General features: G+C 47.4%; 2 protein-coding genes across 3 annotated transcripts in view; one reads left to right on the forward strand and one right to left on the reverse strand.

Moving 5' to 3' along the window:
- Positions 1-22569: 22569 nt before the first annotated feature.
- On the forward strand, positions 22570-51390 carry GARS1 (glycyl-tRNA synthetase 1). 2 transcript variants are annotated; one of them, XM_049798526.1, is made up of 17 exons: positions 22570-22801; positions 26392-26493; positions 29453-29555; positions 30699-30840; positions 31875-31963; positions 33430-33506; positions 35269-35414; positions 36465-36614; positions 38189-38351; positions 39250-39414; positions 41994-42106; positions 42639-42779; positions 44643-44728; positions 46915-47024; positions 48429-48522; positions 49465-49655; positions 51042-51390. In XM_049798526.1, the coding sequence occupies exons 1-17, from the start codon at positions 22631-22633 to the stop codon at positions 51165-51167; spliced, it is 2169 nt and encodes a 722-aa protein (XP_049654483.1). In that variant the 5' UTR covers positions 22570-22630; the 3' UTR covers positions 51168-51390. The 2 variants fall into 2 exon arrangements, with proteins under 2 accessions (XP_049654483.1, XP_049654484.1); XM_049798527.1 differs by lacking the exon at positions 22570-22801 and adding an exon at positions 25064-25661.
- An 11201-nt stretch (positions 51391-62591) lies between these two features.
- Positions 62592-70429, reverse strand: part of LOC126037958 (zinc finger protein 91-like) — a 20124-nt gene continuing 12286 nt past the window's right edge. Inside the window, exons 2-4 of the mRNA XM_049798932.1 lie at positions 67660-67854; positions 66601-66656; positions 62592-65513 (exon numbers count right to left, since the gene is read on the reverse strand). Coding sequence (XP_049654889.1) covers positions 62850-65513; positions 66601-66656; positions 67660-67854 — 2915 coding nt within the window. The 3' untranslated portion in view covers positions 62592-62849. The remainder of the gene's footprint in view (positions 65514-66600; positions 66657-67659; positions 67855-70429) is intronic.

The following is a 70429-nucleotide window of genomic DNA, read 5'->3' on the forward strand; positions in this document are numbered from 1 at the left end:
CCCTGTTCCACCAAGGGGTGCAAAGCACTTCCCAGCACGGGCTTCGTGGTGGTCACCCTCCCTAAGGACAGCCGCAGGAGAAGCAGCTCTCCAGAACAGACCATAACCTACTGGTTTGAGCTTGGACCAGTACATGTGAACCTGTTTTAATGGGAGTCAGACCCCGATATCTCAGCATAACCAAGACTCTGCATTCAGATGCAGACTGGATTGAAGGTATGTCTGGGTTTATATGTACATAATTCTCTCTCTGTTTCTGTCTCCATATAGGCATAAATGATGCCAACAGCCGGACCTCCAGTTCAAGTATATTTATACATACGCGTATACGTGCATGGCCAGTGAGGTGTATTAAAAACAGTTTATTTCAGAAATAGCATAATTTTTCCTGGCGAAGGAGAACAGCTTCTCTTATTTTCTGTGCCACTTGTATTTTTGGGCTTAGCGAGGCAAAATGCCAAGGAGCGACAGCATGTTTACCTAAGAGCAGCTAAAAGAGCTGTGTAGCAATCAAGGTATTGAGTGGGTTGGGCTGAAAATAGATCAGCTTGGAAAGACTTTGATCAAAAATGTACAGCAGGAGACTGGATGGCCGTGAGCACTGGTAACAACCTCTTCAGGAATATATCCCCAACGTGCCGAAGCTGATTAGGTGAAATGCTTTTGTGCAGTGTGTCCGTGGTCTGCCTCGCTGACTCACTGTGCCATAGTTACCTCCAGCTGTGGGGATTGAATTGTCCTCTCCCGTCCTTTGAGGTTTAACTTTCTAGGTCAACACCGAGGTGAAGAGACACGTGGAGGATCCCCCTGCACAAACACTGAGCAAGGTGCATGCTCCTTCCTCCAGTCAATCCTGAGCCTTATCATGAAATGCGATTCAGTATTGGGAATCTGATCTTTTTTTCTGGGAAAACGTCTTTTTAAAAGGTGTTTGTGGCCTCACTGGGACATCACCAAGCCCTTCACCTCAACCTTTCTGGGGCAATTATTTTTGTTTAACCCCTTGAAGCTCTCCTGAGCTCCCACTAAAACAGGCTCCAACCCTTTTTCAAGCTGATAAAATTTTGCCTCTTCCTTTCTCGGTGAGCAGAGGTGCTCTGCCCTCTTCCAAGCCTAACCTACCTGTGTGATTACCAAACTATTTGCCTGCAGCTTCACATATCTCACTTTATACAATGCCTTGTGCCAGCTCTCCTTTCTGGGCATGTCTACATAGCTATTTTGGCCCAGGGTCTAGGTCTGGCATGTCTCTTGGCATCCTGACAGTCACGACAGATTACAGAAGAAAGTGTTCAGGCTCTTTCGGCGGCTCCAGGAAAGCTCTCACCCTGCGATAGGAGAACACGAGCACAGTCCAGCCCTTGGCTTTGAAGGTGTGGGTATACGACAGGTCTAGTCATAGGCCCTGGGCCCAGGTCCAGACAAAATGAACAATATCGTCATGTCTCTGTAGCACTTTGTTTGGAAGCTTTTCCAGTCCTTAATTGCTTTATTTTGTAGCAAATGGCTTAGGACGTCGCTTTTTTCTTTGCAGTTTTGCAGTTGCAAACATCAGGGAGAACTGGTCACTGTATAGGGCTGGGAGAAATTTGCCCACCAGATGCAGCACTGTAAAACCAAGGGCTCTCCTCAAACTGCCAGCTGTGGAGTTTGTTACAGATTTCTGTACCTACTATTATCATGAAAACCACGTTTACTTCAGGACTTTGCATTTCCAGGGCTGCCAGACCCCTAATTCTATACATCAGCAGCAGGAAGAAATAAAAGCACCGTGTAAGAGTTGTTTGAACGGGGTCCTGCGGCTCCCCACCAGCTGCAGAGCACACCAGGTCCATCGCTGTTCTGGATGATACTGCTCGCACCCGTCCCCCCAGCCCTGTTGATGTTTAAGGCTTTATCAGACTGCATAGGAAGTGGTTTGAACGTGATCCAAGCAATTACCTGAGGTTTTCCAGCCTCCTACGTCATATCTGGCACAACCAAGCCAAGGGTGTCGGGGTTGCTGGCTCCGGGTCTCTTCCTCCATGTCATACATCCCAGGTCTTCTAATGGCCGGGGTAGTATTTTAGCACTCTGTAAGAGGCTTAGAGACCAAATTACTATCTGAACACAATTACACTGGCCATGCAATTCTCCTGGTAGATCTTGAAAATTGCCTTGCTATCCACATCAGTCCTTTCCTAGATCAACTAACAGCGCAAACCTCATTGATTCCCATACGCGCTGCTGCATGCCTACGGCTCTGAAAAACTCAGGGAGAAAAAACCCCAATTGTCAGCACATTTGGGTTGAAAAAAGAGGAAATCAGAGTGAAAAATTAAAAATGGCAGACCTTTGCAGTGCCACTATTTTCATCCCAGGCTCACGATGCTGTGCTGGTTTCCTGCCCTCTGGTAAAGCTGAAGAGATTTCCAAGCACACAAGCGGTACGAGGACCAGCAGCTTGCTGGCTGACTTCTCCTCACCAGAGAAACCTGCTGATGACAGCAAGTCCGTGACATCTCCTAAGTGAGCCCAGAGGGGCTCAGCCCTCAGCCTTGGGAAGCAGTGGGCTGTGGTTTCACGGAAAACAAATAGCAATGAAATATTTGACCTTCCAGTGTCAATCTGAAGGTCCTTCCTGCCCGATGGGGAAGGCAGTAATGGGACTTTTCTATCCAGCAGTGACTATAGACAGGGCTGTGTTTTCTCCCTTGCACCGTTTAGTTCAAAGGGAATGTGAAAGGAAATTTCCAGCTTGGTATGGAGACCAAGCATAGGTTTTAGCTTATGCCTGAATATTTTAGGGGCTGTCTTTTAGGATGCTCCTTATACTGCTGAATCACAGCCCAGGCACTGGGGTTGGAGAACTACTGGTTTAGGGAAGATGATTTCAGACATTGAGGTAGAAGGTCAGGAGGCATGGTGTTACTCCTACGTGAACTTGGTTAGTTACTGTGCATCAGCTGACTGTCCTCAATTTGCTAAATCAGGTAATCTGACCTTAAATTTAAGCCCGTAGATGCAACCATGGAAAGAGCATTTCCAGGAATAGGCTATTTATCCTGTAGCTGTGCACAGAATTACAGCAAGATAATAACTCTGCGACATGGTTTAGTTCCCTCTGGTTGCTGTGCATTTTAGGTGTTTAAAAGAAGGCGCTTTTTTTCCTTTTTTTTTTCTTCTCTTTTTTTAATGCTAACATTGGCGTTCCCCTACTTGCTGATTCCAAGAGTTTCAGCTTTAAAATGGGGAAAACTAATGAAACTGGAAATACGTTAGTGCTGTCTGAGTGGTAAAGGTACTGCCAACATCCCAGCCCTGGTCTGATCATAGCACCCAACTTTTAGCTTCTGTTTGCAGATGGGCTGCTAGGACTGACTGTTCATCATTATGGGCAAAAGTACTGTATACAGCGCATCAGCTACAAAAAGTAGATGCCTCTGTGGTACAGCTGACTGGCTGTAGAAATGCTTTATTTCAGCATGTGATGGGGACACTGAAGCAGTCCATTGCCTGTGGCTCAGGGGCTTGATTCTGCTCACAGCCAAGATCCCCAAAGATGCTCAGTGTCTGTTATCCCTAACAGTGTCATGCCACTGAAAATCCCAGGTGCCCAATAATGCCTGTATAAGCAAGAACAGACATCAGCCCACCAGCCAGCTCCTTATTTGTTTGCATTCAATGCGCATTTATAAGCAGGCAAAAAATAAAATACCGTGACTGGTGGATAATACTCTCTTAAGAACCACTTGTATTTCATATCACCTCAGCCTAATGCCACATACAAAACTTGCCTGCAAACCCGGGAAAATCATTTGCAGGACTACCAAAGCTCAAAGAATAGCTCCAGTCGAGGGCTCTTTATTTCTTGGGTTCTCCAGGCAGGGCTTACATAAGTGACATAGGGATCATGTTATTTTTCAGGAAAGAGTTTCAACTCCTAGGAGCCTGCACAAGTGGCCAGATGCTGAGGGGTGCTGCCATGGGCTTTCTGATGCTCCACCAGGTCACAGCAGCAGTCCCTGCATTAGTCTCCCTGTGCTCCCCTTAGAGCCAGGGATGGCCCTTTTAGGGCAACCTCATCTCACCACCCCAAAGGAATCAGCTGGAATAGGTCAAAAAATGCCTACAAACCCATCTTGTAGGCTGCTCCTTCCTCCAAGCATATTAAATCTTCTCCAGTCACGTGCGAGACCCCCTGCCTTGGTCAGGGGCTGGAGGATGAGGATGGAAGGAGAGGAGTAGGGCAGCTCTGCTCGGCCAGGCAGGAGGCATCGGGGAAGTCACCATGCCTCAGTGACCCTCTCCAAGCTTTGTCCTCAGTAATGGAAAATCCCCACGTCATGCTTTTCAGAACTTCAAGTGAAATTATTGCTCCCTTTAATTCCAGCAGAGATGGAAGAGGGAATCTGTACTGCCCCTCAGGGCACCTATATCCACTATACCTTTAAGTGCGACACTTGCAGCTCTCCTGCATGTGGCCTTTTTAGTGGCCTTTTCCTCTGTGACAGGCATCTGGCTACCCTCCAGGCTGCTCCTCCTGAGTGTCTCCAGCTGATGCTGGGGGAAGGTGCCATAGCCCAGCTTTGCAACTCTCTTACATGGATCCAGAAGCCGGGATAGGAAAACCTAGAAGAGTGTCTGGGACTGTCTCTGATCTGCCTTGTTCTTGTAGCTCAGCAACCCCCTCATTATGTCCCTATTTTATTCCCAGTCCTCATACCAGGGCTTATGTCAGTCTTCCATGACCCTCACACCAGGGAAAGCTTTCCTCAAAGCTCCCATGTGGCCCATAGACTGTCCTATCAGGTCCACAGCAGGAAGAATTGTCCACCACCTCCTCACCTGATTTATATGTCTCCAGGTAAATTAAAGTGATGGCTTTTACTCATGCTGACTTTCTAGCTGCCTCCACGGTGCCCGTGTTGGTGTAGAAGCATGGAAAACTGGGGGTTTGCCATAGACTGTTACAGGTAACATATCCAAAGAATTCATCAGCACCTTGGGAGGGTGCTGGCTTTTTAACATCCATCCCAGTAGTCCCCAGCATTTTTGTCAGGAAATTAGGCAGGTGTGATCAGGCTATTTCTGTGTGTGCCTCCTGTTCACTGCTTGTGGACCTGGTGAACATTTCTGAGCTCGTTTGATGGTACCTTTGCAGTCCTGGAGAGCTGAAGCCTACAAGGTTTGTGCAAACAGGCAGCCAGGTAGAGAGTGGGGGGGGGGGAAGGGAGGGAGAAGGGAAGCTCTATTATTTTTTGGGCACAAGAACCCATCCAGGGATTCAACCTGAAGTCTTACATCCAGGGAGGAACAGGTCACTTATGGGATCACTCATTCCTCTAAACACCAGCCATGTAGTTTCCCAAGGAGCAAGGGGGTCTGTTATCTACCCCAGTATCTCCACTCCCTGTATCACCTCAGGCTGATTTGAACTGGGGATAAGGCCTGGAGAAGAGCCTCTCCGGCTTAAACCGAGTCCTCACCAGCATCCTTGTCCTGCAAGACAACCGAGGCGTTAGGAGCCACTGGCAGTGATTTGGAGTCTGACGACTTCAACTGTTGGAAAATGCGTGTGTGCACACGTGTAGGTGTTGGGTGCAGGAGCTGCTTCACGACCAGACCCTGTCCCCGGTACATCAGGATTCAATTTGTGTTCTGTTTTCGTGTCGAGCAGCTTGACTGTACAGGCGAGAGCACAGTTAGACGCCAAGCCAGGCTGCAGGTACCGAGGGGATGGGAAAGAGCAGCCGTGGGCAAGCAGCAAGCATTCAACTCAGACCATCTGCTGCTGTTGGATTAATCTCTAACCTGTGCTCTCAGCTGGCCAAGGGGAACTTGCTAGGCTGAATTTATGTCTCTAGCTTCAGGTTACAGCCTGGCATGTTAAAATAAACCAGCACTGACTTTGGGTTAACTTCAAAAGCTGGGCTGTAGATTAGAGATGGAGAAGAAATCATAGAAGGAGCTGTACACGATCACCAGTGTGGGGTGGAGACAACCTCATGCTACAACAGCTTGAGCATGGCCAAGGAAAGGAAAAGGATGGAAAAGGAAAATGGAAAGGAAAGGATGGAGAGCCCCAAGATGAAGGGGTGGCTGAAAAGAGGCTTGGAACCATGACCAAAGGCACTCTCCTTCTTCTCTGGGGTCAAACATTGTGTGCTCTGAAGAAGCAAATTTGAACCATTGTTTCTCTTTTTACCATTGTTTGTTTTGTTTTCTCTTGCAAACCATCCTCTGCCAGAGGAGCAGTAATCCTGAAAACTTGGAAGTACTGTGGAGGAAGGAGGATAATTTTTATTTTTTTTAAAATTCCCTTTTTAAAAAAGGGAATTTAAAAAAAAAAAAATATCAGATGTTTTCTCTGCCAGGGAAAGGTAAGAACAGAAAGGGAGGAGAAATGAGAAGCTTTCTCCTAGCTTTGTTGAATGCTGGAGCAGGAGCAGATGGATGAAGAGCACTGGTAAGAAAAAGTAAGTTTGAGGAGTGGACTTAAAGGCTGACTTATTGCTTATCTGATTCCTCTGCAAACCTGGCAGTCTCGCAGGATGGTTTCAGGTAGCATCTGACCGAGTCTCCCAACTCATCTGCGTGTGGGTTTTGGGTGTGTTGGAGCTAAGCTAAACCTGCCAGTCATTTAAAGTTTGCTTTTACACACACGGAGGAGAGCTGGGCTGGTTGGACTGAGCATTACAAAGCCTCTTTCTAGGAAAGAAGCTTTGCGCAACAGAAGGGAAAATAGGTCGTTGTCAAGGTTTAGGGCATTTGCAATAGAAAGTAAACAAGTGGTGTGGCATGGCCGGGTGAGATGGGAGGTCAGCTCCGCACCGAGCAGGATCTGCCCCCTGCTCAAGACAAGCCTGTACTTGCGGGAGGGTTTGGCTGGGAGGAAATTCAGCCTCCTGTTTATGGCAGCAGGACTCGGATCGCTACCCTGCCCTGATTCTCCGCGTGACCCTTGGCAAATCATTTAATCCCGGTGCCCTGTCTGGGCACAGGGAGGAATCGCCACCCCGTGACACCCGAGGCTTTGGGTGCCAAGCTCCGTGGGGCACAGCTTGCACCTGGGCGTGATGCACCCAGAGCAAACGGGGCCATTGGCATCGCTGCGGAGCTGCTGGTACGAGTGGGAGGCTAACTGGGACGGGAGGCTTGTGCCGGTGCAGTTGCACCAGCCACGGCCATGGCGAACCCAGAGCAGAGCCTGTCCCAGAGAGACTCAGACGCAGAAAAGAAACAAAAACAAGGCAAAAAATAACAACCCCCAACCGACTGCAAAAGCACCGCAAGCCCTTAAAAACGCCCTCAGGCATTCGCCAAGCGAAATCCCAGGGGAGCTCAGCCGCCTCCCTGGATGATACTGAACCACACAGCAAGTTACCTTCCCACCGTCCCCCTTCCTGGGGTGCAGGGGGGGAGGCTGGGGCACGCACCCACGCATCGCCTGGCGCAAGAGGCAATGGATGGCTCCATCCTCGCAGCAAGGGCTGCGGTTTCTCCCTCCCCAGGAGGGGACAGGCTGTGCCGGAGCAGGGCTGCGGCACCCGGGGGGCTGCGTGGGGGCTCTGGAGCACATCTGCCAGCCGCCTGGCCCTCGCCGCCAGCCCGCGAGTACATCTTGTTTGTGTTTTTCTGCGGAGCACACTCCCAGTGGGTTATGTCAGAGGTGAGGAATGCAGGGCCACCCTGTGTCATGAGATCAGACTTACATTTTTAGGCTGAACGCTTACCGTATTTGCTGGGAAGCAGCACGCAGGCGGCACGCGGGGCCCCGGAGGGGTGGGAGATACCCCATTGCCTCCATCCCTCTTTTCCAGCCCTCGCTCCAGCAGAGCCGGGTGGAGCGGATGGGGCCCGTCTGCTGGAACAAGCTCTCCCTCTGTTCCTCACAAGGAGCAAGAAAGGAAACGCAGTGAATTAACGCGAATGAAAAGGCAGCAGTGAAAGGCGGCCGGGCGCCACGCCAAGCGCTCGGAAAACGCTCGCGGAGAGAGGTGGTGGCGAGCTGCTCTCTGCCGCCGCTGAAGGCATCGGCACCCTGGGTTGCCCCATGGGGGAAACTCATCCAAACACCAGTACCCACAAAATATCACCGTCCCAGGGGCTGAGAGCATGAGGGGACACACGAGGCCATCCAGGGAGGCCGGGAAAGCTGGGCTGGGAGCTCTTGACGTGAAAGATGTTTGCAGGGTCTGACCCAAAGCACTGCCCAGATCAGTGACTTTCCCCCAGTTTCATTGCCGGGAGCCAACACTTACGTCCAACCTTTCTAAAATTTCTTGACTGTTTTGCAGGAATTCTTCTGCTCAAGGAAAGCTGGTGTAAAACAACCCTGCTGATGTCTTGCAGGGTTGCTGCACTGCCCGTTCCCTGGTTTTCCCACTTAAGACTCAGAGGATCCTTTGCAGCTCTGCTTCCCACCTAGCGCAGAAAGAGGGGAGCCGCTTGGATCCCAGTGCCATCGCACAGAAAACCCACTGAGCACAGGGAAAGGCTCTCCATTTCTGCTCTAGCATGGATTTTGTTTTTCCTTTTTTTTCTTTTTTTTTTTCCTTTTCCTGAAATAGCTGCAGTAGTAGGTATCCTGAGATCGAAAAGCCAAAAAAGCAAAGAAAAACCCTTCCACAGACCACGTCCAAACTGAATGCCACTGTTTGTTGGTTTTGGGTTTTGGTGGGGTTTTTTTTGCTGTGTTTTGCCTTACAGAGGGTTTTGACATGGTGCTGTTTTGTTCTGTGTCAGAAGGAAAACAAACCCTGAAATACCAAATTCTTTCACACAATGGACTTTCCTTTCTCTAAACATCCCTGTGAGATGGGCCTCTTGCAGCTCTCTCCTCTTCCCAGAACAAGAGAACAAATACTAGGAAATCTGGAGAGATGAACTGCACGGAGCTGGCTGCAGCGGAGGAGTACGCACCAGCCCCACGTTACTCAACGTCTCCGCTGCCGGCTGGTTCTCACCCAGTGGGGGCAGATGAACCTCCAGCAAGTGCTGATGGTCCCTGTGCCACTGGTAGTTTTCTGCTGTGCACCGCAGACTCCTTTTTGTGTCCCTGTGAGAAGTGGCATGGGACAATTTCAGGTCCTCGTCTCTTATCCTGGACCCTCTGTCATCTACTACCCCTGTTTGTCATATCACCTCCATGTGCAGTTCCAGACTCCTTTGGTCACTCTACCATAGTCCCAAAAGCCTCTTAGGGAAATTCCCCCTTTTGGGCCAAATGCTGGTTTTGGGGTCTTCTCTAGGCTTGTGGTCCTATGGCGGCATCTTCCTGGGGAGATGAGAGAGGTGATGAGCAGGGACAGAAGGGACTAGCAGAGAGCAGGAGCTCCAGAGGGACCTTCAGACCCAGCACCCTCCCCTGGGCAGGAGGGTGGAGGTCCCACAAAACATGAAGGTGATGTGTTGACAGGAACGGGCTGGTTGCTGCCTCGTAAAAATAAGGAGAGAGAAGCTATTGCGTGGGATCCTTGGGAAAATGAGGCTTGTTTCATGGTTTAGGATGTTATCTTCTCTTTCTTCCCTCTCTCTTTGTCTGCCTTCCCTTTCATAAAGTTGTGCTTTGATAAGATTTTCTGGTTTATCATTTGGGGTGGAGGAAGACGGTCTGAGATGGGGTTTCATTTTCCCTGGATTTGGAAAGGAAGGAAAAGGGGGCTTGAGGCAGCATTTAGCAACAGCCCAGGACACTGAACCAGGGCCAGACAAGACCTGGAGAAGGGGCTGCGGGTCCACCCTGGCTGATCCAGAAGACTTCTGCACTATAAATGACATGAAGAAAGGATCCTGGCTTTCATTAGATCTTTCAGGTGCCCGGCATGCTTTAAGGAACAGAAGACATCATTAGCAATGATTATATATATTTAGGCTTGATATAAGTTCAGTTCAACTGCAGTGAACTCATTCACTTTTGTTACACTCCTTCAGTTTTGGGGAAATACACTGACATTGCTTAGCAACCTTTAATCATTTTGGCAGAGAACAATAATCTGGGAAGGCCGAAGTTTATATCTGTTACCCTGCCCCAGATGGTTACTTGATCTCCCAAATAATAAGTTATCTGGCCTTGCCATTTGCTTCTAATCAGCATTGTTTTCCAAATTGCAATTGAGCATCCTGAAATCATAGAATCGTAGAATATCTCAAGTTGGAAGGGACCCATAAGGATCATCGAGTCCAACTCCCTGTGCCTCACAGGACTAGTATAAATGCGTATTGCTCGACTTCAACGTTGGATTATTACTCGTTCTGCAGTGTGGCAGTGCACCATGCTATCTTGGGCAGATCCGAGAATATAAGGCAGTAATATCTCCGTCTGACCCAGGCAGGCAGTCACTGGTTTGACTCGGTGCTGCTCGGCAGTGGGATGTGCTGTCCCTGCCAAAGCAGATACTGTAGGTTCTTTATTTCCTAATTGTCACTTTTTCTATGACTGCTTCAAACAGAAACAAGGAGCATGGAAAGAACAGTGCTTCCCCTGTCAGGGATGGGGCGGAAAAGACAGAAAAAAAGACTAAAGGAAGAATGTGGTGAAAGGCACCACCACATCCAGGGGCTTGACTCTGATCTCGCTTGAAGCAGTGTAAACAAGCAGGTTACAAAACCTAGGAGGTCTGACTGACTGATGCTGGCACCAGAAGAACAAGGAAAACACATTTTAGACCAATTATGCTGTAGAATATACGTGAGATTTTCAAAGCACCTAAAGCCATTATCATCAAACAGCGCAGTAATCTGATTTTTAGGGCCAAACCTAAACACTAAGACCACAAGAACCAGATCTTCAACCCAGTAGAAAATGACTTTGTTTTATTGTTTCTAAAGATTTTGTATCGTTTGAAAGATTTCCTACCATAAGATCTCATTGCTGCTCTGCTAATGTCCCTGCTGGGACACCCTGCAGCTAGCCCAGACTCATCTCCCCCAAGCCTTCCACCTATCTTCCTGCTCTCTGTACTCCAAATCTCTAGATAACTCTGTCATTTCCTGCAAACTGGCTTGGATTTGCACTTTTCTGCTGGATACTCACCCAGCCTCTCCTGACCTACTGCCATATTTCCCCCACTTCTTGTAACCACCAGCTGTGATAAAGCTCTCCGCTCATATTCAGGATGGGACTGCCCTTGCCTGTACTCCTGCCTGTGAAACTCCCTGGAAGAGCTTCCCACACACTTGGACTCTTGAGCAACTCAACTCACCTACACAAATGAAAATGAGGTAGAGCTGGTAAGTCTGAGAGGCCCAGGCCAGCCCCTGTGGAGCAATAGGACAGGACCTGCAGGGACATCTTGTTCCTTGATGTTCTCCAGGTTCCCATTAGGAGCCAGGCAGAGCTACCTGGCTTGCGTAGATTCAGCTAGCTGTCCCTCCTGGCCACCTCTCCACTGGTCACTGGTGCAGGCTAGGAACAGGGGGCTCTACCCATGTCCTCCGGGGTAGACCTAGAGACTTGGAGAAGTATACAGTCATGCCTGATCTGTCTGAAGGCCAAGGACACTGGGAGATATGCTGGCACCAGTAGGGTGCCCTGTTCCTACCTCAGAGAGGTCCCTTGAGGGTATGGCCAGGGATTCCCCGGAACATTGCTTTATTCAGGAGCATCAGGTATCCCACAGTCCCATGAGTAAGCCAGTTGTCATGCCTCATGATTCATCCTTCCTGATCCCATAGAGCAGTGAGAGAGCCACAAAAGCCCTTCGTGGTTTTGGTTCTCCTCAGCTACGGTTCATTCCTTCCAGTCCTTCTTGCTCTTACATCCTGGAGGGCAAAACAGAAAAGATCACACTACAGGAGGAACGATCAATGTAGTGGTCTGTCTTCCTTTACACTAACCAAGTGCACGCTCCATTGCTGTAAGCAGCTACCCAGGAGGAATGAGAAGACATCTGGGAGATGCTCAAGGGTGTTGGTGTACTGCTGCACAAGCCACTCCAGAAAGGGGTATAGTAACGGTTCCAGGCAGCAACAGCACGGCGATTTAATCAACTTCAGCAGGCTCTTTGCCAGGCATATCCTGTCCAGCTTGCGTTGAACTGACTGGCAATGAGGTGAGCCAGTGGCAGCCAACGCCAAATGACCAAGACTAGCCTGGTTTCAGTGCTCAGTAGCTGATTCATGTTTTGGTCTTCTGCCCCACCCAGTCTAGAGTGAGTTCAGCACGTCTCCCCGAGCTTCACTTTCCTGCTTTCAAGGCTCTCCCTCCTCTGGAGATCTTCCCACATTCGCGGCCCAACCCTCTGCCATCAGTTCTCTCTGGTCTTCTGGACTGGACACCATGCAAGGCAAGAGCCAGCAGCTTGCTGGCTTTGATTCATCATCATCTAGGAAAAATGCTGGCTGATCCTGCCGGCTCTGCTTCCTCTTGCACCATCTGCTGTTCATGATAGCCATCCCCAGCATAAAGACTCGGTGTTTATCTCCACCACCCTGTCTCCTGGGGAAAGGACACTTCTAGGGTCACTGTTCCCATATGGCACTGCTGAAATGGGATCTGGGAGGTGGAGCTGTGGAAATGGTGCCATGCCATGGCCTGACAATGCAATGGCATCCTGTCTCCTTGCTTTTTCCAAGGCTTTTGCTAAGGCAGTGGCTCAGAAACATCACCTTATCCTCCAAGCAATGCCCTCCACAAACCTCTCCACCATGCATGAGGACCCATGTGTCCTGGCGTGCCGGGGAACAAGGCAGTGCTGGCCGCCATGGCCGGTGGGATGGACAGGCTGCCAGTCACCATGAACACTGCATCACGTGCTCTGGATTTGGCAAAAAAGCATGGCCACGGGACCATGGGAACACATATCCCACCAGCTTTGCACCACCAGGTAATGCTCAAGTTTGGTCTCAGTGACTTACCTGTCTATGCTATGAGTTAGGAATCAAAACCTGATGATTTCCCACGGGGTTCAAACTCCTGAATGATGTAAGCATTTGTGGTCCCTTTCCTTAAATAACTGCAGAGTGGAGCCAAATGGGTTTTCTCTCCAACAGATGGGCTGCTGACAGGTGCTGTTGGAGGCTGAGAGATGGAAAATCAAAGAAGATGCCCTGACATGGTCTGTCACTAGGTTGAAAAGAGAAGAGCAGGCGAGATCTGGTTTCCTTATTCTGCCAGGCTAATCAGATGCTCTAGCAGTATAATAACACAAACATTTAATTTTTTCTCTCTATTCTAGTGGGTCAGGAAACTATTATTACCTTGTCTTAAAGGCAGGCAGTGGAACGTGTCTTAAAGATGGGAGACTGGGTTATGTCCTTTGGGACAACAAGGATCTGCTTACGTAGCACAGGTCCCAGAAGAAGCAGGGTTTTGTCAGAATGGCATTCTGTAAAATAACAGAAAACAAAAGCTTTTCTTTCTCCCTAAATAAATCAGTTCTGTGTTTCCTTTGTGGTTCACTTTTAAAGGCTTGCTGAATTCAAGGAGGATGTGGTCACACTCATTGGAAACTCCAGATGCTACAATATATAAACACAAATCTGCGTAAAACTCATATTTTTGATGAATTAAATCTCATGTGCTTTTTTTCTATTTTTCTTGCAGTGTGATGGCAGGCTGCTACAGTTTCCACGTCCCTTGGAGAGCATTTGCCCAATACCTCTGATATCTCCTCCTTGATTTCTTTGACAGGATCCAGTCTTCTGTTATTTACTGATGTCACAGTAATGTTATTTACTGATGTCACTAGGCTACAGCCTAGGAGAGAAATCAACACAGTCGTGAATTATGGGCTATGCTGGTAGGACATTTCGCTCTGATTGTTTGATTTTAGTGTGAACAAACTCCAGATAATTAAAGATGAGTTCAAGCTACAACGCTTCACTTTTGGCTTCTGAATTGCCCGAAGTGGTAAGGAGTGTCTGGGTTGAGTACTTTAACGTGAGTCATTAGGAAGGTGAGATCCTTCAGCAAAACATGGATCTGCATGTAGGTCTGAGTTTTGAAGAAGCCTAGTATTATAGCAATGTAGCTGTATCTCCACTCAACTTTCAGCAAAAAACACTAGGATGAAAACATCATGTGTTGTTGTGTGGCTGTTGTTCAGCTTTAAGTGTGGCCTCCTCCAACTGGTCCTTCACCTGCAGGACATTTCCATCCCACCCACCACCTTCTGCTGCTGAGCACCTGAGGGAGGACAGCAGCATCCTGGCCTGTGGGTGTGTGTTTCTGTGATGGGAGATGCATGACCACTGGGACGTAACATGTACCGTCTCTGCAAAGGTTACCACCAGCACCCTCATTTTGTGCGTAGAAACTCCAAATGTTACCTTTAAGGAAAAAAAAAAAAAAAAAAAAGAAGAGAAAAAAGAGGCCAGTCTTGTTTTCTCCTTGAATCACAAAACTCTTTGACTCCAAGCAAAAGCAAACTGAAATCACTGCATTTCAAAATCACTTTGGAAGATGATAGTGCTGTGGTACAACAGTGAGGGGGAGGGTGTCTCCCAGCACACAGCCACCCTTGGGCACGATTTAGAGGAGTAACTTGAGCTTTTCCATCCGAGTGCACCATTTATTATAAATAACGACCATCTTTAATGAGAATTTACGGCCCACTGGAAGCCTTGCAGTAATGCCGTTGTCATCTGTAAGCACTGGAGCCTGGGGACGAGAGGAGAGTAGGATGTGTTTAGTTATTTGATGGGCTCTTTCATGACGGCTACATTCAGATCTACCCATGTGCACAAAGCACCATTTTTTGGAAAGTCTGGACAGTCTTTGGCAAGGTCCTCTTTGTACACCCAAACTACAGCACTACACATGCTCCTTAAGCTGGTCAAGACGTATGTGGAAGCGCTTTTGCCTACCCTTGGAGTTTATAGCTCTTACTGTTGGTTAAAAATGTGAGAGAATTAGACCAATATGTGGACAATAGGTCTGGATGCCTCAGCTTGAGTTTTGGAGCTTTAGCTCATGATTTTTAACTCCCTGACATCACAGGAGCAAACACTTGCTTTGTTGTCTGATGAACCCCATGGTTCCAAGCCAAGCTTTTGACCCAGAGAGTCAAGCCCATTACTGTGTGGCTCAGAAGGTAAAATTAACAACAACAACAAAAAGCCTTGGAAACACAGCCTGACTCAATTGCCCTGTAAAATGCCACAATGGCACAATCAGATATGGAGCAGTATTTTTACCACCTGGGAAGAAAAGAGGCATGGAGCCTCTTTGGACGTGAAATTAAAACCACTGCTTATTTCTAGCAGATTCAGCCTAAATTGACTTGGAGCTTATCTTCAAATTTAGGGGTTCCCTGCTGCCCACAAGGAGCTTCTCTGCCAGATCAGGTTGGGTCCATTTAGGGAGCAATGGGTTTGCATCACCTCAGGAGGGTCCCTGTGAAGAGCAGGACAGTGAAGGTTGGGGCTCATCCCAGCTGTTGTCAAGAAATTAATTTTCAGGTTGATATGAGGAAGGGCTTTCTTTGTGATGGGTGGGACAAGAAGTCACCAAAAAGCTAAAAACAGAGAAGGAACAAAACAAATATTTATGGCTCTGAAAAAAACCGAATTGCAGCAAATAGCAAAATATCTTCTCTTTATATCCTTCTATGGGGTAATGATTATTCATCACCTGAATTACATTGGTGGCCATTGACTCCTCTCAGGACGTACATACAAAGCGCTGCTGTACTGCACGTGTGATGGTCTGGATGGACAACTCAGTCCCTGGGGAAGTGTCCGGTGACGGGTGGCTTTGATGAGACCTATAGAAAAGCCACTTGTGGTAGAGAGAAGCACTTTGGGTCCCAGCTGGTTCACATTTTATGTGTAGTCATAAAAAATTGAATGACCATTTAGCATGCAATCAGCTAATGAGGTAGGGTTTTTTTAAACCAGAACTGTAATAGGTCGTGGCCAGTCACTAATCTCTAGCTCTCATGGTCAGAGGTCCCCTCTGATGCATGGGGGGACTCTCCTATCCTGTGCTGATGCCTGGAAATCCCTGTGGTCTCGGAGTCCTCCCCAGCTCTGGGCCCATGCATGGGCGTGGAGGCACTGATTGACATTCAATAGCCACAGACTGGATGGAAAATATTGATTTCCTTTAAGAGCGCAGGAGAGGAGGCGGATTCACAGATGCAGTTGTCTGTATTCACAAAACAGTGAGAGTGAGGAGTGTTGAGGCTCAAGCTTCCCACATAGACATTGAGCCCGGTGGGCTGAGCACCGGATCCGACATCACACCACCCATCTGGGGCCTTGCACTTATTCTGGGCTTATCTCTCCTTGGAAGCAAAGGGAATACAAAGACAAACCCTCTCCTGTGCCCTGCTGAAAGCTCCAGTCATGGAGCAGGAGGATAACACTGAAATAAGTCTCCATAACATGAAAGATATTGTTCTTCTACACCAAACTGCAGTGCAGACTCCTGTCTCCTATGTCACCCATCATGGAGCCAGCAAATATTAAATAAGCTGCTGTCTCCACCGAGCTGGGCTGTATGCATCCTGGCAGCCCCAAAGTGACATCTTTTGCTGCTCCTTTTACAAAATGCCACATCCTCTCGGGGGATGTTTTCAAGCCAAGGTGCCCTTTCAGACCTGAGCTTCAAAGCTAGGAACAAGCCACCTGGGACCAGATGCAGAAGCAGACGAAGACATGACTAAGGAGGCATGAGGTGTTCAACCTGGAGATAGCACTAATTGGCTCAGATTTGTTTGGCTCATGTATATGCATTGGTGCTGTCGGAAGCGGGATGTGAGAGCATCACCGGCAGTGAGGTGCCACCGTTTTCTGAGCGCTGTGCGTGGGTGCAGTTACTGGCCGCTGAGGGAGGTTATTAATCTTTCCCCTGTGAATGCCTTGAGTTCTGGAGAAGCAAAACACTTATTCTGCAGCCCCCCACGCTCAAATCAGCAGCAGCCAGAGGGGAAGTCCAAAGAAATGGGTCCTTGGAGGACAACGCACCCACTTGAAGGACAGAGATTCCTCTCCAGGAGTGTCACAGGCGCTTTGCAATTTGGGAACCTTGAGGTCGAAAGCCCCTCTGCGGTGCACACCTGAAGGGGCACTTCATCTTCTCTGGCTGAAGGAATTTGTCTTAACTAAAGTGTTTCAATTAAAAGTCAAGACTGAATCACTGCAAAGTGCCAGAGACAAGAGTCATTAATACTGGAATACAAGTTTTAAATAATTTTTAATATGCTCTGCAAGGCATCCATAAAAGGCCCTTAATCAATATGCATTTCAGTTCCTCACATCAGGGTTTGCAGAATTTAAATTCACAGCAGTGGAAGGGTCGGGAAACCAATCTGAATTTCTATCAGAGTTCTTGCACAGCCAAACCTGGGAGACTGCCTTGGTCCAAGCTCTCAGGTGGCTGTGAATGGATCAGACATTTTTGGTGGCCTGTGCCAAAATGAACTGGTGGTCCCAGTCCCTGAAGAACGGGGTGTTGGGGCACATCATTGACACGGGGGCAAGTTTTTGAGTCCCTGTCAGTGACAGCAACCGGGATTTTGCTTGGCCATCTCAGCCACTATCAAATATTCTCAGGCACTATCAGCAATTTAAGCATTACCTGACCATCCCCTGGTGAGAAGATTATGAGGATGGGCTGAGCCGTTGACGTTAGTTCTCAGGGCTGCAGGTGGTCATGCTTGGGGACCCCAGGTCTTAATGTGCAGCATTCACATGCCCTCACGGCATATGCCGTGGATTTGATAACTCTCTCCTTGCATAGGTACGGGGCTAGTTTTGTGGCTGGTGCACAGCAAAGCAAGCTGAGACTCCTGCCTCCCGCTGCTGGCAGCAAGAGGAGGAGACCCGACATCTCACAGCAGGAGCATGGAGAGGCCTGAGCTTTCCCAAGGCAAAAAGGGACAAGGGGACCCGTCCAAGAAGGCACTTGTGGGAGTGCAGGGGGGTAGGCGGTTTGAAGCTAAGCCTGTGCTTAAGCGTTTGGCTGGATCAGGGCCAGAGGTGCAGAAAAGAAACTTCCAGCATGGAGAAACCTCTAGGAAGAACCAAACCCTAGAGGAAGCTCAGGGTGAGGTTTGTGCTTCCTATTTCAGTCTAAAAAAAGCCCTGTCCCAGAGGGGCTGAGTTTCAGCAACATCCAGCGTGTCTGCCCCCCTTCTTTGTATCCAGAATGGGGCTGATGAAAGTAAAGCACGTGGAAGCCTCACCATGCAAATGCACCTCGGAGCATCTTTTCTTGCAGTCAGCATCCTGGGGCCCAGGGGCAGAGCAGCATCACCCTTTGAACAGTTCATAGGAGGAGGGATGTACCGAAAGGAGCAGAGATGGTTGTTGCAGCTAACTTTACACCCAGAGATGAAAACAGGGCCTGGGGACAGATTTATTCCATGGTTATTTGCATGCTCTGTGCCATGGGTTTGGAGCGGGTCAGCTATTTCTCTCCCCAGAGAACCCCCAAACATGGCTTGGGGGAAACCAGGAGCTGGGGATTGTACGCTCGAAGCAGGTTGGATGCAACCACCCTGTTTTGGAGGCTAAAAAAATGCAGCCCTATAGAGGAAAGCCAGGTTAAGCCATTTATGTGCATGCCTCAGGCCCTGCTTAGTTTACTGCTAGCCTAAAAATCCCCTGGCGCTGGGAAATCGTCTTGAACCTTGTGTGCACATTGCTGCCGCTCAGCTTGTGTTCAGAGGGATGCATGTGTCTGATTTTGCTACCTTGATGCTTGAAATGAGCTTGGAAAAAGCAGGCAGCCTTTCGGAGAGGGAGAGGAAAAAAAAAAAAAAGAAAAGAAAACCAGAAAGAAACCAAAAGCGGGGGCGGGAGGGAAGGAAAAGGAAGGATTTTGTCTCGGGGAAAGGCAGCCTGGAGGCGTCGGAGCCACTGAGGACCGTCCTCACCATCGCCCCGCGTTGCGAAAGACCCTTTTGCTTAGACTCCGGTGCCCCTCGGTTATTTTTTTTTTTTCTTTTTTTTTCCAAAGCATCCCCGTACGGAAACTCTGGCTTAGGCTGAGCCTCCCAAAAACCCAGCGGGAATGCTGGAAAGCCGGGAGGCCCCGTACCGGGGCCGGGAAGGACGGCGAGGCTGCGGGGAGCGGAGCGGGCGGCCGGCGAGGGGCCGCCTGCCATCTAGCGGCACCGGGGCCGGAGTGCCCACCCTCGCAGCCCAAGCAGGGGAAAAAAAACCCCACCCCAAAGCAAAGCCCAAACCCCTCCGACATTTCTCTTCCCCCACCCTCATCCCTCTGCACGCAGGGGGATCGGTTTCTGGTTGGGGAGGGGGGGGGGGGGGGGTGTCTGCCAGCGGGGTCTTGTGCATCTGCCAGGAAAATGCACCGAGACGTAAGTGCGGTGAAGCATAAATGTATTTGCAAATTGAAGAGCCAGGCTGAACCAAAGAGCCGTGTACTCCTCTGCGTGTGTATTTTTTCCCCCCTTCTCCTGCACGGCTCCTTTCCCCCTCCTCATGCCTCTGCGGAGGATTTTTTCCTCCATTCCCCCCGTTAAAAGAAATCCCCCTCGGCCAGAGCAGGGTTCTCCCCTCCTCTCCATCCCTTGCCGTCTCCAGCAGCCTCCCTCTTGCCACCCATTTTGTGGCCTCTCCACTCCAACCCTGCTGCTGGCCCCCATGGGGACCCAGAGGGGAGAAGCAGGGGGGGGGGCAGGCACAGCCCCTTAACACCCCCAGACTTTTCAGGGGATGCTGACAGCTCTCTGTTTCTGCACCCAAAAGTTTCCAAGCTGAAGGTGGGGGGGAATGCCCGAACCCCCTCTTCCTTTGCCTTTTCCTGCAAATTCCCTCATGCAATAAATTCCCCCCCGTGTTGTGCTGGGGGCTCCCCTGTGCCACAGGGGTGACATCTCCCATTTCATTCCCACAACATAGCCTCTTACCCAGGGATGGAAATGGAGATGGCTTTTCAAAGGCCACCGTGGAACAGGATGGAGTAACGCGCTCCCTAAGATCCCATCCTGCCCCATGGGATCCTTTTGGGGGGGGCTGCAGAGACCCAACACGGGCATCCTCAAACAGCCCCTCCTCTAAGTGCTTATTGAGTGTAAAGAGGCACAGACCTGGAATCAGATTTAAAAGGAGGGGAAAAGCTGGGCTCTGGACAGCCGTGAAATGTTAACGAGTGGCAATGGCATGCCCAGGAGCGCTGGTGGTTCACCTGCCCACGGGGATGCCAAAAATGAAGCCAGCGCTGGGTCCTTGCTGCAAACCGTCACGAGGCATGGGACTCTCTGCAGCATCAGATCAACAGAGATCCTCTGCGCTGGAGCAGGTCTAAGCAGTTTGGCAGCACCCCGAGACCCAAGGGGATGGTACGGGTGCATACTGGGCCTGTGCCCCGGTCCTCCATTGGCAGTGGATGCACGAAGCCCTTCCACGCAGCTCCACACTTATATAAAACTTTATTTTTAGCTCCGATATTAGCTTCTTGGTGATTCACAGAAATATTTAGCCCTTCCTACTGATATTGGCTTAGAGACGAGGTCCAGCCAACCCTGAGTATGACCCAGTTCTGGGGGTCCGGTTTGCTCATGGTCTCTCGTTTGCAGCTACAGTTTGGTGCAAAACACTGCCTAATTTTCCTCCCTTCCTGCACAGCCTAGCAAGGATCCAGCAGTGTGCCTTGTGTCCAAGGACCCTAAATCATGCTGTCAGTCTTCAGCAGTACCATTGCAAAAGGGGCAGTCAGGGTTTCCTTGTGCACTCCCCACCCACCCTCCTCTAACCTTGCTCAGGAAATGTGTCCACCCTCCTTTTTCTTCCTTTTTTCTTCTTCTTTTATTGCTTTGTTCATTTACCTAAAAAAACAACACGACTTTAAAAGTTCAAGTTGACTCTACAGGCCAATCCTCGCGTGAACCCAGAGGATACCCATGGGCAATCAAATGTGTCATGAAGGATTTATTCACAAGACCAGGTCTTACGGCTCAGTCTTGCTCCGTAGGTGCTCTCGGCCAGATGCTTTTTAAAATCTTTTAGTGGGAGAGCTGCACCCCCAGCTAGATGGGAATAGGCAGGGAGAAGGTCTTTTTGGCCTTTGTGTTGAGGTTATCCCATACCAGCTGGCCACAGTGCTGGGAACTGGTCCCAGGTGCATTTCACCTGCAAGGAGAGAAGTTGCTGGGGTCAGCAGTGTATGCGGGGAAGGATTTTATAGAGGGGAAAAAGGCTCAAGGCACCAGCCTGGCCTGTCTCCATCCTCGGCTGCAGCTCCATGGTGCTGCTCTGGGGACCAAGCCTGCTTGGAAAAAGGAAAAAGAGGAAATCTTTTAGGAGGGGGGGGGAGAAAGGCATTTTGGAGAAGCACTGCTACCTGGTCCTCCTGGTTCGGCACAGGAGAACTGAGCTGCTCCTGGTCACTGGGGTTTCCCATCTCCCTGGGTCCTGCCCAGGTTTCCTCCGTGGTCCTGGCTGGTTTGCCCTCTCCCAATTCCTCCGCATAAGCCAGTTTCTTCTGGGGCTGATTCCACTGTCTTCACATCTTAGTTTGCCGTGGCAAGGTAGAATAGGGCTGCAGACTCCTTACGCACTTATCAGCATTGGATTCATTAAAAAAAACTAATCAGGAATAGAGAAAAGCTCAGTGTTAACCTCGTGCTAGAGCAGTTTCCAAGTAGGTATGCCAGCAAAATAAAAACAGCAATTTGCAGCTAAATAAAAATAACAATTAAGCATTTGAAATACAAATATACCATTCAGAGCAAGCAGATAAATATTCAGATGCGTTCATTACGAGGTTGAGGCTGTCTCTCAAATAAAGAGACAGGTACAAAATAGCAGCCTGAATATGCCAAATTACACCAACATCGCATCAGCGCCCGACGCTGCCGGGGGCAAAGGGGAGATGGGGCGGAGGATGGGGGCAGTAGGGAAAGCATGTGTGGGAAGCGTAATTTTTTTTAATTTATTTATTTTTAATTGGTCTTTAAATTGTTTTATGGAACCGGTGTTTGGGTTCTCCTTCACGGAGGGCTTTGGTTCTCGGGGACGGGAAGCTCTCCTGTGGCACTCGGTGCTCCTCTTTCTGATGTGGGGCTGTCCCCCCCCCACTCGTGTCCGCAGGGGAAAGGCAGGATTTGGCCTCCTGCCTGCTGCCCTCACCCCGACCCGAGGGGTCCGGGCAGCGTGGATCAACGAAAACCAAAACACCGCCAAGCCCTAAAACTACAAACCCTTTGGAGCTCAAGTGCTGTAGCTGACTGAAAAAATAACACACACACACCCCCTCACCGCCCTCCACAGGGCCCTCGGCGCTTCCCTACCCCACGGCGTGGAGTGAGGGGGAAACCCGGCTGAGGGACGAGGAGACACGGCGCCGAGGCCGGCCCGGGTGGGTGCTAGCGGTCCAAAGCCCCGGCGTGGGGCCGGGAGAGTGGGCAGCAGGTATCGCCCCCGCTCCACACAGACCCACGGAGGGGAAGGGGGACGCCAGTCCCTCAGGGGAGCACTTGCCGCGCAGGCGCAGCCCGGCTGAGGGGAACGCGGGATGGCGGCGAGCTTCGGGGTTGCGTGAGGCGGCCGTCCCCGCGCTCCCTCTACCGGCCCGCCGCCGCCGTACGGCCCCGTGCCGAATCTGCGGCTGCGGGCGCCTGTTCGGCCGTGAGGAAAGTGCGGCGGCGGGGCTGGGACCGGCTTTACGCCGGGCGGGATTTCATCATGCAAGGCCGGGGGGGTGGGGGTGGTGTAGGGCGGCGCGCCGCACCTCTCCATGCCGCTGCCGCCCCGTAGCGCCTTGCCCGCCCTGCTACGCCGCCTGCGCCGCCTCGTCTGCCCGCCCGCCGCCCAGCTCCGCTCCCGGCCCGCCCCGGCCGCGACCCCCATGGACGGTCCGCAAGCCGAGGCGCTGCTGGCGCCCCTTCGGCAGGCGGTGCGGCAGCAGGTAACCCGCCTCGGCCCGGCTGAGGGCGGAGTGGTGGTGGGGGTGGTGGTTGGGGGGGCACCCCCGGCTGAGGGGAGTCCCGCTGAGGCGGGTGGCCCCTGAGGAGAGACAGCCGCCGGGGAGGAACCGCCTGAGGCGGGGGGACGGGGATGTCGCTGAGGGGGTCGGGTGCGTGACAGAGCCCTGCCCGGAGCTCCGGGCCCGGTGGCGGTGTTTCCCCTCAGGGCCCTTGCTTGGCGACCCCTCCGGGTCCGTGGTATGGGGCAGTGCGGGACCCTGCGGGCTTAGCCGGCGGTGGGACCACAGCAGAGGGTCCCCGTGGGTTTGCCCGGGGCTTCTGGCCAGCGTCGGTTCCCCTGCGTGCGGGGGTCTGCAGGTGTCTTCCCCCCCCCCCCCTCGGGTGGGTCTCGCTGTGGCCCAGGGAAGGGGGCTGGCAGGGAGTGCGTGGGTGGCAGCGCGGGTGGGTTTCCCGTAACCTGCTCTTTCCCCTCCCAGTAGCGATGGTGTGTGTTGGAGCTGTCTTGCAGAACTGGATCTGTGCGTCAGTCTACCTCGCTTGCCTCTCCTGGGCTTGATGTTGTCTTCTGTGCCCCGGCTAGGGCTGACTTTGTCACGCTTTTACAGCCCCGTAGCTGGCTCTGCACGTTTTCTCTAGAAAACAGCCTGCGTAGGTTTCCTCATCCCGCAGGGTCACCCGATGACTTCCCTTTAGAGCTGAGTTTGTGTTGGGTTTTGGAGGTAAATGGTGTTCTTTAGAGGTGCATATTTGCCTGATGCAGTAAGGGGTATTCATGTATTTGCACATTTTCCGTTTCATCATTCTTATTTGCCTAGATACGTAGCTGTCTCCTATTAGCTGGGACTGCACGGCATTCTTTCCATCTCCCTCACAGATGAAGCTATTATCTTTAGCTTCCTTCTTACCTGAGAAGGATTCAGTTGTCTTTTTATTTCCGAAGTGAACCTTGATCTTGGTACCCTTGCTGTGTACCCTGATGGTAGTGGAGCCTGCTCACAGCACATGGAAGTTCCCCTTCCTCCCTGCCTTACCAGCAAGCCCTATGCTTGTGGGTTCCTCGTGTGCCTCCTGTAAGTGGCTGAATCCATAGTCTTCTGCTTAGCTGGACACATAGCTACGTGTGTGTCCCGTGTATTCATAGATTTGTGCATGTGTTTTCCCATTAAATGAGTGGATTTATGGCCCTCTAATTATACCAGCACTTCACTGAGTTTTTATTATGAATCATTGTACAGCATAATGCCTTGGCAAGAGAGCTTCTTGTAAATAAAATTACGATCTCTAGAACTAGCCAGTTTATTTATTTATTTTAAAATCCCGTATCTTGGGTACTATCATTTGCCTTTAAAGTATCAATGCACCCCTTCTTTCTGGCTGCCTGTGGGATTGAAACAGGAGTGTGGGGTGCCAAGGAAAGGTTTGTGGGTAAATTTGTATAGCTACGACCATGGATATTGTATCGTGCACCTGACAGTAGTAATTCACTGAGGTGTTTGCACAAGAGAGAAAGGGAAGGAGTAACGAAGATTGGGGTCATTGATACATTGTGATGCAGGGGACCCTGTCTAACAGCTCGTGGAGAAGTGGTTTAATTAAACCTAAGGGACACTTAACGTATGGGGAGGAAAGTGAGCAGCATATCTTCCTGCAGCAGTGCCTGATGCAATAAGCTGCCGTGATCCAGGGGTGGATCCCTCTCTGCTTTACTGGTCTATGGGACAAAGCTGCAGCAAAATTTGCCACATCGAGTGCTGCTGTGCACTCCTCCTCTGGGTTGGGCTCAAGATTGTAGCTTTAATTAGATTGAGTCCTGTCAGCAAACGTAATTATTTGCTTCAGTTGTGTTCTTTTTTTTATTTTTTTCCTCCTTGCGTATGTCTGAGTACTCTTTTACTTATAGATGAGGACAAAGAGTTGCTGTATGCTGCTTTTAGATGCTCAGCAGTGAGCAGGGTGATAGCTCTGTTGAGTCAGCAGTAGCTGCTTTGCTGCTGCCTTGATGTTTTTCCACTGCTGACCCCCTAGCTCAACAAAGGCAATTTGGACTTACTACTTTAAAAGAAAAAAAAAAAAAGATCAGATCCCTCCCTCTGCCACGTTTCCCAGGAATGGCAGTTTAAGTCCTCAGCCCTAGAGTGAAACTTTCACGTTTTGGTATAACGAGTTAACAGGAAGGAAACAGCAGATCTGTTCTTGTAGCCGATGGGCTTAGGGAGCCTGACAGGGTTCTTATTTTTCTTTCTTTTCATTGTGTGTGTTTGTTTTAATGCAGTCTTTTGAGTCTTCCTCCTTTTATTAATAAAATTAGCCTCTGAATCCCTTAGTCTCTGAGGCACTTTTTCTGATCTGTTTGTTGAATGGCAGTCTCTGTGTTCTCTTCTCTTTGGTTTCTCAGTTGCCTGTAATATTAATGTCAGAAAAGCTCAAAATTTATGAAAAAGCTGGTATTGTGGAAATGTTGTAATCTCTTTGGATTGTGGTTTTGGGTTTTTTTTCCCTTTTGTTTAATGGAGAAGTGCAAGATGCAAGAAAAATGCTGAACTTGGAGCATCCCATTCTTAGAACATCCCAATTGAGAAGCCATTGACATCTCTGTGTTTTTTCCTTCTGGGTCAGCTCCTTTATCCTTCTCAGTAATTCAAGATAGACCTTGGTTTTGGCTGAAGAAGAGTGGACTGAAAGGAAGACAGTTAATTTATCTCCAAGAGCAAGCTGGACATTACTGCTGAGGATCGTGCAGAAAAGCATGCTGTTGGGTATTTAGGAGTTGAGAACTTCCCTGGGATGAAGGGGGAGAATCATCCCCACAGGGCAGAGAGACCTTTCTGGAACCATAGCAAGGTGATGGTGGTTTGACTCAGGTCAAGACCTCAGTGTAAGCCCACGGCAGGGTTTTGCTGCTCTGAAATATTTAGGGGTGGTTTTTTTTTTTTTTGGGAGGTTTTTTGATATTTTTTTTAAATTCTTGTTTTTACACTATTCTTTCCCAAAGATACTGAATGAGTTTTAAAAACAGTAACAGTTTTTACAGATAATGCAATGCCTTCTTTGCTTAGACATTAGGCTAAAAACGTCTGTCTTCTGTGAGACCTTCTTCTAAAAATTTGTGTACTTACTGGCCAGTTTTGAACAGATATGAGAGCAAAAGAAGTCTAAAATGGTCATAAATTTTGAAGGAAAGGGAAGGGGTAGAAGGAAAAGAAGTCTTATTACCGAGAAAGAGAGCACAAAGCCTGTATTAACCGTCTGAGAATCCACTTAGTGCATCCTCAAAGACAGATAACTAGGATTTGTGGAAATCTGCTGTGAAGTTGTACATACAGGAGTACGTTTGCACACTGAGATTTAATAACAGGTCTGGGATTTAACAGTAGCGTGGGGGGGCTGAATTTCTCTAATGATGTGTGGTTCTGCTAACTCAAATGCTTAAGTGTCTCTCACCTGTGTGGGGAGCGGGGAGGTGGGATAAACCCCTCCTTTCGGATTGCCAGGAGAGCTGAAACAAGGAGAGTTCTTGTCTATGTCATTCAGAGAAAGAATCTGTGTCTTGTGTTTTGTCTCCTTCTTCTAGGGAGAACTGGTAAGAAAGCTGAAGGAAGAGAAGGCTCCCCAAGTGGATATAGACAAAGCTGTAGCAGAGCTCAAAGCTCGGAAGAGGGTCCTAGAAGCAAAGGTGAGTCTGGAAATTAAATTTGAGTTCCACAGTTTTATCTGAAAAGCCTTGAAATCTCTACTTAATGCTTATTTACAGTATTGATTTGCGCTAAACAGTCATAGGAGGGCAGAATGAATCACTTCTGAAATAGTTTGCAAGTTTCCAACTAGTGGCAGTTTCATTCTTTATCTTTTATGCTAATATCTGTTAGCATTAAATCACAGTGTGCGAACAAATAAATATGAGTCAGTTTGTTCACAGTCAGAGTGGAAATTCAGTGTAGATGTCGCTAATCTTTGTTTACTGCATAGATCTTTTTTTGTGCGCAGTGAGAGGACATGCTGCTCACTGTAGTGAGTTTCATCTTCAGATTCTTTGTGCAGCATTTAAATTCCAGGACTGGCATAGAACACGATTCTTTAGAAACCACTTCCTTTGCAACAGTTTAAACGAAGTTTTTGGAGACATTTTAAATAGTCTATGGTTTTCCTCAGCCTTCAAGAGAGGGATGTATTGAAATTGTGCCCCCTTTTTTAGATGTGATGGTGCTCTAAAAAGTCTTTCTGCAAATGAAAAGATGGAGCTGTTTTGTTTCTAGATCAATGAACAAGTAAAAATACACTTCCTTATCCTGCAAGCTTCCCCCAGCTTCTCGGACTGAAACAACAAAAAGAAACTCCTGAAGTATAAAAAGACTCTAGTGTGCAAATTCACCCAGGAAACTGCGAGGTTCTTTTCTAATTTGTATTTCATACAAAAGGATTGTAGTTGTGCTTCAGTGGTACTCTTAAAAATAAATGAATGAATAAATAAATAAACAAATACATCACTGCTTGCAACTAACTTACTGTGAGAATACCAGTGTACCTGAATTGAAACCAGTTGACCCTATTTGTCCTACTGGGTCACGTGAGGTGAACAGTTAGTGTTCTCCGTCAGGTCTGGCATTATGGCTACCTGTTTGCATACATGTAACCCAAGTAAAAAGATGTCAATTTTACTTGGTATTCAGCACAGAACTGTGCTTTGAAACCATTGCATGAAACCTGTATTGATAGCTAGGTTGTCCTGGAGTAAGTAGTTTCTAAATGTTTTCCCAGTTCTGTTTCCCAGCACTTGGAAGCTTGACATAGAGGGATGTAGCAAAGCAGGTTAGGAGTCTTGGTATCCCTGTGAGCCCCACCTTTCTGTTGGAAGAGTGCCTGTAGTATGCAGTGTAGAGGCGTGTTTGCCAGTTACACAATTTGTGTGGGCTGTATCCCTGTCAGTGCAAGAATGACCTTGCAAACGCAGCATCTGCTCTTGTGAGTGCAGCACTCCAATATAGTCCTTCTCTCTTGATGGTGTTTCCAGCAATGCATCACAATCACTTGTACCTTTTGCAGAGGGCAGCAGTGTGAACGCTTGTTAGCTTTAGCAGCTGCTGGTGCAGTTTTCAAGCCCTGTGATTCCTACTTAAAGATAGCAGAATGGCTCTGAATTTGAAGCTTTGAACAGGGCAGAGCAGTTGAGTGTTCAAAATTCCTTGGCTTTATGTCCTCAAACCATATTGTCAGTAGATGATTCTGCTCTTATACAGGGTCATTCTTCCCCTTGAATGCCAACACAGTTGCTTTTCTGCCTTCTATTTATGAATCTATTTATGTTTATGAATGTATGCTAGATAGAGACTGTTTCTTTGACTTCTGCGCCAGTTCATTAACTATTCTCTTTAGGTAGTAGAAGAGGGGCTCTACGGAATTCTGTACCTACTCCAGTTACTCCTGTGCTGCTGGCCATTTCTCCCTGCCACTTCATAATTGGGCTGTGTCACTGTTGCCCTCCTGTCCATCTCTGGGCAAAAGCCATCCTTTCTGTTAAGAAACCCTGCTCATTGTGAAATGTGATTCTATGTTTTTAGGCAGAGTGCCAAATGGATTCCCTTTCTGTGCTTTAAAAGTACTGTTTTGGTGTGGGACAACACTGGTGCTTGCTGTCATGTGTGCTTTCTGTCTGCCTTTGACTCTTTTGTTCTCTCCTGCAAAGTTATTCCTTCGCTTATGCTAATTCATGGGAGCAGCAGAGGTACAGTGCTTTTAAAATTAGACCACGTGTACTTGTCTTTATAGGTGCTAAAAAAAGAAAAGTTTGACATTATTGGTCATATGATACTTTTTGCTACCAAAAGGCTGTTTAAAATGATAGTGTTGGCCACTTAGGGGGACCTGAATTAATTTATTGAACTTCTTGGCTTAACTCTACTTTAATTATCAAAACATCTTTCTTGAAGCAAATCTCTCAAGTCTCTTGATTTCACTAATGGAGTGGTTGCAAAAATCATAGTTATTCAGATAAAGTAGTGAGTCTGTTTTAAAATGTTTTCACAGAATCTAGTCAGGGCATTTAGGCACTCTGTAACTAAATTTTCTGAGTGCAGGGGGCCATGTTTGGGAAAGCCTACATTTTTTGAATAGATATTCTTTGTACGAGTAGCTAAATACACACCTTTGGCAGAGCACAAGGATGATGATGTTCATAATCTCCATAGTCAAAATTCTTTCATGTGAGGAACACTTTATTGAAAGCTTCATATATGGCAAGAGTTAGATGTTTGTAGTCTCAGCTAGTCACTTCAAGCTTTTTTTTTATAGTCAGGAGAGGGAAATAGGTCAGAAGAATTGCTTTGGAAATTGGCGTTTCTTTCCAGTGATTGTAAAGAAAGCTGAGGATAACTAGCTCAGACTTAGTTGTCTGGAAGTTAGGGCAGATGAGTCCACCTCAAGTGTGTAAAATGCGGAATTGAGACAGTCATGTTTGTAATTGAGCACTTGAATCTCAGCGTCACTATTCCTCTTTGGAAAATGAGCATGTTGGCAGGATACCTTTGCTTCAAAATGGTCTTTACAGACTTTTGACTCATAGTGTGGTGAATGGAGAAGATTCCTCCTCCTCTCAGAAACAGGAGCTATTAACTGTTTTCAGTTTACTTGATTTACAGGAGCTGGCCTTACAGCCCAAAGATGACATTGTGGACAGAGTTAAAATGGAAGACACCCTGAAAAGGAGGTTTTTCTATGATCAAGCCTTTTCTATTTATGGAGGTACGGATTTGAAAAATTTGCATTCTAATCCCTTTAGGCTAATGTTCTAGTCTTTCTAGCTGTGTGAAATGCTGTAGTCTTGCAATGTTATGTTAATGCGACATAAAAGAATTTTTTTTAAAGTTGGCTTTAAAATTTCCTGCTTGCGTCTGTAAGCCTTTCAAAAGTTCCCCCTTCCTAAAGGCATGGGGGGGTGGGGGGTGGGGCTTAGATTTTGTCTTTTGTTTGCTGGATGTCAGTGAGTGGAGTTTAGGATGCATGTTCTGAGCATTACATTGTAGAACATGGTTTCTTTGCAGAAGGGCAAGGTGTTTTGGCATTTAAGGGGGTGATCAGCGTATTTCGTCATAACCATTCATCTCTATCTGAGCTTTCTTTGGAAAGGTAATGCTCAAAACTACTGTGAACTTTAGAACCTGTTACCTTAGTGAATTTTGCCAATGAACTTTATTGAACAGGTGAACAAATGCGGTTGTTGAACCTCGTCAGGTAGCTGATTTGAGGTAGCTTGGGGCAGGCGGGGGCCAGCACAGTGCCTGTATGGTTACTGCTCTTTCACCTAAGATACTAAAATAAATACTCTGGGTTGTTCTATTGGCTTTTTATTTCTTTTTTCATCTTTGTTTCTAAACGGGTGATTGGCAGATATGTGTTATTACTGACAGTAAAGTACTTCTTTGGCCCATGCATTATCACTTCTTCTGTATTCAGATTCCTCCTTCAGATAGATTGCTCCCAGAAAACTCTCCACAAAATCTAATACATTGGTGGAAGGAGTGTGGCTTTTACAGTTGTTGGTTGCAGGTATTTATCAGTTTCGGCTTCTACTGCTACCTGATGCCCCAGTGTGCTCTCTAACTAAACTGCATTGGTTAGCATGTAGGGCAGTGTCTGACGAGGTGCTTCACAGAGTTTACTTTCAGCCTTTACGTCATGGGTCTTTATGTAAAAAGCTCTCCACGGTGAGCCATGTTCCATATTCTGTTTAGCACAGTGAAGCTGATGCTTCATGCTTAGAAAATGACATCAGACTTAAACCAACTGATGGAAGCACTGAAAAGGGAGGACATTTCCTCTAAACAATGGAGCTTCATACAATCTTGCACCTACCACGTATTTTTTTTTACTTTTGTCTCTTTGCAGGTGTCAGTGGTCTGTATGACTTTGGGCCTGTTGGGTGTGCTTTGAAGAACAACATCATCCAAGCATGGAGACAGCACTTTATTCAGGAAGAGCAAATCCTGGAGATTGACTGTACCATGCTCACGCCAGAGCCGGTTCTGAAGTAAATATGGGTCTTTTTTTCTGCAGCATGTCATTTCTGGTCATAGTTGCTTTTTACAGTCTTCTGTAGAACTACCCACAGGGATCTTGAGACTGGGTCACCCGATTTCATACCTTGTTGCAGTGCAAAATAATTAGATATCAGTGCACAGGTCTGTGTGAGAAGCTGTTGTTCCATAAATAAGGGAGAGCAGTGGGACTTGTGTCTGAAAGTCTAATGTCTTAATGCCTCCTAACAATCCCACTAGGTAAGAAAATGTCATTATCTCTTTTTCTGAAAGATCAAGATGACAAGAAAAAGAATTAGGTGACTTGCCTAAATCTGGGACACCGGGGTCATAGTTTAGGACAGTGGCCATGTTGCTTGACCATCCTTCCCTTCTCTGCGGAAGGATGGCAATATGCAATGTGTTAACTGAGCTCTGAATGCAAATGATGCTTCTGTAGCCTTGGGGATTGAAACCCTCTTTTTATCCACAGACCAGGTAGAGGGACCATATTCCAGGGTGAGAGCATAGTTCAGACTCTGGACCGTTTCACCTCCATGTCTCTCCGCTAAAACTACCCACAGGTTTGCTAAATATGTCAGAAGCTTTTGGACTGAGAGCCTGAGCTGAGTCAACTGCGTTTCTTTGTATGGGTCACGGCATAACAGGCAGAAGCTTTCATGGATCACTGGTATAAAATAGTGGGAACCTGTCCACCTGAACTACTGGTTACTTCTCACAACTGCATCTATGTCTTGCTTCAATCACGACGTAGTTCCTAAAGGCACTAGGTGTCATCTTAGTGACACATTTTAAGATTTGGGAGGATTGATAACTTTCTCACGGATCAGATTTTCTGTGGGATGGTACTGCTTGGTACCATGATTCACTGATGATGTGAATCTATAACCTGAAGCAAGAGTGAGCCTGCAGTTTGGGCACATAGTTTGAAGGACTTCTCTTTGGTAATGGTCTATCCACTGGGATCACACAGTACCTGGGGCTGTCTGGCATCTTTCATGTTCCTTTTTTGTATCATCTTTTCTAGGACTTCTGGCCATGTAGACAAGTTTGCTGACTTCATGGTGAAAGATGTGAAAAATGGGGAATGTTTTCGTGCTGATCATCTCTTAAAAGGTTTGGTTTTGTTCCAAGGCTAGGTGGGCTTGGGAATTTCTTGCCGTGGTACAAACATGTGAAAAGAGTGTGTTTCTCAAGGAAGGCCAGTTGGTGTAGCCAGTCTTTCATACTTGTATTCATAGTTCATTAATCATGCCATACCAAAGATCCCATAAGTTCTCAGCTCCACCCAAATGTTGTGTTAGTATCTTAAACAAGGTACAGGATCTCTAGTAAAAACGTAGTTGGGTCCCTTTTTATAAAATCCTCTGTCATCAGGCCATAAAAGATTACTGTGTTGTCTAAGTTGAGGACTCCCTATATAACAACATTGCTGTTCTCTACCATATTCTGGTCTTAGTTTTCTTGAGTTTAGTTGCCTTTTGTTCAGATCTGAGAAATGATTTAATGACCATCTCAGGGGATGGAGCATGCTTTCCCTATGCAAAGGTCAATTACATGGCAGCTGCTGACTTCCGTATACCTTAGAACTCGGCTGACATTTTGGAATGTTAAATAGACTTCAGGCATTTCTTAGGTTTGCAAAGTTCTCACACTTCTCTGTGGTTATTGATTAAAATTTGTTTAAAAAACAACAGAAAACCCCAACCAAACAAAAAAGTCACATGAAGGAATCTTAGAAATAAGAAACTTATCTGAAAACTTTTTCATGTACAGCTCCATTGTGAAAGGAAGGATTGTTCTGCTCTAGGTTTAAGCGGGTTGTGCTCTCTAGTTTTCTAGCCTTTTCCTTGGAAGTTAAGTATGCAGAACAATCTATATTGGCATTAAAGCTGTTTTCCTAATATTCAGTTAGAATTTTCATTTTATTAAAAAAAAAAAAACAAAAGAAGCCCATCTAACGTCTGCCCACTTTGCACACTGAATAGCGTCATAAACAAGAGTGTCCCTGTCTCTTCTGCAGCCCATCACTGGTGAACAGCCACCTGTTGTTACTGCCACTAAAAAGTCAGATTGCTTTTCTTCAGATGAGAGTGGGAAGTCTTGGCATTGCTGTCTGCCTTTGTATCTCATGGAGGATGTTGTGCTTTAAAGTGGAATGCAGTCTAACCCTACTGTACCAAGTCAGTACGTGCCTCTGAGTGCATTTGGATAAAATTAGCCTTGCTGGCTTGGGATCAGACATTGCTTTTAATTTCCAGTCTGTGTAGAAAGAAAATAAGGAGAAAGGGACTACAAAGCCATTGTTTGGGTTTAGAGGAACAAATATTGGAAAGAAACTAGATAAGGACCTGTAGTTTTCCTTGTGGCACACCAATACAGCAAATTGGTGTAGCGCCTCAGCTGTAGATTAGCATTACCCTGATGACGTGAGTGGAATTATCCTGATAGACCCTAGCAAGACAACTGGTGGACATACACTTACGCTCATGCTGGTGGATCCTCCTGATTTGTCAAGCTTTAGATTGGGGTCAGTGATGGGGTTGCAGTGTAAATTCACTACATAATTTTCTTGCTTACAGCTCACCTGCAAAAGCTTATGTCTGACAAGAAGTGCACAGCAGAGAAAAAGGCAGAAATGGAAAATGTTCTAACGCAGGTAGGTGCCTGCATGGGCACGTGAACGCTTCAGGGATGTGTGTGTAACAGAGGAGGTGCGATGCACCAAGTCCAGAGGAAATGTGTCTTGAAACATGCTCGGAAGTCTTTACCTCAGAGATACTTGTAGGTTGTACGTGCTCCTAAATGCGGAAAACTTACTGGTTAACAAATACTGTAAACTTGCTGGGTAATTGCATCTCCTTCCTTCTGCTGCTTTGGAGAGTTATTGCTATTATAGTAGTCTCTTAAATGTTGGATTGGTAGGGCTGAAGCTCTGTCCTTGGATCTGGTCTGCTCTGTTCCACTTCACATCCTGGCAAAAAGACTGTTTCTTCCGAGTCCCCCCTTTACCTTTGTAAATCCCTCACTGCAGGTTTATGATACAAAGGAACGGAGATGGATGAGAAGTTTTGTCAGGGTTTTTCTGAATGACCTTAGCACTGAATTGGTATGTTTTAAAGCTGTCTCAGCTTTGAAGCACTTGAGATTTGTTCCTCTGTCTGTAGCACCCTGCACAGTTTTTTCCTGTGTTTACTGTGAGAAGAGTTGGTGCTCTCGACTGACATTCCTTCGCAGCTGTACAGACACTTGCCTTTATTTTTTCATTTGTTTTCCTTACTTTGTTTTTAATGTTTTTTGTCATGACTTTTAAGATAAATGCTTCCAGAGCCATGCATAGAATGAACATTTCCTTCCAGAAAGAGCATTTTTTTTTTTCAGTCTATTGCATCACTAAGCAGCTGTCACTAGGTTTTCCACACTACAGCATTGAACTTTGGCCATACTTCAGGGGAATCTCTGTATTAATAAAAGCTCTTTATCCCCTGTCTTGAGTTTTCTCTGATAATGAAGGATCATGAAAATTAATGCTAGAAGCAGCTCATTTGATTTTAAACTTGAGTGTTAAATCATTGCTGTACTGTTCAGTATAGATCCTTTATGGTACTTAAGTCTAGAAACGACATTTAAATGTACGTATGCAAAACGCTAGTACATAAATGCACAAAACAGTGCCAGAAGTCACAGCTCTTGTGCGGTTAAGTTGCAGTTAGATATACTAGTTAGGTTCTACTAGTGCTTGATTCCCATCTTCCAGAGAGAGGGGAAGGAAGGTGCCTGGAAGGGGCTGACATTATCCCACTTGTGAAAGCGTCCAGTCATTACCAAATTGTTTCCGGACCAAATGGAAAAATCTTTCACCAAGAAGCCCTGTGCTGCAGATTTGCTCTATTTAACTAAAATGCAGAATAGCTCTGAAAGAGAGCATGTAATGCATAGCTTGAATATTGTGTTTCATGCAGCAGAAGAAAGAGAAATGAATGCAGACAAAGCCCTGCAGAAATTTTAGGTTTCTGCTCTGTCATTGCTGTATTTTTTTCGTTCCAAACACACTGCTCCCCATGTTTTTAGCTGAAACTGTTAAAAAAGAAGCTACTAGTGGGTGGTGATGCAGTCCCAATGACTTTTCTTCTGCTTTACGCCCACTCTTATGCTCAGTGCTTGCATTTCTATCTAGCCTTCAGACTTTCCGTGGTATGACTGAGTCGTGGACCTATATTACTAATACGGGTTTGCAGTTGTGCAGTGTATTCTTCTGTCATTGGTTCAAACTTCTAGCTTGCTTGAAGATTTAGGTTAAAGGGGGAGTATTTTAGGCAGGTGATTCAGAGCTGTAGGTTATGCTTAGTAAAAGATGGAGAGGACGTAATTCATTCCTGTTGTCTAGTAATTAAAATAATTCTCCTGTGTTTTGAAATTAGTTGGACAATTATGGCCAGCAAGAACTTGCAGATCTCTTTGTGAACTACAACGTGAAATCACCTATCACTGGGAATGACCTGTCCCCTCCTGTTTCTTTCAATCTGATGTTCAAGACCTCCATTGGGCCTGGAGGAAACATGCCTGGGTAGGTGCTAATCTCATTCTGCTCACACTTTTCCTTCTTCATAGATCACTTGGAATAAAAATTAAGTCTCAACAATTTTTTCTTGAGTAGCTTTCCCCTGCTTTTCAGTTTCGGTCTTCTCCGGCAGGTCAGTATTCCTTGTACTCTTGGTGAAAGGTAGGAGAAACAAGGAGCTGTTGCAGAATTACGAAAATACTTGAAGCAGCTAGACTATGTGGATCACAGCTATGCCCTAACATAGCTTGGAGTAGTTCCCATAAAGCCAATTAACGCTGGGTCCAGAACTGTCAGCGACTTTGTGGTTAAAGAGAACCTGCTTCAGCATACCTGTTTCAGGATGAAGTTACTCAGCAGGTGATCCACTCGTAGCATCATTTGCTAGGTGTTTGTAGTTAGTGTGTGAGAATGTAGAGGCTGTTTTCTTGACTTGGGGTCTCCGAAACTAAAACTGAAACCTCCACTGAAGAGTGGAGAATATGGTTCTTGTATATTCTCTGGGATGGGATCAGAGATATGTCGCATGTGTTCTCTGGTGTAGTAGATGAAATAGTCTTTGTAGGTGGTATTCTTTGTGGCAGTCTCCAGTTGCTGTAGCGGTTGTAGAGGCGTTACACAAAAGCCACTTCACAGTTTGTGTAACAGCAGAGGTGCAGTCATGGTTTGCCTGCAAAGTCTGTGTTTATTAGCAGCCTGGGTACAGCTCATGCCTACATAGGAAAGGCAAGGAGGCTGCGTTCCCTGTGATCTCCTTGTTGTCGCTGGGCGCTATATTTCATTCAAACACCTTTTTCCGTTCCGTGCTTGCATCTCAAAAGCAGCCAAGCCATCCAGTTTACTTTTGGGAGTAACTGTGGAGTGCTGTGTTTGGGCTGTAGCTGATGTTTGGTTTTTTCCTCTCACTCTATTGCTTCATCGTTTTACGTCTGGAGTTAAAAGACTCAAGAGAAAAAGTACCACCTTTAAGTTTTGTAGTAACTGTGTTTTTCTTTTCTCACTGCTTTCCCCACGCTTTTATCTTCCTGATTTTGCCTCTCCCCCGTCTCCTTTCAGCTATCTGAGGCCAGAAACTGCACAAGGAATATTCCTCAACTTCAAACGTCTTCTGGAGTTTAACCAAGGCAAACTGCCTTTTGCTGCTGCCCAGATTGGAAATTCCTTCAGAAATGAAATCTCACCCCGCTCCGGCCTTATCAGAGTGAGGTACTGCAAATTTCCTCTTTCAACAGAAGGGTACCTGGGAGCAGGTAGCACCTTCCTTTTGTTCCAGTGTTTGTACATGATTGTTTCACTTTAGTGCTTTCTCCCAGAGGACTCCTGATAATGTGCCTGGTGGGTCTTGGGGTTCATGGGCGAACGCATATAGTTAAGGTTTTAACTACAGAATTCTATCTAAGCCTGGCTGGTAAGAAGTAGGATCTCTGAAACAGCTGTTTTATTAGAAATGCCTAGATTAAACTGGGTTTTACTAACAAAATGTGGCTTCCATCATAATCTAAATGGATCATATTAAAGGTAGCTCTGTTCTCTACAGGTTGTGCAGCTTTGCTTGTTTAATTGTGTTCATGCAATTTACTTGAAAACTGAAATCTGGAATCAAAATGTGATTGACTTTGCAGCAGTATTTCCTTGTCTCAGTTCTGCAGGTTCTGCAGCTTACTGCAGAGAGGAAGTTGTAAGATAACGTGACTTGGGACATGTGTTTCTGTCCCAAGATCAGTCAAGGAGGAAAGTTCAGGGTTATTGAGGATTACTTTAAAAGCTTTCTATCTCAGGATAAAAGTGATTATTGCATTTCATTAAGGATAATCTCTATTTTAACTGAACAGAACTGAACAGAATTCTCTTCTGTCTAATTTGGAACAAGAGCTGCCGCGCACAGTCAGTGTGGTTCTGCCATGTAACAGGCTGTCTGTGTTGTAAACTTGGTAATTGATTGATAAGGTGCCATAAATGTCACTGAGAGGCAGTGGAATCGTTAGCACTAAGGCAACTCTTCAGAATTTTCTCAGTCCTCCTGTTCTCTCTTGCACATCTGGAAATGAGAACTTTTCTCATTGAAGTACATTTTCAGTCAAATATAAATTATACGCTTATGGCACATTTATTGGAGACTGTGTTATTATGCTATCATAGCAGATTACATCCTGATGCCTGTGATTTAAAGTTAATGATCACCTAGAGCTTTTTTAAAAGGATCTTGGTAACAAGCTAATTCAATGTAAAGTGATCTCAAGCAGGAAGGCTAAGAATCAATGTATGAATATAGATGTATTAAAGCCAAGTTCTTAGAATGTACACTATTGCTGAATGTAGCAGTATCATTATCTTCAAGAAATCATCACCTCACCTGGCTATTTTGAGCACCTCTGATATGAGTTAAGGCTACTGAATTAATGAGCAGATTAGTCTTCCTTCACCCTGTAGGAAATGTATACTTCTAACATGGGCATCACAGCAGTCTGGAAAAAATCCAGAGACTTCTGGAAGCATTTCCAAAGGTTGTATTCTCAGCTCTGAATCACAGTGGTGATAACCATGGCATGGAGATCTCTAGATGCATTTGTAGAAAATTTTATTAGGAATTTGAAGATAAAACTAAATCTAGTGTCAAGACTGGTTCATGCTCCTGTCTATATGCTGTCTTGGCTCTGGGTTTGCATATGTTTTGAAACTACTGACTTGCTTGTGAGAGGCTAAAGCATAATCATTTATTAGAGGGGCTGTGGCTAACACATAAAATATTTAATACACATGCTTGTTTGTGTTTCCATTAGGGAATTCACCATGGCAGAAATCGAGCACTTTGTGGATCCCAGTGAGAAAAATCACCCCAAGTTTCAGAATGTGGCAGACCTCAACATCCTCCTGTACTCTTCCAAGGCCCAGGTCAGCGGGCAGTCCGCCCATATAATGAGGCTGGGAGATGCTGTCCAACAGGTAACATTCCTCTTGCAGGCACGCAGAGCTTGCTCTTTCGAATATTGCTCTCATGACTAAATTACAAACTGTTGTGTTGGTGCCAGCTGGGGTTTGCTCCCAGATTTAAGTCAGTTCTCTTCAGTGAATCAGTGTGACTGAGCCAAGCCTGGCCCTTGTTATCAGTAATGAAAGCTGCTGGTGGTGCTGGGATAGTGGTTAGAGGTTAAGCTTCACACTTAGCTAATGGGATAGGAACAGTTAGGAATACTAGCATCTGCCAAAAGCTCAGCAGTGACTGGGAGTCTAATACTCAGCTGCTGACCCCCATCAGTATGTGGCTTGCATGTTGGGGTTTCATGACCTGATGCTCCATGCATGCAAATCACAAATGAGTAGGTTTATCAACCGCCTTCCCCCAAGCCCCCCAAACCACCAAATAAAACCCCACCAAAATACCAGCCCCCCAACCTACTCCCCCCTCTCTCCCCCAAACAAAACAACAACAAAAAGAACACCACCCCCTGTTGTATTGCAACTGTGAACTGTAGGGTACAGCTGTTGTGGGGTCCTGAGCCATAACTGCAATTCCCATGCACTCTTGTAATACCAGTGACTGCACTGTTGCATACAGCAGGGTATTTTCACGTAGGTGATCTTCAGAGACAATGATGAGTCCTACAGTAATAATAACTTACTATTTTCTTCAGATGGGGATACTCCCAGTGGTACTAGGTGAATTTGAAAAGATGTAATAGTTTCAGGGGAGACATAGTACTTTATCACAAGCAGCTGCAAGAAGTTCTGTGTGTAACGTGTCAAGTTGTCTGCAGAAGTACCACAAATCATTACTTTGTTTCCTTAGGAATTAATGTCTATGTGTTTTGTTTTTTTTTCTTTCTGCTTTTTCCCTTTCCAGGGTGTGATCAATAACTCCGTTCTCGGTTACTTCATTGGCAGAATCTACCTCTTCCTTACAAAGGTCGGTGTATCCCCAGAGAAGCTGCGCTTCCGACAGCATATGGAGAATGAGATGGCTCATTATGCCTGTGACTGCTGGGATGCAGAGTCCAAAACATCGTATGTAAGTTGGAAAGCAGAACAGCAAATGGCACTCCTCGTCAGATCTGTTGATAGTGCAGGAAGGGGCTCCATTTTATTTCTTGGGGTTTTAAGACCAGGGGTATGAATCTGGTGTTTCTCTCCAGCCCCACGTTGGTATGAACACAGTTACTACAGTGGAAATATTCTGAATCCAGGACTAAGGGGATGGGTCACGTCCCTGCAGTGGGCTTGCACAAAGTTTTTGAACTGTTCATGCTTGTTTGTAGGTCCACGCTTCAGACTCCTTTGCTGGAGCCTGAAGTTGCCTAGGGACTTTTTGCAGGTTGAATTTCATCTGGAATAAAAGGAAACCAAGTCCTGGTGCTTTCCAAAGACTATAACCCCTGTAACAGCAGTGGGGAAGGATTTATTTTGCTGGAGGTGTTATTCCAGGGCAGATTCCTTCCTGCTAGAACGCTTGCTTTTCCTTTCCCACTTCCAAGCTGTGAGAAATGAGAGTTCACTTCTGCCAGTTCAGACAGCTGGTGCTGGGAGAGAAATTTCCTAAGGATTTTTTGTCTTCCTGCTGAGTCACTAAGAGCTTTTCAGTTCGGGCCTCTTTGGGTGCTTTGTTTTTCTCATATATTGTTGGCTTGATTTTGAAAAATGTATCTTTTTTTCTTTCAGGTAAACCAGCAGTAGGTAGTTAGGGGCAAGGCTCTTAGACTCATTTTAGATTCTCTTGGAAAACTTTCATCCTCTTCAGTAAGTCTCAGCCAAGTGTATCAGTTGGAATGACAGTTTCAAAAGAAATCTATTAGAAAGTGTAGTAACTAGACTGTATTGATTATGAACACATTCCCCTCTTCAAGGGTACAGAATCTAATTTTTAGGTAGAATCTGAGTTTAAAAAAAAAAAAAAGTTATTTCATTATTTTTCCCTTGTGTGTAGTGAAGCAATTGTTCTTCTGCCCCGTTACCCTTTCCAAGAGGTCTAGAGTATGTGCAGATTCCTGAAAATATCTAGAGAACTCTGTGTGGTCTAGTTCCCATAAAGGATTGAAAGATTGAAGGGATTTTGCTGAGTTCTATGGGGCTAGCCTGTGACATTGCAGTGACCCATATATGGGTAGACCCCATCCATGGTCCTGACCAGTTTGATAGCCAAACTGGTAGCATGCTCAGTCCAAAGCTGTCCACACAGGGAATGGGTCAAGGCTTCAGATGGTTCAGCCAGCCTTATTTATGGGCAGGAAGAACCTCCTACAACCTAGGGGTGAGGAGGTTGTGTGTGGAGTACTGTTTTCTGTGTGTTTTTTGTGGGCTTTTTCTCTCTTTCTTTTAAGGAGCTGAAACAGGCTTATCACTGGTGATGTTTCATTACAGCTAGTTAGAGGAATAGCAGCCATTAAATTCCACCAAACTTAAGATAAGAAAAAAAAAATACCTGCAGCTTGGATGAGTGATTTGTCTTCATATAGAAAAGTACTGTAGAAACGATTGAAGGAATGACTTCCTCTGAACGTAGATAGCTGACTTCCGTATGTTCGTAGTTCAGCCCAAAACAGGCTGGACATGTGTGGGCCACACCATGTAAATAAGATTAATAAACTTTGCAAGCCTTGTCATGGATCAGGACAACACTCACAGAGCAGTATGTCCAACAGCCTAACCCAGAGGCAAAGACGGCAATTCCAGGGGCATGACAAAACCACCTTGTGAGCTAGACTTATGCTTTGATTTGTCACTTAACTCTGCCCAAAAAAGTTTATACCAACTTGCAGCACTCAGTAGTATGAACTTAACTGCACTGAATGATTTAAAATCCATGCTATAAAGTTATTACATAAACCTTCTGAGAAATAGTTGTAGTACCCTAATGGTTTAATTTGTGTAAAAATTCCCCAAGATGTTCTGGAACACCCTGCTATATCACTGCAGACTGGAAAACCACACAGCATCTGGCTGCCTGCATGGCCATGCTGGTGTGACAGAGTGAATGAAAAGCAGCTGATGTGCCTTTTCCTATATGGGATTGTCTTTTAGAAGATCCAGGTGGTGGCTGTATTTGAGGCAACTGTTGGAAGTCTTCATCAATTCTGTATGTGTGAATGGTGTTTTGAGATTCCTCCTTGCTATACATGCTGAAATGTTGAAAGAAGTTCTTCCTTTGCATATAATCAGTGTCTTACTAGCTCGGAAGCCAGGCTTCTGGCCACTCTAGTGTGGCTGGTTGCCTACTGTCTATTCCATACTTGCAGAGTGGTAAAGCCCCGAAGGCATGTTGTCTCATGTGCCCTGTAGCATGTGAGTGATAAGACTGTGTGCTCTGGCGTCAGCCCCGAGCTGTTGGCACAGTGCTGTGTTCTGCCAAGCCATGTGGAAAACCTGGCCGTGAACACAGGCACTGGTTAGATAACTGATCGTTTCCTCTGGAAACAAATGGAATCATTCAAATGAAGGAGCAACTAGTGAGTGAGAGCTGCTTATTGTAACAGAGTTAATTATGTAGAAAAAACAGTCATGGGAGCAGGGAGGGCTTAAGGGTGAATAAACATATTTGATGGTTAAGTGGACAAAAAAGTGAGTTGGTGAAAGCTTCCACTTTGGTTTTTTCAGGGTTGGATTGAGATCGTTGGCTGTGCTGATCGTTCCTGCTATGACCTCTCCTGCCATGCCCGTGCCACCAAAGTTCCTCTTATAGCTGAGAAGCCTCTCAAAGAACCTATATCCTTTCACAATAAACCAGATCTCTTGAAATAAAAAGTGATTTGACAGTGAGATGTCTTGGAGAGCTGTGCAGCTCTATTTTAAGTTACAACTGTAAATTTAACAGGGAAACCTAGAGCTACAGAGCAGTGTGACTTTGGGAAGTAACCTGCAAAGAATTTAGCATGTGGGTGACTACTCAGGTGGGAAAAGGGGATTTACTTTTGTGCTTGGATTCTTCTAGCTTAATGCTAGGCTCTCTTTTGACTGTGAGGCATGGTTTCAATTTGAATGTGGGTTTACTACCCCAGGTTGCTCCATGTCATTCCATGGTTCTCCTGCTAGCTGTACTTGCAAAAAAAGTTGTATTCTTTCAAAATTTGTGACCTTCTGCCCTTTAGTATTTTTTATTGTTCCTTTCGTCTTGGAGGGAAGTTCCTTAATCCAGTAGCAGAGGAGATTTCTTTGTGTTGTGTAGCAGCTAGCTTTGACATAGCAAAAGAACCAGGCCCTGCTTTCTGTCATCTCAGACTCCTTAACTGCCTCGTACAGAACAGTCAACATTGTTCAGTTTGAGGCAAATAAGGGAGCCATTGGCAAAGCGTATAAGAAGGATGCAAAGGTGGTGATGGAATACCTTTCCATGTGTGACGAGTGTTACGTCACTGAGATGGAGCAGCTGCTCAATGACAAAGGGTGAGATGGCTGTGTGTGCATGGTATCCTTCTCTGACACCTCTGATGAGGGTTCCCAAAGTGCTGCTGGATTAATTTGAGCCACATGAAACCAGCTTCCTCATGAGAGTAGGCTAAGTGGGTCATCTGAAATGTTTTAGGTGCTGTCCCTTCTGCCAAGTCATTGCTGGTCATCGACAAACATATCTCTTGACATAGGCACATAAATGTGTAACCATGGTATTCAAATATTCATTTATTTGCGTGGGAATGAGCTTCTGGCTTTAGTAGGACCATCCCGTAAGAGAGACAGCTCAGTGAAATGGGAAGTGTTTATCAGCTTCCCTACTGCGGTTTGAGAGTTGACCAGGGCTGGCAGATGGTTTTGAACTTAATTTTAAAATCAGTCAAATAATTCTGTGAGTGATGGAACAAAATAGTTAAATGAGAACCAAAACTTGTGTGAGTATTCTCCAGTGTTTGTTGATATGCATTAGGACCTGTTGCAGCCTTTGACCTACTGGGGCAGCAATTTGTATGTTTTTCCTCGACCTGTCTGCCTGTATTCCTAACACATGCAGGAATTGAAAATGTAAGAGATCTCTACAGTTGTCAAATTTGGCTGAAGCAGGCCAACAGCTGTATATGTTATGATGGTGCAATAATAAAAAATAAACTTTATTTTCTGCTTGAAATGGTACAAGGTGTAGGATCAATGACTGCATTGCAGAATGGTAATGTTTCCATCTTCTTTGTTTGTTTGTTTGTTTTGTTTTTTTTTTTTCCCTGAGCTAAGATTTATTTCTTTTACATATCTATGAATGTGAGAGTGTAGAAAAAACAGTAGCACTTAAAATGGGGAAACTGTTTCAGAATATGGTGATGTGTACACGCATCCAAATCAGAAGAAAGTGAACGTAGTTCATCCAGAACCCCACTGAAATGATTCAATAGATGAGTTACAAGCAGTAACCTGGGTTTGAATTGATAGTGGACTGCAAATCATGACTGTGTTTAAACTCAGCATGCAGTTGTAGCTGCATTCAGAGCAAAACCTTTATAAGCTTCAGCCCATTTGGTATTGAGTCCAAATGCAGGCAATTAGTGCACACTTCTTAAACATGTTGGGTTTTGTATTATGTTGATCTGAATGCTTCAACATGTACCATTGCTGAGTACATGTTGATAGTGTCAGTATGTTAGACCTGCCTTTCATATGGCCATGTTTGTATAAATCCATGATGTAAAGTCCTTGGGTTTACAGTGACAGTTTTCTGTTAGGACACGTAGTAATAAAGACATTTGCTTCCCATAAGTGGGGTAGGTCAGTAGAGCCTAAGGTCTCCTCAGCAAGGAGTGTGCGCTACTTGCAAGTTAGCAAGGAGCGAGAGGAAGTAGTTAAAGGACTGTAATATCAACAGCTTTAGAAATAATCAATAAACTAACTGTGCTGTACCCTCCCCTTTGTTTGGTATCTGTGAAAATGCAGGGTACCTTCTGACACAAGTCAGTTTTCATGAGAAGTCCATGCACTTGACAAGATGTACAGTCTGCAGCAAGTGCCTGTTTTGTGTGCCTCCCTCTTTTTTTCTTTTGGTGTATATAGTTCATCCTGAGATTCTTCCATTTCCTAATTGCGTTTGCTTCAGGCTGTTAACCACAACTAAGTTCACTGTGATTATGAAAATGGTTGCTTTTAAAGTAGATGTAGTAATTTTATTATTAACATGAATTTCTTTTAATGGGTATGCCACATGTTTCTTTGATCTCTGGGGTTTGCCCTGTCTTCTCTTGCCCTATTCCTAAAGTTAGCCAACTGATGCAATTAAAGAAATAAAAGCTACAGCAAGAAATAAGTTATAAGTGACTTCTTTTTCCTTTGCAGGGAATTCACTGTTGAAACTGAAGGGAAAACTTTTAAATTAACAAAGGACATGGTTACTGTGAAGAGATTTCAGAAAACGTTACATGGTAAATTTGTATCTTTGTTGTTTGATCATCAAAAATAAGAGGCAGATCAGGATACACTTTGAATGTGAACTTTATTAGTTGGATTGTCCTGTTAGTATTGTACCATGGCACAGGAAAAATGCCAAATGTTATTTCCTTGAAATTCGACAGTTTGAGAGTTGGAAAGCTTTCACACAGCAGTGGGATTTCAGTGACCACTGGTGTAGGCCTGTCTGCCCGCTTCTCGCCTGGTCTGTTCAGCAACCCATTTAATAGACTTTGAGTGTTGTATTATATTCATGCTGCTTCAGTTGCATATTCTGGGATTTGTAAGGTCCCATGTGGTGCTAAGAACCAGCTGCTGTAGTGATGGAGGAGCTGGGGAAGGTGCACCAGCTTTGGGAGCTTTAATCTTCAAGTCCTTTGCAGTGTAGCAGATGGGCTGTGGCAGTCTGTTGGTAGGGCTATGGCCAGATCTCCTGTGCTCAGAGCTCCTGTTGTCACTGTGCTGCCTGGAGCCAAGTCTTCATCTGCCAGCTCACCAGGCTGCCGTCTTGACCAGACTCTTTAAGCTGACAAGTCCAGTCAGTTCCCCTGGTAGTTGATAATCACACATCAGCTTTGGTCAGTGACTGCATCTCCACAGAGCTTTTGTCCTGATATGGTAAATGGGGCTAGAAGGTAACTTTCCAAAATGCATGGATTTAGTTCCTCAAAGAAGTCTTGTCTTTCCAGCCAGCTCTGTAAGCACCTCACCCAAGGTCATTTGGGAAGTCTTTGACAGAGCTGGAGACTGAGGTAGATTTTTTCCCCAGTTCATACTGTTAACTAGTGGATCATCCTGCCCTAGGTTGGGACTATGATAAATGCTCCTGGGAAGGAGTAGAATAACTTGTAGCATGCACAGTATATATTTGTTCTTACAGCTGCTGAGCCTTTGACATGTCCAGGTGCCTTTCAGTCAGCATGTGCTGTTGCTGTGCCAGGCTTTGCTTTGTCACAACTTCGAAGAAGGAACCAGAGTTGTAACTGTTAGGGATTATAGTATTGCTGGTTTTAAATTTGTATATTTGGCAGTTTGGCTGCTGTCTGCAAGCAGAAGGCAAAGCTTATGGTTTCACTCTCTCTTGTCTTGAAAACTAGTTGGTCAATGCACAAATAAAACAAGACCATCCTTTTGGGAAGGTAAAGTCCCACCCTGAGTTAGGTGCTTAATTGAGGAGGATTGGCTCTCTAGGCACATAGAGTGGGAGGCGAGTCAGGGTGCAGTGCTGGAGAGCTGGATTCTACCCTTGATTTTCAAAAGCAGCTGATGCCTATAACTGTTGTTTCTTCTCCAGTAGCTGTCTGAGCTTTTTCTAAAAAGCTGCACTGTCTGAGCAGGGCAGCTGTCCACTGAAGTCCTTTCATGCACTGAGGGAAGAAGGAGGAAAAAGCCTCTTTGACAGACGTGTGGCAAGGAGTGAGAGAATGATGGGTGTATAATAACATAGCACATCATGTTTTCTGGGAATTTTGACAAACAGTAACGAGTTGATCCTTGTCCTTTCCCACTCTTGTGATACATTGGAGGGGGATGGAGAAGAGGGAGGGGACGAGCATTGAAGCAGGCAGCTGAACAACTCAAGAATACGGAGGGAGTCTTTGCTAGCATTTGAGTTGGATCTGAAGCTCCATGCTTCTCTGCTCAGTCTGCTGGATACTGAGGCTATGTCTGTACATTAAACCAAAGTGTGCCAGGGACTGAGCATTACCCTGCCGTTATCCAGGCTGTTTAATTGCTAGCATGTTCCCTGGCGCAGTTTTGGTCTGTGCCAAATAGCACTCTCCTAGACAATGCCTGGACATAGTTTGTGGCTTGGTGTGGAGCAGGGACCGTTCCCAGTGAACGGTTTGGATGAGTCTTCGCTCTTGTGAAGGAGAAGAGGGTTTATTCTGCGTGGATGCAAGTTGTGCTACGCTATTTGTTCTTAGGGCCAGAGAAGCGGCCCTGACTTATTATTTACAGCCTAAATATATTCTGTACGTGGACTAAGTCCAAATCTCTACTTCAGGTATTTGTATTTAGAGCATGTCTAGCCTTTTATTTCCATGTGCTTAGCTACATGTAATCAGAACTTCTGAGCAGAAAGGCAGCTTCAGTAAACACATCTTTTTTTGTGTGTAAATTCTTTTTTAATGATGACGTGGGTTCTTTTGTGTTCCAGTGGAAGAAATCATCCCAAATGTAATTGAACCATCATTTGGTATTGGGAGGATCATGTACACAGTGTTCGAACACACATTCCACATCCGGGAAGGAGACGAGCAGAGAACGGTGAGCTTTCCTGTTGCTGGGCCTCAGCTTAAACCAGCTGCAAGCATTTGCCTTTCCCTGACATCCAGGGGAAGGGCTAAAATAAGACTGCAGAATACACAGTAGAGATGGGAAAACCCAGGTGGGCTGTTGAATTGCTGTTTTTGCCAGCGTATGTGTCATTTATACATGAGCACTGAGAGCATTCTGGGGCTGTGTGTGCATGAGGCTCTCGCTATTACTGGCAAGGGGGCAAGAAATTCCTCCTTCTGGATTCACACTTTGCAATGTCCCATGGCTCAGAGAAAGGCATCTCTTCAGTGTTTTATTTCCTCTCTCTTTGCTGCTTTTCCTGGAATCATAGTTCTGTGCAGCAAGATGGACAATAGACTAACTGTGCCCTCAGTCCCCCGTGAAATTCAACCTTCTCTGATTCTGGGCACCCCTAAAATCTTGGCCTGAAACTTTGCTGTAGCAGGGGCCAGAGGGAAATGTGTGTTACAGAGCACCAGCCTGTTGCAACCAGTGCCCAAACTGTGATGCTCTGCACCATTGCTGGTGGCCCATGGGAAGCTGGCTGTAAACTCGATGATGGTTCCTCTTCATTGTTTCTGGCCGCTAGACTGTGTTTATAGAAAAGAAGAATAACAGTCTCTAGTTGCCACAGGATGTGATATAGTTATGAGTGGGGGGAACAGGATTCAGGAGCTCAAAGTTAGGACACTCTTGACTTTCAATCACAAACTGCTCATGAAGTCTAAAATATTGGACTTAGCTTCCTTCTAGTACCCATTTACTTTCTATATAGCCTGGGCTGCTCTGTATTGTGGTACGTCTCAATTGCGTTACTTTTGTACCCTTACAGGCCTTGGTGACTGCCAGGAAAGATATGTTTCCCCCCCTCCCCCCTTTTCCCCTTTTTGGCATGTTTTTCTTTTCTGAGGGTGTCTGTGGAGGGTTCTGAAAACCTTTGAGCTGCATATGCTCCACGTGTGTGGAGTCAGTGTGGGAATCAAATGGAGTTTGGTTTAGACTGTGCATAAGACTAAATCTCCTGGGAAGACCCCTCTACCCTTCATTTTTCTGTAATTCAGATGAGGTTCACTTTCTTCAGGGAGGGCTCTGGTAAACCTCTTTTGGTGGGAGGTAACATTTAGCTGTCAGGAGGGAAGGGGGAGTGGAGGGCAGCTGGAGAAAATCAATCTTGCTTCAGTGGTGTGAGGTGTCACTGCTGGGACCCTAAATGCTAATGTCTTACAGAAGGCCAGTACAGGAACAGGGCCAGTACAAGGCCTGTTCCAGGCCAGTACAAGGCCTGGAACAGTCACCCTGCCTCCAACCTCAGTCAGAGCTTATTCTCACCTCCTAAGAATCTGGCCTAACCATTAAACTTGTATTTATTTGTGCTTTTTCTTTTTTCTGTAGTTCTTCAGCTTCCCAGCTGTTGTAGCACCGTTCAAATGCTCCGTTCTTCCTCTAAGCCAGAATCAGGAATTCATGCCTTTCGTCAAGGAATTATGTAAGTGTCTTAAGCACTGTGGGTCCAATGGGGATGTGGACTGGGAACAGAAGTCCCTTCCTCAGTGCTATAGGAAGAAAATAGCAGTGGGATCACGTGGCTCTCATGCAAAGGGAGAGCCATCAAACTAAAACAGCTGACTTGGTTGGTATTAGTCAGCTTTGGGTATCCATCAAATTCTTCAGTCTAGCCTCAACTCCCTGCCCTTCCCCGTGCTGGTTTGCAGTGTAAAAGACTTCTTTTTTTCCTTCTATGTCAAAAAGATATCTTTCCCACTGCTTAGGAGAAGCTGTCAGGAGCAGTGGGTTTTTGTTTTGGGGGGTTTTTTTGTTTGGTTGTTTTTTTATTAGTTATTTTCTTCACTCTGGTTGGCCAGCTAATTTATTGAATTGGTCCCAGAGCTGCTGAGCCTCCAAGCATTTCTGTCAAAATGCCCACTGGTGCCATCTAAAAGTGAGTAAGTGAAGGATAGGAACATAGGCTGCATGTCAGACAGTGCCTTTCGCTGTTGGCATCAGTTCTGCTTGGGACAGACAGTTCTGCTCGCCTCCCCATGATGGATGGACATGCCCTTGCATACATGTAAGGCTGGCATGGTTTTGAGTTAAAGCAGAGTTGTGGGACTGTAATGACAGGTTGAAGTCGTCAGTGACTTTGCTCTTTGGGTGAGAGTTGAGTGATGCAATGTGGAAAGCTGTGAGAGTAGCAGTGTACCCGTGGGGTGTGTTTGAGCTTGTAGTCTTGGGAGATACTGGACCATTGGATCTTCTGTCAAAAAAAAAAAGAAAAAAGAAAAAGGGTCTGTTCTGCTGCTTGAAACCAGGACGCATGGTGCCTCACTTGAGGTAGTGCCATGAGGATACCGGAGGCCTTTGCTAGGATCATGTTGCCTCCTGAGTATGTAATGAGTCTTGGTGATCCCCCCTTCTCTGCTTCTTGCAGCTGAAGCACTCACCAGGAACGGCATCTCTCACAAGGTGGATGATTCCTCTGGATCCATCGGCCGGCGCTATGCCAGGACTGATGAGATTGGTGTGGCCTTCGGGATCACGATCGACTTTGACACTGTTAACCGGACGCCTCACACCGCCACCCTGAGAGACCGCGACTCGATGCGCCAGATCCGAGCCGAGGTAAAGGGCAGGCAGACGGGCTTGGCTCCTGACAGAGCTGAGTCTGTTTCTTAGGGCCTAGGGGAGAGCATTAGCTGCTATTTCTGATCCAGCAATGACTCTGGTCTATTCAGGAGCTGCCTCCAGCTCTCATAGGCATTTTAGCTCTTCTGAGAAATCCCCAGGGAAGAGATACTGGTCAAACAGAAGATGCTGGCCCTGCTACTAAAGTGAGGAGAGGCTTTTGTTTTTCTTGGATGCAGAGGTGTTGATCTTAATTGAAAACCATGCCTTGTGGTGATTGCACTGCTCTTTATAGTGCTTCTTTCCAAGTGGAGGCTGCTGATTAAATGCATTTGCTGGGTTGTGTCTGGCTTTCAAAGGCAGGGCTCCTCTGAATCCACAGGCACCAAAAGGCGAAAGATCTTTGCCTGCTACAGGCTGGCTGACAGAGCATAACTCAGACATAACTCCTTAAAGCTTGCTTTCTGCCCATGTTGCCTGTGTAGCACCAGAGAAACTGGTGAACCATTGCCCAAAAGCTATGCACTAAGCTTGCTTTGCTAGTATGGCCATAATACAGAGACTGGAATAGCAAACCTCCCTATGGTGGTCTCATTGCAGGCGAGCAAAACCTGCTCAGAGCTGTGGACGTGTGGCCTTGGCACCTCTATCGTGTCCTTCTCTCCCTGGTCCCCACCAGGAACACAGTTTGGCTCCTGGAGGAGGAGTTAGCGTTCATCTGCGAGGCTGAGTTGTTCTAGCTCTGCTCTGTACAAAAGCACCTGTACTGCTTGGGGCTACTGAGCGGGCTGTGGGTTTGGTTCAGTGTAACAGGCAGTGCCAGTTCCTCAGGGAACCCATCTGTCTCTGTATCACCTGGATGACCTCTCAATGCCAAGCAGCAGAGATGAGACCTTGTTATCCTTCAGTTTCTGCAGATTTTCTAGTTTCTCTAAGCTGATCCTTTGCACCATGACAGTGTTCTATGAAGAGCAAAGAAAAGGCAACTAGCAGCTTCTTTTGTCCTGGTTTTACAGTAAATAGGGCCTGGCTAAATCTTGGCTTACAGCATCTTTCGGATGTGTGTATTATTTTCTTTCCCTTCGAAAACTGTAACATAACACTACCAGGGATGAGCCTTGCTGTGGTCCGCCCCAGTGACAGTTGCATTTCCCTCAGGGCTCACCCTGAATAACTGAGCAGTCTTTGCTGATATGACACAGACTGTGATTTAAGATGTCCTCCTAGTTAATGGGTTTTCTCCCCAAAAATAATCTTGCAAGAAGATACCTTGCATCTGTTCTGTTGCCGATGTAAACATTACCCATGTTCCCCAAGTATCCAACAGAGCAACTTGATTCTGATGACTTTGTGTTTCATATGTCTTTGTGATTTTGCCTGCAGATCTCTGAACTTCCTGCCATCATTCGTGACCTGGCAAACGGTTATCTAACTTGGGCTGACGTTGAGGCAAAGTATCCACAATTTGAGGGACAAGAGACTGGCAAAAAGGACACAATAGAGGAATAAAGAAAAGGACCTGAAGTAAAATCCTGTCAAATGTCCACTTTTTACTGTTCATGTTAATATGAAATAAACTTATCGTGTATTATTCAAAGCTGCATTGTTTGTGCACACAGGGACTATTTGTTTGGTTTGTTTTTTTTCTCAATTGCTGCCTGAATTTAACTTTAAAACCTGAAATAATTGCAATCCAAGTTAAAGGTGTTCTGAATAAAAACGCCATTATATATGCCTGCTTCTCTGTGTTCATGCAGCCTTGTACTTTCTTCAGAAATGCCTCTTTTTAGTCTTTTTTTTTTTTTTTCTTTCCTTCCCTCGTGCTTATGGCTGTGGGTGTTACAGGTTTGTTACAGCCCCTCAGGAAGGCAGGGACTGTACATCCTTTCATCTGGATTTGGATCACCTTGGACTCTTGTGCAAGATGGTCCCTGTTGCTTGGCCTCCTGTTTATGAAGGGATGATCAAAGTGTTGGTCCTCCTTTCACCGTTGCAGAGTGCTTCAAGCAGCTACCTTAGATGGGTTCAGTGCTTTCTTTTGGCTGCAGGTGTTTAATACCTGTTTCTGCAGAATTGGGCACATTTGCATGCAGGAGAACAGAGAGGGGATGGAAAATCCTGTTCCAGTTCTTGCTCTTGGCACGGTTGGTTTGCTTGGCTGAGGGAGCGAGCAGCTAGGAGCGTGGCGAGTAGGAGCGCTGGCAGGGTCGCTTTTTCATTAAATGTCTTCTGGCAGCAAGGACTGAAATGGGAGACTGCCCTAAGCAGGTGGGAAAAGAGCCAGGTACCCTTTGACTGCCCTGGGCACTGGAGAAAATTAAACCCATGTGCTGTCAGAGTGCGTTGCTGCAGCTGGAGGTGGGAATCGCACCTTGGTAGTTGGGGAGCACTAAACCCCGCCTGATCCGGACCAGTTAGGAGAGGCCTCACACCTGCTTGTGTTTTAGGCTGTCATCCCACTGAGAAGCGGAGAGGCGAGGTCTTGTCTCCTTCCATGTCGTTTCTTCTCAGCCTGCTCAGATGTCCTCCAGCCCTTGGAGAGGGCTCTGGTACTGCCATCACAGGGCTTTCTATCCCTGGGCTAGAAACCTCTCCTTCAGAGGGTAGGGAAGCATTCTCCTCCAAGCTTTTGCTTGGGTTTAAGACACTCGTGTAAAGACAGGTTAGAAGACATGAACTCTCACACTGTGCGGGATGTAGCTGATTGGAGACCAGCAAAGATGGGTGATGTGCTGGGCTGGGAGAGCAAGCACCGTGCAGCTTCGAGGAGCCCTGGCAGCAGGCATGGCTTTCAGCCGCGACCTCTCCCTGCCATGTGCCTGCCGCTGGCTCCCTGGAGCGACTCCTACAGGGATCAGTTTCTCTTTCTGCCACATGGCCGTAGGGGAAGCCGAGGTGGAAATCATTGCGCTGGCTAAGTCTTTTGCATGTTTGCGAGAGCTCTTTTTAAAATGTGACTGTAGACGATGCTGCAGAGTGAAATCAAACGATGACCTGAGAGCTTTAGCTAAAATAAACTAATAAGAAATGCCTCTGCATCGCGGGGCCTTAGCTGTGAAATAAATTGGATGCTTTTGAGAGGCTCTGATCTGATGCCTGAAAAAATTCCCAGCGGGAAGAAGCAAAGTTGGTGTTTCAAGGGGAAGAACCTGAGCAGTGTAGCTGCAGGTTGCAATTTACCTGCCTGTCCTTGCCTGTCTGTCCCTGATAACTAGAACTGAGGACTGTATTCCAACCTTTCTTCAGCCCTGGTGTAAATAAGGCATCGGCCTCTGCTGGCTTTGTCAGCTTCAGGTGCATAAACCTCCTCTAGGAAGCTTTAGCTGTGTTAGAGCCTTGCATAAGAAGGTCTGATACTCAGCAAGGAAAGGCTTTAAAAAAAGGAATGCAGAAGAGGTTGCTTGAAAATACCAATTGATTCTTGTGACTAGCAGCTGCTTTCTCTGTGCTAGCAGCTGATACCTTCTCCAGATTGGCAGACAAACAGTAATGAGTGAACGTTTCTGAGTAATTTCCTTTCGTTTTAGCTAAACTGCTGCAGAAGCAGATAGATCAGGGGCATTGAGGGGGGTGGAGCAGATGCAGGGTGGGGATTTCACCATGCCCATAAATCACCGTGCTGCTGATTTTGTTTTCTTTTGCTGGGCTTGGTTGTGTGAATTCATCCTGGTGGTGACAGCCAGCATGCGGTCACCGCTTTCAACCGTCCTTTTCCTCTTTGCTTCCCCAAACTGCATCCTCGAGTTAAACTGGCAGTACTACGGGTCTGCCTTCTGCTTGACAGGGGCTAATGGAAAGAGGTGACTGACTTGGAGCAGGGCTAACACACCGGGGTGTTTCTTTGACCTGGGGCTGCTCCATGTACCTGCAACCTGTAAGCTGTGGCGACATGTGCCTGTAGATCCCTGCTAGGAGGCTTTCTTCATCTCGGTTTCATAGAATCTCATAGTATGGTTTGGGTTGGAAGGGACCTTAAAGATCATCTAGTTCCAACCCCCTGCCATGGGCAGGGACACCTTCCACCAGACCAGGTTGCCCAAAGCCCCATCCAGCCTGGCCTTGAACATTTCCAGGGATGGGGCAGCTACAGCTTCTCTGGGCAACCTGGTGCAGTGCCTCACCACCCTCACAGGGAAGAATTTCTTCCTTACGTCTAGTCTAAATCTACCCTTTTTCAGTTTAAAGCCATTACCCCTTGTCCTGTGACTACATGTCCTTGCAAAACGTCCCTCTCCAGCTTTCTTGTAGCCCCCCTTTAGGTACTGGAAGGCAGCTCTAAGGTCTCCCCGGAGCCTTCTCTTCTCCAGGCTGAACAACCCCAACTCTCTCAGGAGAGGTGCTCCAGCCCTCTGGTCACCTTTGTGGCCCTCATCTGGACTCGCTCCAACAGGTCCATGTCCTTCTTATATTGGGGGTCCCAGGGCTGAATGCAGTACTGCAGGTGGGGTCTCATGAGAGTGGAGTAGAGGGGGAGAATCCTCTCCCTCGACCTGCTGGTCACGCTTCTTTTGATGCAGCCCAGGATATGGTCGGCTTTCTGGGCTGCAAACACACATTGCCAGCTCATGCTGAGCTTCTCATCAACCAACAACTCCAAGTCCTACTCTGCAGGGCTGCTCTCAGTGCATTCTCTGCCCAGCCTGTATTTGTGCTTGGGATTGCCCAGACCCATGTGCAGGACCTTGCACTTGGCCGTGTTGAACTTCATGAGGTTCGCATGGGCCCATCTCTCAAGCCTGTCCAGGTCCCTCTGGATGGCATCCCTTCCCTCCAGCGTGTTAACCGCACCACGCAGCTTGGTATTGTCGGCAAACTTGCTGAGGGTGCACTGAATCCCACTGTCCATGTCACCGACAAAGATGTTAAACAGTGCCGGTCCCAGTACTGACCCCTGAGGAATGCCCCTCGTCACTGGTCTCCACTTGGACATCGAGCCATTGACCACGAGTGTTTGAGTGCAACCACGCAGTCAATTCCTTATCTACTGAGTGGTCTATCCATCAAATCCACAGCTTTCCAATTTAGAGAAAAGGATGTCATGTGGGACAGTGTCAAATTTTTCCCTTCCACTGGGGTGAGTGAGGGTCATAATATTTGGCAACTACTCCAAGACGCACAGAGCTAGTGTAGTAAAGGAAGCCTGCTTTGAGTGAAACGTGGACTAGACAAGCCAAGGTGCCTGCGTGCCAGGTGCTGTACGAACCCAGCCAGTGGCCCACGGGCAGGGAGAGGAGTACAGAGGGCAGGCAGGGCCTTCCAAAGCTACCAGTGCTTTGGGTTGTCCCCATTTTGGAGGAGCTGAGCAGAGTCCGGATATGACTTGGGTTTTGGGCTGCATGGAGGGACCTGCCTGTCTCCAAGCAGATGCCAGAACCAGTCACTCCCACCGTTCCCAGTGCCCACCGTTGCCTTTTGAGCAGTGGCTGGAAAGTCAGGTCAACTCCTCTTCAGCCATCTCCCCAGCCTCTGCTGCTGTCCGTGTTTGAAAAAGGTAATTAAACCCCCACACACTGCCAACAAATGCAGCAGCACTATATCCCTAATGTAAGAACAAATACAAATTCACAACCATGAGTGGGAAACTATCACCAGGGAACTAATTAGCAAATTGTGTCTCAACTGCACCGCCTGGCCTTCAAAGGGAAGTGTTAGCCCAGGATGCAGGTAAGCCTCTCACGTGGTTTGCAGTTAAAAATCTTGTTATTTAGAATACAAAAAAGCGCTGGAACCAGCTGCACTGTGTTAAATCTGTTCAGGTGGAGACCAATGACTAGCCACAAGCGAGGTGCTCCTGCTGTTGCAGAGGAGAAGGGATGAGGCTGATTTTGGAGGAGGTGGAATCTGAAGCTCAGCCAGACAGATGCTGGTGGTGGCTGCCCCGGTCCTGCCTGGTGTCCCTGGGAAGCTGAGTTGCTCATCCCCTTCTTAGATCACAGCCCGTGTCTCTATGAGGTTTAGCCAGCTGAACGTGTGTTCTTGTCCTAATATGCACACGATTTGTAAAAAGCTGCTTGCTCGCCTCTGTTTCAAGCAAGCAAATAAAACAGCAGGGACGTGTCAGAGGTCATACTCAATTAAAAATTTTAGGGCGGTCCTCACCAGGATGGAGCAGAATTTACCTGCTGGTCCAGCAATGCAAAGCAGCAATTTGCTGGGCTTTACTGGTGTCTGTGCTGATTCCTGGCTGCACCCATCAGGTAGTGGGTACCAAATAACTGGGTGCTGTGACTTTGACCAGCACTCGGTCGTGCAGTGATCTTCAAAGGGAACTGCAAAAAATAGCTCGGAAGAGACTGTCTAATGCCACTCTGCTTAAATTCCCCCCGAGGGCTCTGAGGAGCCCATGCGAGATGAGCAGGGTGCACCCTTCCACAAGCAGCACCCACTTCCCAGAAGAGGGTGCTGTCAGGCAAAAAATAGCAAATGCAAGGAAAGTATTTAGACACTGAAACCCTGTGTTTTGTTTTTAACTCTTCAGGGTGTTTCACTTGTGCTGCAAACCCTGGACCTCCAGCACTGCGTTGCTCTCATGCTCTTTGTTAATTCAGTGGCTGAAAACGCTGTTGCTGCCCGGATTTTAATGCAAGACAAGGATCCTAAGAAAGTCTTAGAGATGTAGTTCATAGCAGTTCATCTTCAGGGGCGTGCATATCTGGGGTGTAAGAGCGAAGTTTGGATCCCTCTGCCGTGAGCTTATGGAGTGGGGAGGATCCCTCTGATTAAATGCCATTATTTACAGCATGGATATTTGTAGCCTCTGGGGCTGCCTTCGTGATCAGCGGAGTCTGGGGAATGATTTGTCTCAATCTTAAGTGGGCACTGCAAACAGGCATCACGAAAATGCTGGTTTTGTTCCGCTGATGGACGGGGACGCCGGGGAGGGGAGCACAGCCGACACCTGAAGGCAGCGGCGTGAACCTTGCCTAGCCTGCGCGTTGCAAAAATCCCCCTGATAAAACAACAGCTGAAGGTGACAGGCTTGTTCTAACAAAGAAGGCTCCAACAGATGTATTTTGGAAATTCAGCTTATACCTTTTTGATTCCTATCTTTGCTGTGACCTGCAATTCACCTTCTGCACCAGATAGGCAGAGTTAAGTATTTATAAGCGGGAGCTGCTGAACCTCAATCTAACTCCTCATTGCTCTGCCACACTCATTTCCATGTTCCTATCCGAGCTGATCATGTAACACTCCGCTTTCTGCTGTAATCTGCAGCTATCTCCCCTGCAAGGGGATGGGAGAACATTGCTCATTCATTTCATAAAGCTGCAAAAAATGAAAATCACTGGCAAAGCCCATTGGTCCTTTCTAAGTAATATTTCAGCTTGCATTGCCAGGACTCTAGCTCTGGATTTAGACAGTATTTAGGGTCATCCCCACATTTAGGAAGTGTGTGAAGAAGGGCAGTAGAAAAGAAAGGTTCATTTTCTCTTCTGGTGCAAGAACTGGTGAATAATCAATAAAATTGGCAGGTGACAGCTTCGAAATAGGTACTTGGAGGAAAAATCACTGATTTGTGCGGTTCTTCCTCTCTTTCCTCTGCACCTTCTGGTGGCCGCTGTCTGGTCTGTGAAGACTTGGAAGTCTGAGAAGATACAGAGTCATAATCAGTTGTTTTCCCAGTGGTAGGCATACAAATCAACCCACACAAGCTAAATCCATCTATGCCAACCTTTAACTGCGATAGTGCTAAGAGCAGCATTTAAGCCATTGATCTGTATTCGGGTTAAACAGGTGCTGCTTCAGACCAGGCCTCTATGTCTTCATTTATAAATTGATGAGAAATGCAGCTGCTTTGCAGCAAGAAAAGCAAGAAACCCACAACACCTCTTCCCCAAAACCCGATGCAAAGAAAGCTTGTCAGGGACTTTCCTTTTCGGTTTTCAATTTGGGAGCAGAGCAAAGCTCTGCTCTTTCTTCAAGAGCTTCATGTTAGTGAAAGGGCTATTTACATGAGACATGTTGTTACAGCAACTGAACCGGAGCCCAAGAATAAGGATTCCTGATCCTCCTCCAGGTATATATTTTCATATTTCTAAGCTCTGGTTTCCTCCAGTGTTAAGCAGCAATAGCAGGGGTGTCTGGAAAGTAGGGCTGGGTGTACTGGTGGATATTTGCTACCCTCCTGCTCCCCCAGCAGGTCCTGGCTCAGGTCCCACACCGGTTCACGCTCTTCCAGCAGGCAATTCCCGATTGCATCGTTCTCAGAAGACATAAAAATGAGCAGGGGTCTCATCCCCCCTTTGCTAACTGTCCCCCCTCTGATCAGGAACCCCTCGGTAATTTTCCAAATCCTGCAACCCCATTTGCAGAAATATAATGATGAAAAGAAAAGCCCACGATTGAATTTTCTGCCTCTTGGGGGAAATCAGATATGAAATAATAAATATATATTATATCCTCCAGGCAAAACCCTGCTGGTCACTAATACCTACAGATTAATTGTACTAATCCAGTGTGATCAAGGGGAGATGGTTGGCTACTTGCCACTATTTTGGTCCCTCGCTTATGAAACTCCATCTCTGTGTTTAAAAGTCTTTACATAATCTTAATCACTTAGATAAGAAAAGGACTAAACTGTCCCCAAACATTTTATCTTCCGCACAGATGCTGCCTATGAATTTTGACTTGATTAAATAACACGGCAACATAATATTTTGTTCTGAATAACAAATGTTCCTCCGTAGGAGGGAAGGAGCATCTCGACCGGCTGTTTGGTGCAAAAAGAAATGGGGATTGATGGAAGTTGGAGGATCTGGCAATTCACCTGGTTGGTGAGAATTGCTTGGAAAATAGCTAAGGGGCACTGGAAAGAAATACCCCATTGTGTCACCGAATGGCCTGTGACAGACATCTGGCTTAGAGAGGTCCCCAAATGTGTAGCCCAGGTGCCATCACAAACCACAAAGCAAAATTAAAGTCTGGGGAAAATCTTGGGAAGGGAGTGCTTGGGGACTAGCATCTTAGCTGAGTGCACCAGCAGAGGATTTGTTAAATAAAAGTGTTCTGTATCTTTTCCACCATGTCTACTTCCACCTTCTTAAAAAAGGGTCTTCTCATGTCCCAGGAAGCATGGTACTGGGCTGGCATGGAGAAGTGTGGCTTTAGGATGCTCATGATGCAAGGTGTGAAGGCGAACAAGAGAGGTCTTGTTCTCCTCTCCTGCCCTGCCGCTCATTCCCCGTTGATGAGCTCCTGTTTGTAAAGCTGTGATCACCAGCAAACAGTAACGGTCTTTGGAGGAGACAACCAGGATGCACCAGACGCTTGGAGACAAGATTTCTCATCAGTCACGGTTTTCACCTGCATTTTGCCTCTGTTAATGACTGGTTTTTGCAGACTGATTTACATCAAGACGAGTGAGGACCTTGCATGTGCTTTTCCAAATGTTTATAGAGAGACTTGGAGAGTTAAATCCCTTCTCAGTGATTCCTACAGTGAAACCTCAGTCTCAAGCTACCCCCTTTCAGACCTGCCATGGGATGAAGGATTGACCCGAGATGAAGACGCTGGTGTCCCGGTCCCACGTGGATGCTTCTATCCCCAGCTCTCACCTCCCCCACCTCCATCCCATTCGGGATGATCCAACAGCACTGAAGCACAACTTTGTTCAGTACAGATTTTTATTACGAAAATAGAGGCAAACCATCTGCAAATCAGAGGAAATACAGAAAGAATGTATGGGAAAGAGGTGAATCCCATAGCTGGAGGACCCTGTGCAGCAAATGTATGCTGGTACATGATACTAAAACAAAAGGACAATTGCAAAATGTAATTTCTTTTACTTTGTAAAAGAAACGTAGGGAAGAACAGCAAATAACATTGGGTCATATGTTAATATTTCAGTGGGTGTCCACAACTCCTGCTAGTTCCTCCATCTCCTACACGGCTCCCTTCTGCCTGCCAATAAATAAAACCAAAGTCATAAAAAATACACCTGGGAAATGATCACGTCCCTCTGTGTAGATTATAGCAACTTTTCCACACCCCTGCCTGCACCAGCTCGCTCCCTCGGGAAGCCACACGCAGCCGGGACCGTTTGCAGGCAGAGCTTCATCAGCACGGCACAGCACAGCGTACAAATTGTTAAGGGCTGGGATGGTTTTGCATCAGAGGTACCTGCAGTGCTGACTCCACGTGCCAATCATGTCTAATAACTGCTGACCATTGCAGCCTGTGTCCCTACAGCCCCTGCTCTTTTCCCAAATAAATTGGCTGCTCTGGGCTAAAATCACCATGAACCCGTGGGGATGTCTCCCTCCGAGCCTGGCTCCCCTTTGCAGCCTGTAGCGATGTAAGTAGAGTCGATGAAGTCCTGGAGTCTCATCCCAAAGTGGACACCTAAATAGGGCAGAAAAATCACTTTCTCCATCTCCCTCTTTCTCTCCTTTGATTTTAAATAGGGGATGACCAGCTCAGATGTTTACATCTGTGCTGTAGAGACATGAATTCAGCCGCAGAGCACTGTGGACCCGCAACCACCGAGATAGGGAAAATTAGATATATTCCCAACTTGTTTGATTTTCTTACTTGACATCAGGAATATTTGCAGGTGAGAGACTTTGTTAGACTAAGAATTCTTCTTCATTCACCCCACAGTGGTCAAACTTTTCTCGGAAGCCAATGGAAAACTGCCCAACCACAGCTCATAAACACAGAGCTGCTCCTGTTCTCCAAAGGAGGATCCACCCAGGCCATGCTCATGCTCTACTATTTGTCCTCCTGGGTCTTATTTGAAAGATTCTTAGGCAAAGCCTTTTCTTCTTGTATCTGTGCTCCAGTAACATGGTCTGTTACTCATTACTCATAATCCCCCTGATTGGAAAAGCGATCACCTAATCAGGGCAGAAGTTTTGCCAAGTGATGTACGTAGATGCTTTCCGATCATCCCCAGCTCGAGTTTGTTTATGTGCAGCGGGATTATTAGCAAGACATAATGTGAGTTAAAGCAATCAGGATCAGTTAGAAAAGGGGAGCTGGATAATTTATTCCTTGCTGTCATTTAATTCCTGAGAGAAAATCCCCAAACAAGGAAAAAAGCGGGGGCAACTAGTCAGCAAGGGCTGAGCCTACACACCAGCTCGCGGTTTCTTTAGCTTGCAGAAACAGGGCAGAGCTGTGCAAAGATTACTGGAGCAAGAACATCTTGCACAAAAAAGCAAGCTTAAAAGGATAGAAAGCTTTCAGGAAGCAGCAGTCTTCCACCATGGCCTGTTTTCCAGTGAATGATTTAATTCACTGCCTTTCATGTAATAGTGTACTATTATCACGGTCTGTTATCAGTCTACCTATTTAGGGGTGACGAATTTGCCGCCAGCAAAATAAATGCAGGGGAAAAAAAAGCCAATTAAAACAACAGAAATGCTGAAGGAAATCTTCAAAATCAAACAGATCTACTGGGGAAAAAAGGAATAAAATGAAAACAGTCCTTAATTTTGTTTAACTATCCATTTGGCTCATCTGGTGACCACATGGGGTTTGAAGACAAGCTGGCCCAATTTTTGCAAGCTAATAGCGGTGTATCGACCATTCCTTCGGCTCCTGCCATTGCTTCGTGGCATGGGAACTCTTTGCCGTAGTTAATGGCAGGATATTCATTTAATGGACAGGACGTAGAGCAGCAGGGGCTGCGCTGGGGGATGGAGCGCAGGGCGCACGCCAGATCCAGCAACGGCGAGCGCTGCTAAAAGGGGATCATTTCACACCGGGTGATTTTAATTGGGGGGGTTGCTGCTGGAGCTCCGAAGGGACGTGCAGGTACTGAAAGTTAGCAATGTATGGACATGGTGTTGTGCCTCTCTGCCTTTGTGCAACCTCAAAGGCAAAACCTGGCAGCTAAGGAGGGATTGGGAGGGTGGAGGGTGCTGCTCTGGGCATGGGGAGCACCCAGATTTGTGGCCACCATGTCACTAAGCTTTGTCAGAAGGGTCCTATGGGTCGGCATAGCCCATAGGGCCAGCGTCTCCGTGCCAGGTGTGGGGATGCTCATCCGCACCCGTGGTGGGAACAGCTTCTGCTAACCCCCAACTCCCCCCAGGTTGGTGGGGCGTGGGGAGCAAGCTAAAGCCTCCTTTTCTTGGCAGAGCAATTAAACACACCTTTTGCTGGTGCCACTCTGGGGTCACTACCGCAAATGAGTGACACGGAGGACAGTTGTTGAGGGTTTCTCCCTACCTCAGTGAGGCCGTAGGTGGCACAGACCAGCGGTCTTCAGGTTTAGGAGCCATATCTTGGCATTGCAACTGAGCTTGTGGTGCAAGAAACAGGTCTGGCAACCTCCCAAATGCCGCTCTGAAACTGTGGCTGTGCAATGAATGCCCCTAACTCCATAATAAATATGTCCAGGGTTATCCTACACAATCAACCCACGCATAAGGTTATTTTAAACTAGGAAAAATGATTTCTTCATATAAACCCTGCATTAGTTCCCAGCCAGAGCTCTTAATCCAGCTCTGCAAATTAAGCCATGTGGGTGGCTCTTTGCCCTCCACGGGGATCGTTACTGACCTCGGTGGCCCTTCCCCAGGTGTCAGCAGGGTCCCCATCCCCGAGTCCTTTGGCCATGACATCCTCCCTTATTTCTGGCTGCAATTTTTCCACAGTAGCAGACCCTGCACTGCTCCACGTGTCCGCAGGATGGCTGGAGCTGGTGTCAGCTGCTGGAAGGCTAGGGACCAGGGATGGTCTGCTCCAACTCCTGCCAGGAAGTTGGTGATGGCAAACCTCATAATGTTTGGTGAGATTTTTGGTCTTTTTTTTTCTTTCTTTCTTAAAGCTCCAGCTCTTGGAGTCATGTGAATATATCTGAAATCACAGATTTCATTTACTTGATTTAAAAAAACAAGCTTCTCAGCCCTCCTGTTAGCAGAAAACCCTCCACCAAACCTCTTGAAATGAGGACTCTTCTTTAAGATATAAAAAAAGAAGCCGAAATATGTTTTTATATCCCTCCCTGACCCCCAAATTTCACATTGTGTCAGCCAGTTTTGACTGAGGTTTGATTCAGGGATTTCCGTGTGCTGAAGTCCAGATCCTCCCAGGTTTTCCACTCCTGGCTCACACCAAATACTGTGATATGTTTCCAGGGAAGCAGTTCCCACAGGACCGTGGATCTTGGTGGTAGATGCAGCAACCCCATACCCAAGTGAGCAGGCATCAGCCCTTCCTTCCCTGAGCCCTTGATCCTTACCATCATGGGACCGGTAGGACCTCATAGTCATCAGCATCAGCCTCTGTCTTCACCACGATGATGGGGCTGCTGTGGCCACCCGCTGCCACACGGCCAGTTGCCAGGTCCTCAGAGAGTTCCTCTCCCTCCCCAGGAGGGCTTTGCTTCTTGAGGTGGTTCTTCTGATGCCTCTGGAAATGTCCAACGGTGGTGTAGCTTTGCCCACAGTTGGAGCAGATGAAGGGGCCCTGGTGGGTGTGAGTGAGCTGGTGTTTCATGAGGTTGACCTTTTGTGAGAAGCTTTTGCTGCACTGGTGGCACTGGAAGGGTGCCTCTCCCGTGTGGACCCGCTGGTGGGTAATCAAGATCTCCTTTCTCTTGAAGTCCTTCCCGCACGTGGCACACTTGAATGGCCGGTCCTTTGCATGGGAGGGCTGGTGGAGATGGAGCTGGGTCCTGTTGGGGAAGACCTGCCCACACTTGCTGCAACGGTTGGGCTCATACTTGGTGTGGACTCTCCGGTGGGTGATGAGGGCAATCTCCTTGTGGAAACCTCTCCTGCAGATGGCACAGGTGAAGGGCCACTCCTCACCCTGTGGTCCGAGGGCAACTGGAGCCAACGGTGGCTGGTGCTCCCGCATGTGGACCCGCTGGTGGGTGGTGAGGGCAACCTTTTGGGTGAAGGCTTGGCCGCAGGCAACACAGTGGAAGGGGCGCTCACCGGTGTGGGTGCGGTGGTGGACGACGAGGTGGGACTTGTCAATGAAGGCTTTGGGGCAGTCAGTGCAGGGGAAGGGATGCTCCCCCGTGTAGATGCGGTGGTGGACCACCAGCTGAGCCTTCTGGGCAAAGGCCTTCCCACACTTGCTGCAGGAAAAGGGCTGCTCGCCAATGGGGAGCAGCCGACAGGGGACAGCTGGGCTCTCCTCATCTTTGCCAGCCACCTTGGCATTGGCATCGGTCTTGACACTGGCATGGGTGTTGGCATTGGCATTGTTATCACCAATGGCCTCACCATTGCCATTGGCCTCGGTGTCAGCATTGGTGTCAGTGTTGGCGCTGGTGTCTTCGCCGCCTCCCTTGTCCCTGCCACACTCATGGACATGGCGGTGCTTGACCAAGGCGATCTTCTGGTGGAAGCCCTTGCCACAGGTGGGGCAGGGGAAGGGCCGGTCACCGGTGTGGATGCACTGGTGGATGGTGAGGCGGGACTTGTTGCCGAAGCGCTTGCCACAGTCACCACAGGGGTAGGGCCGCTCGCCGGTGTGGACGCGCTGGTGGGTGACCAGCTGGGTACGTTGGGTGAAGCATTTGCCGCACTGCCCACGCCCATAGGGCTTCTCCCCGGTGTGGGTCCGCTCATGCTTGGTCAACTCCCCCCGCTTGGCGAAACCCTTGCCGCAAGCCCCGCAGCGGTGACCCCCGCCCTTGGCATGAGCCTGTTGGTGGTTGGCCAGGTTGCCCTTCTTGGTGAACGTCTTTCCACACTGCCCACAGGCGTGGGTACCACCGAGGGGGGGGGGGGGGGGCTGCCCACCCCCTGAGGCACTGGGGGTCTCCTTTTCCCGCGCATGGACATGGCGATGGGCTGTGAGGCCGACCTTCTGGCTGAAGCGCTTTCCACAGGTGGTGCAGATGTAAGGGGCTTGCTGGGGATGGTGGCCCTGGTGGTGCCGCAGCATCTCCCTCTTGCTGCCAAAGCGGTCCCCGCAGGTTCCACAAATGTGGGCACCGGGCCGCTCGTGGGTCCGCTGATGCCGGGCGAGGTGGATCTTCTGCCGAAAGCATTGCCCACATGCAGGGCAGGGGTAGGGCTCCTCCCCGGTGTGAATCCTCTGGTGGGTCACCAGCACTGACTTCTTCTTGAACTCCTTCCCACAGGTGCTGCAGTGGAAGATCTTCTTCCCTGCCAGAGTGGATTTGGCCACGATGGCCCTGGCAGCATCCCACTGGGCACCCTTCGTGCTGTGGACCCACTGGTGCTTGATGAGGGTGATCTTCTGGCAGAAGCCACAGCCGCATACACCACACTTGAAGGGACGGTCACCTGTGTGGATCTGGTGGCGTGCCACCAGCTGTGACTTGTCCATGAAGCTTTTCTGGCAGCTGCTGTACTGGTAGGGCTTCTCACCTGTGTGGATCCGTTGGTGCACGATGAGCTGTGACTTCTGGGTGAAGTTCTTCCCAAAGTCCAGGCACTCGTACAGCCGCTCGCCTGTGTGGATCCTCTGGTGCTCCTTGAGTTGTGATTTGGTGATGGTGATGAACTTCTTGCCACAGTCGGTGCAGGGGAATGGTCTCTCGCCCGTGTGAGTCCGGAGGTGTTTGGTGAGGTCTAGCTTCATCTTGAAGCTCTTCCTGCACTCAGTGCAGGCATGGGGCTTTTCCCTTCTCTCAGGATCACTCTGTGTGTTGTGCTTGCTATGGTCTCTCCCATTGGCCTCCTCTCCAGCTCTGATGGCTTCTTGGTCATGCAGCTCTCCAGCCTGGTCAACATCACCTTCCTCACAGCCTTCAGCCTCTATCTCCTCCTTAAGGGATGTCTGGTGGGCTGCCAGGATGCCCTTGTGCTTAAAACTGTCCCCACAAATCACGCAAGTGTACAACTTCTCTTGAGTGTGGCTGAGAAAATTCTCTGCCTCCAAGAGCTCCAGCGTCATCATGGCTGGCTGTTCCATCACCTGGTTCTTCAGAGGTGGGGGCTTGGGTGGTGTTCACTAGGGGAGGCATCGCTGGGAGTCCTCCTGGCCATTGCCACCAGTTTTCCCTGCCTGCCAGGGCTGCTGGGAGGTAGCGACCATGGGAAAGTGGCAGCGCTGGTTTGAGTTACTCTTCTTTAGATGAAAGCCTGTGTTTTCCTTCATGAGGGCTGAACCTGAGAAGAAACCAAGGGAGGTGTTATTGTCAAGGCCAACAGGAAAAAAAGACAAAACCCAAACCACTTTTAGTGTGGTAAACTGTCATGTGGAAACGAAAATCATAAAAAAAAAGCCCAGCCAAGCTTAGTTAATTCTAGTAAAACCAAAGGCCAAGAGACTGTAAAATCTAGGAGGGGATTGAAGGGGTTTGCTGGATCTGCCTGGCACAAGCTGGACTTTCTCCACATCTCCAGCTACTCACCACAAGATACTGGTGGTTTGGGGGGGCTCCTCCTGCTGTGCTGATCTCTGAGCAGGAACCAACATCACTTTCCCTTCAGAGAGGTGGTGAAGGTCGGTGGTCATAACCATCAGGGACCAACTGACAGTCATCAGCACCTCTAGAAGTAAATCCTTCTCGGTGAAAGGCACACCCAGACCCATTTCTGGAGGATCGCTGGGGTGGTGCCATCCCTGGTCTGAGCCAGGATGACCAGACCAAGGGCTGGGGCCAGGACCAGACACGTCCCATGTGAAGAGTGGTCACTGAGATCATCTGAGCCTCCTTCAGTGCACTGGCAGAGAGGGACCTTCTGGGACAACAAGGGGAAATGTTGAGGATCAGCAAACAGCTGCTCATCTCTAGAACATATCACGTTGCTCTCCCCAGCCTCCAGACAGTACCAAAATCTCACATCTGTGAAACAAAACTGCCCGAGCATCCTCTGATGCTCATCTGGCTGTGCAAACCCTGTGGGGCTCCCGTCCCTCGGAGGGTGACCATTTATTTCTCTAGAGATTTTGTGTCACGTCCAACTCAGTGAGGGGACAGGGACATCTGGGTCACAGCTGCAGCCAGACAGGCTGGAGGCAGAAGTGAAACTCACACCGATGTCCTCGGTTCCCTGCGCAGTACCAGGGCAGACACCAGAGCCTCTGCAAGGCTGCTGGGGCTGGTGGCCAGGAAGACGTCTGAACGGACAGAGAGGTCGTCCTGGTGTTCAGGAGGACAGCAAGGACTCAGCTCCTTCCCCTGTCCCCTTGCCCTGAGGTTAGACTGCTGAAGGTCCTCCTTTGCCTTGGTGCCAGCTTCAATTTGCAGATTTGTCATGTTTGACCCAAGAAGGGTGCAGCCACACCACCACCAGCATCATTGACCCAACCGCATGAAAAGTCCAGGCTGAAGAAGAACCCCGTTTGCCATTGACTTTCTTCATGGAAGAACCAGCACCAAACTGGCCCAGGAACTTATCTGGGGCAACTCCTGGGGAGGGCTCCCTGATGGTGGTCCCGTCAGCCAAAAATCTCTCCTCCTCTGGTCCTTGACTCCCAAGTGCCCCAAAGTGATGAGGCGTCCTGAGAAGTCCCTGCCCAACCCCTCAGCTGGGCAAAGGAAGCCCTGATCCAGCCATCCCAGCATACATCCAGGGCATTTGCACCTCTATCCTTTCTCACCAAGAGAAAGGATGGGTGTTGGGTGAGATGTTCTCTGGGGACCTTTCAGTTAGGCTGAGAAATGGAGGTTGTTTTTACTCTCTGTGGTGACCAACTTTTCCAAGCCCAGAGATGACTCTGGGCAAACTTTTGTGTCTGGCTGTTCCATGCGCTGGGCTGTTTTTCCCGGAGGTGACAGCGTGTCAGCACAGCTGCCTGAATTTCACTTGTGAAATGTGAATGGGAGCAGCTCCTCAGCTGTTGCTTTGCTCCTTTCACTGGGAATAACCCCCCCCACCAGCACACACAGAGGCACAGCCACAGGCAGGCACAGCTTCCCCTTGCAAGGCAGAGGCTGGACCTATTAACTCATTCCCACCCGTGCCTCCAGCACTCCTGAAAACATCGCACAGATGCCCCAGTATCATGGTTTTTAGGCAGATTTTAAAGGACGGATGCCCTTTCTCGTGTTGTGCTGCTGTTCCTACTCCCTGGGTTTAGCCAAGCTGCCTGTTCCCACGCCAAGCAGGACCAGCTGTACCTCCGACTCCAGCGGTCACCTCCAGCCAGGGGAGCAAGCCAAAGCTCTCGGGGCAGGATTCAGCCCGAGAAAGACAAGCAAGGCGATGTATCCCAGCCAGTGCAGTTTGTTCCACCGCAGCCAACCTTGATGAACGCTCCAGCTTTGTAGCGGTGACCCCAACTTCCCGAGATGTCCTGCTGCTGCCCTGGGATGCTGCGGGACACATGCAGACACCACGGAGGGGTTCAGCCCTGAGCATCCCATCCTGGCCCCAGACATCCCAGCTCAGCCCTTTACTGACCTGTCTCCCATCTCCCTCAGCAGCACGCAGGTCGGGAAAGTATCCAAGTGTCATTGACCAAATTTTCTTATTTCTACCCACTTTGAGCTCTTCTTCGTCTTCCAGCTACTCCGTTCGTGTCTGCTGGTGCTGACTCACAGGAAGCCTGTGTCAGTGATGTAAAAACTACCGGGGGAGGAGAGACAGAAAAAGAGGAGCTGCCTCAAGGAGACAAGGGGCTTGGGGATAGGAAACAGCAACCCTAAAACCTCTTGGGCATGGCTGGGGGGATCCCCAGCCATCACTGCCTCCCTGCCAGTCCCCCTGCCTGGCTGCCCAGTGCCTGGTCCCTGGGCTGCAGGCTCCTGGGAGCCGCAGTCCTCGGCAGGGATGCTGTTCATCTGCTTTGGAGGATGCCTATGTTTGCTGGCTGGGGGTTGTTATAGGGAAAGGCAGTGCCGACGCTGCAGCAGGCTGGAAATTGCTTTTGATTTACATTAGTTGTCTTTTTTAATTGCTATTTTTAGGTGGCTAAACTGCACTGCTTTGCATTAGAAGTCACCATTACGTACCTCCGAGACCTCATCGTCGATGCTTTCGCTTTCTCTCCGTGTGGCTGACCCCCCCTTGGGGTTGTGCAAGCAAGAAAAGCCATCTTCTTCTCCTCTTCTATCACCTTTTTGTCTGTGAATCTCAAAACACTTTGTAAATGGGAAAGGCAGTGAGGTGTCTTGAAAGGGGACATTTGGTGAGACAGTGGCAGAGCCCAGGTCTGGGAGGTCTCCACCCAGTGAGTCCAAGAAAATTGTTTCCTCCCCGTGGCTGTGAGTCTCCTTGTGAGTGTCCAGCTCCCAGGGGAGGCTGGACTGCCTGTTCCTGGTGCTCTGTAGCAGTTAGCAGCCTGCCTGCATTGGGCTGCGGTTATAACCAGCAGCACCAATGCCTACAGAAATCCACAGTAAATCCACAGTCCTGCCAGTCTGGGTCACATAGCAGGTCCTGGAGCATTTGGTGGCTGCTGGACATGTGCTAATTTGGAGTGATGGAAAACTCATTCCATATCTCTGAAACAAACGGTGATGTTCTGGGGCACTGGAGCACAATTTTCTTAACTCTCATGTCTTTACCCGAAACTTTTAGCTTGAGTCGGAGCTGGATGCAGGGATGAGTCCCAGGGCAGAACTGGATGACGCCATTCTGAATGGAGTTTAGCTGTATGGATGCAAGTCAGCTTGGTGTCCTCAGGGCTGGAGAATTGTCCTTGCCTCAGTCGATTACTCATACAGACATAGCCACTTTGCCTCGCCATTTATCACTAGCACCTTGCAGACAGCAGCTCGGGTAGTACAGGTTAAGGTGTTGGGGGGATGCACTCTCAGAATTAGGTCTTTTTTTAGAAATAGTAATTTTTAAAAGATGAAAATAATTGTTTTGTAAAAAAAGTTCAGCTTGTGATGGTCATTGCATTTTTTGTGCTCCTTGTGTTTTCTGATTTCAAATATGTGGTCCCTGGTGTCACTTAGGAGCCAAACCCACGTCTCCTGACAGCATGATTCAGATGAAAGGAGTCCACAACTGTTTCAAAGCATAACGTGGGGAAACAGAAGAGAAGGATGAGGATGTGCATCTGATGTAGATTGCTTATGGGATTTTGTGTAGATCCAAAGTTTTGCCTCAGTTTCCCCATCTCTAAAATTGGGCTGAAATACTGTAACTATTATTTCTGTCTTTTACAGGAATTTAGTATCCTCAGCAAAAATGTTATTATATCCCAGTTTTGAAACCCTGGAAAAAACAGCTCTGGTTTTCCTTGACCTTTTGGGTAGGAAGTTGTACCCTCTGGATTGCCCCCTGTCACACTCCTGGCTCACAAGTGGCTTTCCAGGTGACACAAAAAGGAGTGACGTTGGCATTCTCTTTAGTTTTCTTTTCCCAGATACAAAATAAAAGACAAACCCCAGGAGAAACTGGGTATTTTAATGTTTCCTTTTGTTTTGTTTGGGTTTTGTTTTTGTTTTTTTTTTAGTTAAGGAAGTGAGGTGGCAGATTAAAACACTTGGCTAGTTGAAGGGGAAGCCCCAGGCAAAGCTGAAGTGAAGTCCTCTGATATCTGTGACCTTATGTTGTTGCACCAGATACCTTTCTTGTCCTCAGTGGGGGTCATATGTGGTGACTCGGTTTACAAATTGTCCTGGTGAAGACCAGATATGGAGACACCATCTGCCCTGATGCAGAGTAGCAACTTCATGCTGCTTCACACTCAATTAGCAGCGAGGAGCCTTTGAAAGTGGGGGTCCTGCTCCTTTCCACCATCTGTGCCCATGCTCTCTTGGGTCTGTGGGTGCATGATGACTCTATTTAGTTAGATGACTTGGGAAAGCACCCTAAACCCCCCCCCAAAATGGAAAACCCTTTAAGAGCTTTCCACTGCTCCAGGCAGCTGAGTCTTCTTTTCTATCTCTCCCACCCCAAATTCTTAAGGTCTGCTCTAATTTCTTTTGCAAATGT

The sequence above is a fragment of the Accipiter gentilis genome, chromosome 4, assembly GCF_929443795.1.
Source record: "Accipiter gentilis chromosome 4, bAccGen1.1, whole genome shotgun sequence".
NCBI lineage: Eukaryota > Metazoa > Chordata > Aves > Accipitriformes > Accipitridae > Astur > Astur gentilis.

Excerpts from the sequence above, each read along its gene's own strand:
- GARS1 (XM_049798526.1), top strand. The coding sequence starts at position 22,631 with ATGCCGCTGCCGCCCCGTAGCGCCTTGCCCGCCCTGCTACGCCGCCTG. Across the intron at positions 22,802-26,391 it reads GGCAGGCGGTGCGGCAGCAG|GGAGAACTGGTAAGAAAGCT; the intron begins GTAACCCGCCTC and ends TCCTTCTTCTAG. Across the intron at positions 47,025-48,428 it reads AAGGAGACGAGCAGAGAACG|TTCTTCAGCTTCCCAGCTGT; the intron begins GTGAGCTTTCCT and ends TTTTTTCTGTAG.